The 71,909-nt window shown below is 34.8% G+C and overlaps 5 protein-coding genes across 11 annotated transcripts; 4 read left to right on the top strand and 1 right to left on the bottom strand.

Moving 5' to 3' along the window:
- The first annotated feature begins 14,651 nt into the window (after window positions 1–14,651).
- Window positions 14,652–19,411, top strand: LOC114294877 (uncharacterized). Of its 2 annotated transcripts, none has more exons than XR_014348607.1 (9): window positions 14,652–15,255; window positions 15,427–15,595; window positions 15,796–15,873; window positions 16,171–16,534; window positions 16,693–16,805; window positions 16,981–17,145; window positions 17,288–17,427; window positions 17,518–18,872; window positions 18,980–19,411. XR_014348607.1 is itself a non-coding variant. In XM_028239070.2 (9 exons), the coding sequence occupies exons 1-9, from the start codon at window positions 15,152–15,154 to the stop codon at window positions 19,137–19,139; spliced, it is 1,386 nt and encodes a 461-aa protein (XP_028094871.2). In that variant the 5' UTR covers window positions 14,652–15,151; the 3' UTR covers window positions 19,140–19,411. The 2 variants fall into 2 exon arrangements, 1 of the variants encoding a protein (XP_028094871.2); XM_028239070.2 differs by having other exon boundaries at window positions 18,780–18,872.
- Window positions 19,412–33,307: 13,896 nt separating this feature from the next.
- Window positions 33,308–40,385, top strand: RUS1 (root UVB sensitive-like protein (Protein of unknown function, DUF647)). Of its 2 annotated transcripts, XM_028239057.2 has the most exons (7): window positions 33,308–34,389; window positions 34,573–34,848; window positions 36,053–36,109; window positions 36,344–36,542; window positions 37,448–37,563; window positions 38,902–39,078; window positions 39,469–40,385. In XM_028239057.2, the coding sequence occupies exons 1-7, from the start codon at window positions 33,544–33,546 to the stop codon at window positions 39,751–39,753; spliced, it is 1,956 nt and encodes a 651-aa protein (XP_028094858.2). In that variant the 5' UTR covers window positions 33,308–33,543; the 3' UTR covers window positions 39,754–40,385. The 2 variants fall into 2 exon arrangements, with proteins under 2 accessions (XP_028094858.2, XP_082757953.1); XM_082901827.1 differs by lacking the exon at window positions 36,053–36,109.
- A 2,604-nt stretch (window positions 40,386–42,989) lies between these two features.
- On the top strand, window positions 42,990–46,391 carry LOC114294868 (lysine-specific demethylase JMJ32). The gene is made up of 4 exons (XM_028239047.2): window positions 42,990–43,809; window positions 44,094–44,269; window positions 45,577–45,647; window positions 45,734–46,391. Exons 1-4 carry the CDS (start codon window positions 43,120–43,122, stop codon window positions 45,916–45,918), a joined length of 1,122 nt encoding a protein of 373 aa, XP_028094848.1. The 5' UTR covers window positions 42,990–43,119; the 3' UTR covers window positions 45,919–46,391.
- A 746-nt stretch (window positions 46,392–47,137) lies between these two features.
- Window positions 47,138–49,462, top strand: LOC114294818 (Tetratricopeptide repeat (TPR)-like superfamily protein). 2 transcript variants are annotated; one of them, XM_028238987.2, is made up of 2 exons: window positions 47,138–48,941; window positions 49,150–49,462. In XM_028238987.2, exon 1 carries the CDS (start codon window positions 47,216–47,218, stop codon window positions 48,551–48,553), a length of 1,338 nt encoding a protein of 445 aa, XP_028094788.2. In that variant the 5' UTR covers window positions 47,138–47,215; the 3' UTR covers window positions 48,554–48,941; window positions 49,150–49,462. The 2 variants fall into 2 exon arrangements, with proteins under 2 accessions (XP_028094788.2, XP_028094780.2); XM_028238979.2 differs by having other exon boundaries at window positions 49,138–49,462.
- On the bottom strand, window positions 49,398–71,409 carry LOC114294830 (WAT1-related protein At4g19185). Of its 4 annotated transcripts, none has more exons than XM_028238998.2 (7): window positions 71,079–71,409; window positions 55,821–55,883; window positions 55,576–55,692; window positions 55,110–55,395; window positions 51,100–51,255; window positions 49,966–50,117; window positions 49,398–49,764 (listed from the first exon to the last, which is right to left on the bottom strand). In XM_028238998.2, the coding sequence occupies exons 1-7, from the start codon at window positions 71,276–71,278 to the stop codon at window positions 49,560–49,562; spliced, it is 1,179 nt and encodes a 392-aa protein (XP_028094799.1). In that variant the 5' UTR covers window positions 71,279–71,409; the 3' UTR covers window positions 49,398–49,559. The 4 variants fall into 4 exon arrangements, with proteins under 4 accessions (XP_028094799.1, XP_028094797.2, XP_028094812.1 ...); XM_028238996.2 differs by lacking the exon at window positions 71,079–71,409 and adding an exon at window positions 65,846–66,244; XM_028239011.2 differs by lacking the exon at window positions 55,576–55,692 and having other exon boundaries at window positions 71,079–71,390.
- Between the last annotated feature and the right edge of the window lie 500 nt (window positions 71,410–71,909).

Genomic DNA, 71,909 nt, shown 5'->3' with positions numbered 1-71,909 from the left:
AAATAACATTTATGGACTAATTTTAATTATGGTGAAAATAGTCATTAAAAGATTGTTTTGAAAAGTTAAAAAATTGGCATATAAGGACAAAATTTTAGAAATGTCACTAATAAATGTACTTTTAAGAACAAAATAACTTAGTCCAAAAAATATTTATTTTTTGAGTCAAAATTTTTGATCCCAAAAGATTAGTAATATATCACTAAGTGTCCAATTTTGTCACTAAAAAAAATAATAACACTTTTAGTGATAAAAATATTTTGTTTTTTAAGCCTAAATTTTTATCTCTAAAACCTTAATTTCTTATATTACTATGAAGCATCTTTGAATCGTAGAATGATATGACAATAAATAAGCGTCAGAATTGATATTGATATATTAGCTTCAAAAGAGGCATAAAAATCATCTAATAGTTAAAACTCACAACTATAGTATAATTTACACTATCATTTAGATTCTTAATTTTATGATTTTGTCATTTTAAACCAAAAAAAAAAAAAAAACATTCATGCAGGTGTCGTTTGGTAACACTTACGTTTTCAGTTTTCTGTTTATATTTACAAAAATTTTAAAAACTCAAATAAAAACTTGTTTGGTAAATTTTTAATTTATAAACCAGTGGTCTCAGTTTATAAATTTGGCAAAAAAATATAAACTCAAAAAATGTGTTTCCGTTCTGAGTTTTGAGTTTTTTTTTTTTTTACCACCCAACACTAGTCACCACCCAGCACCATTTTCCACTACCGTTTTCCGCTACCACCACTAACCACCCACCCCCACCACCACCTGGCACCACCACTCACCACCCACCACCTGCCGCCACCACCACCAGCTACCTGCCACCCACCAGCCACCAGCTACCACCCACCTACCAACCACTCGCCACCACCACCCACCCCTTGCCGCCACCACCACCACCACCACCACCACCACCCACCACCCACCCGCCACCACCCACCACCTGCCACTACCATTCACCGGCAGCCACCACCACCCGCTACCTACCCGCCACCACCACTCACTACCCACCAGCTACCTGCCACCTACCCGCCACCACCACCCACCACCCACCACCACCACCACCACTATCTACCACTCGCCACCCATCACCTACCACCACTATCTACCACCCGCCACCACCAACCACCTACCACCACCAATCACCTGCCACTTACCCGTCACCACCACCCTCCACCCACCACCCACCACCACCACCCACCACCACCACTACCACCACCACCCACCTGCCACCACCACCGCCACCACCACCTGCCACTGTCACCCACCCACCCACCACCACCACCACTAGCCACCACCCACCACCACCCGCTATCCGCCACCTACCACCAGCCACCACCACCACCATCACCCACTCGCTGCCACCCACCACCTGCCACCGTCACCCACCCATCCACCACCGCCACCACCCGCCACTACCCACCACCACCAGCCATCCGCCACCCACCTACCACCACCACCCGCCACCACCACCATCACCACTACTCATTCACTACCACCCATCACCGGCCACCGTCACCCACCCACCCACCACCACCACCACCACCTACTCGCTGCCACCCACCACCTGCCACCGTCACCCACCCATCCACCACCACCCACCACCACCGGCCATCTGCCACCCACCTACCACCACCACCCGCCACCACCACCAACACCACTACCCACTCACTACCACCCACCACCGGCCACCGTCACCCATCCACCCACCACCACCACCACCCGCCATCCACCACCACCCACCACCCACCACCCGCCACCACTACCCCCTCGCTACCACCCACCACCCGCCACCGTCACCCATCCACCTATCACCCGCCACCGTCACCCACCGTCACCCATCACCACCACCCACTCGCCACCACCCACCACCACCCGCTATCCACTACTCACCGTCACCACTTTCCATCACCGTCTTCCGCCGCCACTTGTCATTTCTCACTCTTTTTTATATTTTTAAATTTTTTTAAACATTTTGTCAATTACCAAACGCGTTTGTTGTTTATGTTTTTCTAAAAATAAACAAAAATCAATTTATAAAATTTTTATAAATATAAACTGAAAACGTAAACGTTACCAAACAGACCCGCAACATTCGTTATCTTATTCCTATTGCAATGTACAACTGCAAAAATGGTGGGCTTGAACTGTACAGGGGACATTGAAGGAAAACTACACATGCTATAATGAGAGGAGGGGCTATGAACTCTCCAACAGTAGGCCTCAAAGTAGATTCTCTAATTTTTAAAAATAAAAAAATATATTCAAGTTGAAAACTCTTTTTTAACAAAATATATTCAATAGAATATTTAAACTCTTTTTCAATTGAAACACAAATAGAATATCTAAACAAATTGAAAATACAAAGTCGTACAAATTACTAGGGGTGCTCGCCGTTTGACGGTTCGGTTGTGGCTAAAGAAATCTCAAATTCGTCATCCGTCCAAAATTAGACGGATTGGAAAAAATCAATCCACAACCATCCGCTGGTCATTACGCATCCGTCCAAATGCAGCGGATAGGATCGGTTTGATCGATTTGGACGGATTAGTATATTTACTAATTACCCCTAGAGAAGATGATAGAAGACAGAGAAATAGAAAAGAATGAGGGAAACATTCGAAGGGGAGAAGGAAGACCTCCGGGACCAACGACAACCCTCTCTCAAGCGGCGTAAATCTAGGGTCTCGATTTCTAGTGAGAGGTTAAAGAAAAAAAGAGAGAAGGTGTGAGGTGTCGTGCCACTACAACATGTAAAAATTTTAGAGACTAATTTTTTTGTCTCTAAAAATAAAAATTTTGTTGTAAAATAACATTTATGGACTAATTTTAATTATGGCGAGAATAGTCGTTAAAAGATTGTTTTGAAAAGTCAAAAAATGGGCATGTAAGGACAAAATTTTAGAAATGTCGCTAATAAATGCACTTTTAGGAACAAAATAACTTAGTCCCAAAAATATTTATTTTTCGAGTCAAAAATTTTGATCCCAAAAGATTAGTAATATATCACCAAGTGTCCAATTTTATCACTAAAAAAAAAATAATAAGACTTTCGGTGATAAAAATATTTTGTCTTTTATGCCTAAATTTTTATCTCTAAAACCTTAATTTCTTATATTACTAAGAAGCATCTTTGAATCGTAAAATGATATGACAATAAATAAACGTCAGAATTGATATTGGTATATTAGCTTCAAAAGATGCATGATTAAAAATCATCTAATAGTTAAAACTCACAACTATATAGTATAATTTACACTATCATTTAGATTCTTAATTTTATGATTTTGTCATTTTAAACCCAAAAAAAAAAAAAAAACATTCATGCAACATTCGTTATCTTATTCCTATTGCAATGTACAACTGCAAAAATGGTGGGCTTGAACTGTATAGGCGAGATTGAAGGAAAACTACACATGCTATGAGGCATATTCAACATTGATTCTAAAATGATACCCTTAAAAATTAAAAAAGCACGGATTAGCTCCACAATTCCATGAGAGGAGGGGCTACGAACTCTCCAACAGTAGGCCTCAAAGTAGACTCTCTAATATTCTTTTGTCTTCTTCTTTTTATTTATTTAATTTTTAATCATCCCTTTGCCACTAATGAGTGTAAAATACATTGTGCAATGTGGATATGCACAACCTTGTGGTCATGCAAACTAATCATTTAATCATGAAAGTATATACACGGTGGGAAACAGTTCTAATCAAACATACGTCAAGTGGGACAATCCCATGATACCTTTAAAATTAAAAAAATAAAAATTTGGACCAATCATGAATCTCAATCTCATCCTCCTATCTCCTTTCCCCCAATTTTTGTATGGAAAATGACTCAGCAAAAATATTTTTTTCAAAGAAAATCAATCTGTAATGATGTTGCATTTATAATTTTTTTTTTTCATATAAAAAACATGAGGCAATCTCATAAATGTTCGGATTTGAAATAAAAAATATAATAAATAAATCGTTTGGTAAAAGAGTTATGTACAAAATTTAACATTACTTTGTTTGGAATTTAGTAAGAAAGTATCGACCGTCCTTTCATCCTTCTATATACCACTTTATGTTTATTTCTATAACACACAATCTTATTTATCTTCTACGAACCGCGCCATGCACAAAATAAAATAATATATTATTTTTTAATAAAATATATATTATTTATATTCAATCTTTTATTATTATTATTATTATTATTATTATTATTATTATTATTATTATTGTTCGTAAGTAAAAAATTAAATATAAATTCATGAGTTGTATATTAATTACTTCCTCTCCCTACCCAAACAAATTTAGTTGTTAATTAATATGTGTTTTTAATTTTTTTTTTAAATATAATAATAAACAATTTAGTATATTAGTTTTCTCTCTCCCAATCCATACATTCAATATTTTTTCCTTTAAAATATATAAATAATATGTGCAATTTACTAAAATAAAATAAAAAAAGTACAAATAATTTTATGAAATGTGTTCATTCTATTTTAAAATAAAAAAATATTAATTTTGAAAGAGCACGATTAAATAAAATTTTAAAATTAATAGTTAGGAACTCTAACAAAATAATAGTATAACACATTTCTTTTTAAATTTTATTGGTAAGGATTTCTATTATGAAAGTTTTAAGTTACAAATATTTAGGATTGAATGTCCTAAACAATAGATTTTTTTAAAAAAGTTTTGTAGTTTGAGACCTTAAAACTCTAAAAACATCTTCGTTAAAAAAAATCATTTACAATACTATATATTAAAAGAATTGGATTATCTTATTTTACTTTTTTTTAGCATATTGCATTTTTTTTTTTTTCGTTTTGTAATGGTTGAATAAGTCATACTGTTTTGTTAGTTTTCTTAACCTTTTTTTTTTTTTGTAATAACTTTCATTTAGGAAGACCTTTTTCTTATTTTACTATTTTTCATTTTTAATGATTTTTTTTTTGAAAAAGGAAAGAAACTGAATGAAAATTTTAATTTTAATTTTGTGTGACATAGATTACCCTTTTTTTTCTTTTCTTTTTTTTTTTTTGTAAAGATAGATTTGAAAAAAAAATTCAACATGATGAATTAAGTAAGGGAGTAAAAGGAATAAGATTTTCTTTTTGAGTGGAGACTAAACTGTGACAATTTTTAAAATTTTCACTTTTTAGATTGTTTTTATAAAATAGGTTTTTTTTTTCACTTTTTGATATTTGAAAATTGACAAAATGGTTTTTTTTTTAAAAAAAAAAAACTAAAAAGAACTAAAAAAATTACTTTAAAAACCTTAAGCACATGAGGCCTTTGTTACATACTTGGTGGGCTAATTTTCAATGTTCAAAAAAAGTACTCATAGTTTTATTCAATATATATATATATGATTCAAATTGTAATGTGAAGAACTTAGTCTAGATCAAATTCTAAGTATTAATATGTAAGTATCAATTCCTGCAAAATTCATTATTAAAGTTATTCCAAATTTCAACCCTAAACTAAATTCCAAATTAATTTTACATACTTGTAATATACTCTTTTGTATGAATAGAGTTTTTTTATTGAAAGTATATGAGCAACATTTTTTTCTTTGAGTGCACCTTCAATGAACAAACAAAATAAAAATGAAATGTAAAATTGTGAAAATAATACCATCGTAAAAATATTAAATTACTTTACACTTATAAACAAATAATTCACTCTAACAAAGTTTTATTGAGCAAATCATACTCTAATGACGTTTGATTGAGCATCACTATAAATATAGTAACTATAATGAACAAAAGCATGCAATAGAGTTATAGATTAATTGTATACCTAATATAAGCTTTAAGTTTAGGTGAAGAATAAAGTTTTGGTTGAGAGATATGTGAAAACCCATCTTTAATTATTCCTTAAAGAAAATAAATAAATAAATTAATTAATTAATTTTATCTACAGTCTATCTGAATTATATATTAGTGTAAAAGTTAGTTTTAAATTGACTCAATTCAATCACTAACAAGACATTATAAAAAATAATAATTTTGTGGGTGTTCAATATTTGTTGTTTATAAATTATTTTAATTAGGATTCAATATAATAATTATTCTTACTAAATACCTTAGTTAAAAATCTTAGTGTGTCAATTTTCAGAAACCCACACACACAAAAAAAAAAAAAAAAAAAAAAAAAAAAAAGGAATCAAACCTTTGCAGAGTTTTGGTGGAGGCTTTCCACATGTTGATTTGCATGCTTGTTTAGGGAAAAAGAGCTAATGATGCTCTTGGAATTGAGAGAAAGAAAGCCATAGAACTTGGAGGAAGAGAGCAAAGAATTTAGTGAAAGTCACATTTCTTAGAACTTGGAGAAAGTGGATGGATTTATTAATGGAAAGAATGTGTGAGAGGGAGGGAGGGAGAGAGAGCTAGCCTCGGAGAAGATCTATAAAATGCACCTAGTAGTCATGCACATTTTGAAGGCTAAGCATAAACTATATACATCCAAATAGAGGGAATTCTTGTAGAAGAAGAGGAGGAGGTTGAGGTTGCACATTTTCCTACCATTTCATTATTCCATTTCAATCCTACTACTAAGTAAGAAAACCCTCTCAACCCTCTCATTTTGTTTTTATATAATTGAAATTTTTCAGATTACGTACAATTGATACATTGTCTGAAACTGTGTTGAGAATAATCTGTCTTGAATCTGCCAGCATTTTACCTGAATTTTTAGACAATTTTATACTCAGAATTTCGAGATGATTTCTTCTATAAAGTTGTTGATAATGATGTCTAGTTTATCTAAAAAAATTTGGAAATAATTTTTGAGCTTTCTACGAATTTATACAGATTTTTAACTAAATCTGAAACTGTGTTGAGAATAATCTGTCTTGAATCTGCCAGCATGTTACCCGAATTTTTAGACAATTTTATACTCAAAATTTCGAGATGATTTCTTCTACAAAGCTATTGATAATGATGTCTAATTTATCCAGAAATTTTTGAAAATAATTTTTGAGCTTTCTACGAATTTATACAAATTTTTAACTAAATCTGAAACTGTGTTGAGAATAATCTGTCTTGAATCTGCCAGCATGTTACCCGAATTTTTAGATAATTTTATACTCAGAATTTCGAGATGATTTCTTCTATAAATTTGTTGATAATGATGTCTAGTTTATCTAGAAATTTTTGGAAATAATATTTGAGCTTTCTACGAATTTATACAAATTTTTAACTAAATCTGAAACTGTGTTGAGAATAATCTGTCTTGAATCTGCCAGCATGTTACCCGAATTTTTAGACAATTTTATACTCAAAATTTCGAGATGATTTCTTCTACAAATCTGTTGATAATGATGTCTAGTTTATCCAAACATTTTTGGAAATAATATTTGAGCTTTCTACGAATTTATACAAATTTTTAACTAAATCTGAAACTGTGTTGAGAATAATCTGTCTTGAATCTGCCAGCATGTTACCCGAATTTTTAGACAATTTTATACTCAGAATTTCGAGATGATTTCTTCTATAAAGTTGTTGATAATGATGTCTAGTTTATCTAGAAATTTTTGGAAATAATTTTTGATCTTTCTACGAATTTATACAAATTTTTAACTAAATCTGAAACTGTGTTGAGAATAATCTGTCTTGAATCTGCCAGCATGTTACCCGAATTTTTAGAAAATTTTATACTCAGAATTTCGAGATAATTTCTTCTACAAAGTTGTTGATAATGATGTCTAGTTTATCCAGAAATTTTTGGAAACAATTTTTGAGCTTTCTACAAATTTATACAAATTTCTAACTGAATCTGAAACTGTGAGACAGATTTTACCATGTATTTGAAAATTTATTTAAAATTCTATACTAAGCCAAATTTGGTAATTTCTGACTAGAAGATGAAATTTGAGAAGTCTAGTTTCATAATAAATCCTTAGATTATGGGTTTGATCTATAAATTTAATCATGGAATTAAAATAAGGAAATGTGACAAATCTGTGTCATAAACATCCTTGGAATTTGTTTAGAATTATTTATAAGTTATTTTTGGGAAAAGCTTTCTGAAAAATAACAATAACATGTTTATTGAGTATCCTGTAGATTGATATGAATTTTAGAGTTGTATAAGTAATGTATTTATAATTTTATTTGCAAGATATATACTCTGAAAATTTTCTGGACAGAATAAAATCACCACTTTAATATTATGCTAGTCTAATTTTGTAAATCAAAAATTTGTGCATGTGTGTGTTTAGGGTTTAATTCTTGTATCTAAGTTATTATTTCATACCATGGTTTAAATAAATTGTTTATTTAAATTCTGTACTTTTATTTAGTATTGTGTGACACATGCAATATTTTATGATTGGGAATTTTAATGTTGTATAACATTACTTGTGATTAAAAATTTGGAGTTATTTGTGATTAATATCAAAATTAACTGAAATGATTAACGACATATACAAAGTTAACAATTGACGGTTAATACCAGTTGTTCGGGGTGAGCCTTGGTTTAAAGACTGTACGGAATTAAGAGTTGACGGTTAACACCGGTTGTTCAGGGTGAGCCCTAATTTTGAGAATTCTCACGTAAGTTGTGTTGCGAAACTCTAAGATGGCACGGGACTTATTTGAACCCTTTTCGGTATTCGGTTTTGGAATAAGGGTGGATATGCAGGTGGCACACAGGGAGGTTGCTTACCCCTGGCAGACCGTTTCCTTAGGGCAGACCACAGATGCCACTACTTGGGTATATAACTCCGGACGTGGGCATCCCTGGTAGTTACTGTTGGTAACACTTAAATATTTGACCAAGGGAGGGTTTCAAATTAACCGTTGCCATGCTTAGTGGTTGGTGAGTTAAATCTCTTTGGTGAAATTTCGAGTGTCACCTAAATTATTAAAATTACTGAAACTATTCTAATGGTTGTAATTTCTGTGTATAATTATATTGTTATCTCATGTTTAGAATATTATTATTTGTCTCTTAAAAAGAATGGTAGGTTGGTTACGTTTTCTTACTGTGTTGCAAAACTCATGGCATATATTTTGTTGCCCTGGCGTTTCATGCCAGATTATGTTGAAGAAGGGACTGAGGCTGAAATTGGAGCTGCTGCCAATATCGAACCTTGGCTGACTTAGAGTCAAGATTTTATCAAAATAAAATCCTGTTATCCCTTGCATTAGGATTTAACTATGTTGTGACGTTGTATGTGAACTTGTAGTTTTATTTTGTTGTTGGACTTTGGCTTTGTAAGAACTTAAAAGTTCCTAACTAGTAGTTAAAATTTTATCTAGCAAGTTATTGTTATTTAAAATCTTATGACGTTTCAAAAAAAAAAAAATAAAATTTGAGGCGTCACAAGATATACCAAAATTTGTAGTTTTTACAATTTTTGTTTTTTCTCAAGTTGACATTGTTGAAAGTTCACATGGAGAGGTATAAAGTAAGATGATACATTATATATACATATATTTATATAATAAAGTATGATGATTTTTAAATTTGTCCTATACACATTTGTCTTACTAGGATATTTTGATGGCTTAGATTTATTCAAATTATAAAACAACGGCTGAGATATATTTTTCAAAAAATATCCTACGTGTACATTTTCTATTTTTCCGCTTCTCTCTCTTACTTTTTCATTTTTTCATCCATCATTCTATAATCCCATGAACCCACCTTCCTCTCTCTTTTATTTTTATTTTTTTTTATTTTGTTCCATTTTTATTTTTCTCTTTATATGTATATATATATATATATATATTTTTTTTTTTTCCTTTTTGTTCACTTATTTTTATTCATATTATATGGAAAAGTCTGCGATCCCAGAATTATGAGCCAGATATTAGTATGTGTAGTGGAGATTAAATTAGCGAATTTTATAGCCTACAAATTAAATGAATTTGAACAATTAATTATTATTTTTAAATATATTGAATACCAGATAGACTTCGTAAATTTAGATCTCATATGAATTTTCAACGTCTATATAATAAAGCAGGATGGTTTTTGAATTTGTCCTACACACATTTGTCCTACTAGAACATTTGAATGGCTTAGATCTATTCAAATTATAAAACAACAGATGAAATAAAATATCTTACATGCACATTTTCTATTTTCCCGCTTCTCTCTCTTACTTTTTCCTTTTTTCATCTATCCTTCTATGATCTCATGAACCCACCTTCCTCTCTCTTTTCTTTTTATTTTTTTATTTTCTCCCATTTTTATTTTTATTTCTATTTGTTTATTTTTTTTTATTTTTTCCTTTTTGTTCAATATATTTTACACATATTTTCATACAATGTATGTATGCCCGTATAATTATATAAGCAAAATTAGTGTTGTATGTATGCCCGTGAAAATTGTATGTATGCCAAGCACATCTATCTATCTACCTATATATTATATAAACAAAAGTGAGTTTTCGTGAGAAGATTTGTGAGAACTCCAAAATTTTATAATAAATTTGTGATTTTATTAGATTGAAAAATAAATTTAAATAGTGTTGAGATTACAATTATATTTTAATCTTAACGTTATTTACACTGTGCCTTCAAGCACGAGCATACGCTAATATATATATATATATATAAAGAAGTTAATACTTATCTCATATATTAAAATGATAATTATCTAATTTTGTTTTATCTAGAATAATTTTATGAAATTTGAATACTCAATCGTTTAAGGGTAATATTTTGTTTGTTTGTTTTTATTTTAATATGAATTATTTGGTATTTAAAGGATATTGTCTTTTTTTATTAAATAAAACGATATATGATCCAATAAAAACTTGAGTATGCAATTATTTTAGTATTTTTCAAATTAAAAAATCAATATTATCTTATATGTAACAACTCGAAAATTTAAGTTGTTCCTTAAATTTTATACTAGTATTATGGTTGTATGTGATAATATATTATTAAATAAATAATAATAAATATAGAATCTAATTTGGCATTAGATTATCAAATATGAGATTAATTATGAATTATTATTTGGAGCCAAATTAACAGAAATGTGAAATTATAATACTAGTTGGGCCAAATTAAAGTTAAAGATAGTAAATAAATAAATATAAAAGTAATAGTAAATAATAATAATAATAATAATAATAATAATAATAATAATAATAATAATAATAATAATGGGTGTGGTAGTAAAATAAATAATTAATTTTCTGTCAGTATACGATAGAGTGTAATTTAATTAAGGATTAATTTATTTATATAGTTATATTAAAAAATTGAGTCAAAGTATAATTATTTTAAATATTTATTAAAGATAAATATTAATTTATATAATTTATGATCGAATTTGAGAGAGGATTCGCGTTGATAACGTTCTTACCTCCCTGTAGGGAGGAGGTGATTTGTGTGGAAAAAAAAGAAAGGAAGAAAGAAAGGAAAAGGAAAAAACAAAAAGAGGAAGGAGAAAGGAAAGAAAAGGAAGAAAAAATAATAAAAGTTGAGAGGGCCTTTGATAGTAGAAAGAAAGAGTGATGTATTAAAATTAAGATGAGTTATATTATACCTTGAGTTACCATAATATATTTTACGTATGTTTTAATTTATCATAATTTATTTTATACAAATTATGTTTTATAAATTATATTAATATTTCAATTACGTGGGTTATTTTATAAACTTTATTTGTTTAAAATGAAACCCATGGATATGTTTGTTTATATTTTAAAGAATATTTGACAATGACCTTATAAACAGTTATATTTTGTGAGTACCACCACGGGAGTCCCACGCCTTGGGGGAGTTAAATAACCATTGGTCTCTGTTTGGTCACTTTGTGACCCTCTGTCTATCATGAATCCATTGACCCTTTGATTTCTGGTGTGGAGCAAAGTGTTGTACGGAAGCTAAGTGCTACACTATTGTGGGAGTCACCTTTAGAGTTCATACGAGCCACCTATTGAGTCAATGCATCTGTTCTATACCGTGGTTATAGTTATTTATTTACATAATCTCAGTTTTTTCACTTAAATGGTTGCATCTGTTCTATACCGTGGTTATAGTTATTTATTTACATAATCTCAGTTTTTTCACTTAAATGGTTATTTGTTCAGACTAAATTATCTTAAATATTTTAGTTACATGACTATCCATGGTTATTTTGTATTCCTTATACTCTTGGCATAATATTTCTCACTCTGCCATGTGTTTATAGCTGTTTACCTATTTTCAGGAAATAATACAATTCAAAAATAGCTTTTGAAAAGTCTTAAGCGCGGGGTTACGAAATAGGCACACACAACACTTTTATGATATGTTTATACGTAAATATCGGCCTTTTTTGTCAATAAATTTTGTAATAAAAATAGAAACTCCGATAATTATTTTGGTACCATCATGTAAATATTTTTCCGCTTGCGTTTATTAATTTATTCAAGAATTGGCCGGAAGTAACTTCATTTACTGACCATCACGATACTTAACCCTTAGGTACGGGGAATGGATGATGACATTATATATGTTAATACTTATCTGATTGTAATAATGAAATAGATTTTTTTAAAAATATACTTATTTATCTTTCCATGGCTTTATTTATTTAATTATTTTTTTATGTTCTTATAAAAAAATAAAATTTTTATTATTATTTTGTTCATAAAGTGAGAAGAATATGGATAGGTAGATTAGTTATGAGTAGAAATAGATTAATTAAAATAATATCCTTATTTATCTTCTTATAGCTATTTTTTTTTTATGTTCATATTAATAACTTAATATTTTCTATCTCATTTTTTTTGGGTCATCTTTTTAAAAAAATAATAAATAATTAGAAATTAAGAAAAGGGCAAATAAGGCTAGAGGCTTGTCATGTAAGAAAGAGACAACTAACTTTGAATGAGAAGGCAGGATCAAGACTTTCGAAATTTTTGAAAATTAATTACATTTGCTAATATGTATGGTATAGATTACATTTACTTCTATGTATAGTATAGACAGATTCTCAACATTGTTTTTTCTTTCTTATTTGTTCTTATTAAAATTAGCAACAAGTCAACGTAGAAACGATGACAATTTCAATCATATAAAATGGAAGTACAGTAATTTGTGGGATATAATTCTCCTAGTTATAATTGTACATTCTTATCTAATAAAATCAAGGGGTTAGTCTTTTTCAAAATTAAATATTAATTATTTCTACCATAGAGTTATTTTATTATATTGAGTTGTTTATTTATTGGTATTATATGTTATTTCTTATTGTGACTATTGAGTTTCTAACTATCTGGTGTTACAGTATAATTTATTTAGAATTTACTCATAAATATAATTAATTTATTGTTGATTAAGATTTTATTACATGACCAAGGTCATTTAATAGGGTAATACTAGGAATACTAAATTTTCTACCAAATAAATAACCAAATGTGGCGTCTACAAAATTGCGGACTCTACCCCTATATTGCAGGCCACATCATGTCAGACATTTAATCATTTATTTGATAAAAAATTTAAGACGTATAGCATTTTCCAACTCATTTAACCCTAGTGCTTGTTAATTACACTCCTTACATATTTTATGACATGATCGTCTATTTTACTTCATAATTTTGTGAAGAATTTTGTGAACGGATATCTTATTAATACTTTATCAAGAGAATCTCTAACAATATCTTTTATTTATTTATTTTAAATTATTACAAATTGTGGTTTCTATATTTTTAGGGAATTACTTATTTACTTTCTCTAACAATACTTTATATATATATTTTTAATTTATTCAAATATTATTTTTCAATTTAACTTAATTTTTTAAAAGTTAAGGTGACAGTGATACTGAAAAAGAAAAGAAAAAACAAAAAACAAAAGAAAACTTAATTTTAGATGCACTAATTCGTATACCAATTAGGTGTACTAACCGATAATATGTCATAATTTTAAAAATTTTGAGTATTTAAAATTTGCATAATGGGTGGGGTTATAATTTTGAAATAATAATATCATGTCACACTAATTAGTATACCAGTTGACTCATGTAGCACCTATTGTTATATTTTTGTGAGATGAATAGTGGCTTTTCAAATAGTAACATTTTCTCAATTTAAAGAGTTACAAAGGACGTCTATTGAATGTTTTAAAATTTTATTTTTTTTGAATAACTTCTTATTTTGGGCTGTTTTAAGAATTTGGCTAAAAATTATTTTTTGACTTTTAACTTAATTTGAATTACATCACATGCCTATTTTTTTTATACATTTTTTCAAAAAAAAAAAAAAAAATCAACTTTTAACTAAGTTTCCAAAAAGTGTTTGTTAATGAACAATTAATTTAAATTTTTTAACTTATATTTTTAATACACTTGTTAACTATACATTTTGCAAAAATAATTATTTGACAAAGCCATTAATAACATTTAAGAAATTAGACGAACCTCCTCCGACTTAAAAAAAAAATCAAAATTAATGTAAATAAAGTATAAAAAAATGTAAAATATATAGTTTTATGTAAAAATAATAGTAATAATATATTTTTATTTAGGTAACTACTAAATTATTAATAAAAATATATTCAATATAATTATTTCAAAATTACAAACCTTACCACATTTACTCCTAAGAGATTAGCGTAATTTATCAATTTTAGTTAATTTTATTTTTCTGTAACGCTTAAATTAGTTTATTCATGATATATATTTGCAGTATAAAAATAAAACCGACTAGTCGATTTCCATTTTCAAGCCGACGCTCATCTTTTCCATCACCAGTCCAGCCCCTAGAGTAAAATCCACAGCTGCTCTATCTCTCCAATTTTCTCTCTATATATACACATATTGTAATTGAAATTTCACCAATATAGCAGAGTCTTGATTAATGCTTCAATTGAAATACCATGGATCCCGAAGATTTCCCTCAAAGAGTTTTCCATTTTTGTTCTTCTTGTGTTCCATGCTTTTCTTGCTCTTCCTCTTCATCATCTTCGTTGCGCTCTTCCTTGTTTTCTGGAAGTATTGTTGTCTTGGAGCCCAACCCCATGGCCTCTTCGATACCCACTTCGCCATTCACTGTTTTCGTGTCTCCTTTCGCTCCCAACTCCTCTTCTTCTGCTGAAGAAGTCGCATGATTCTCTAATTCCCCCAATTTTCTTTTCTTTTCTTTCCATCATTGTTCTATTTTGCTTTTTATTTCTCTCTCTACAATGGCTTGTGTATTGCTGACTGGTTTTTGTCATCATCGGATGACTTCAATTTCTACTGCTAATTCTCCTACAGCTGGAAGTTACAGTGATCATCGGTTTTTCAGGTAATTGTTGTGATGATTCTTGGGAATTTTGCAAATTTTGATCTGGGTTTTTGATAAATTAGTTTATTTCTTTGTACTTGATTATGTATGTATGTATATATTGGAAAGTTGGAGAGGAATTTGTGGCAAATCATCCCCCAATATGGTCTTGTTCTGTATTGTGATTATCAGGTATGGTTATAATCGTCGTTGTTGGAGCGAGGATGAGAAAGGGATGAAGAACAATTTTACTCGGATCCAAATTGGGGTTCACAAGAAGAGGAGGTTGAGCTTTTCGCCTCAGACTTGTTCTGCTCTAGTGACGGCAAGAAATTCGTCTCTGACCAATTTTTATCAGGAGGTTTGTCTTGTCAATGTTGTAACTATTGATTCCACACTGGTTAAATGAATGGTTTGATTGGCTTGATTATCTTTTGCCACTTAACATTATCATACTCTTTTTGCTTTAGTTATTGCTGCTAAATTGTTGCTCATTTTTCTGATTATTCTATTACCCATTTTGTGATATGAAATCTTGATCAATGCTTTAATATTTACCAGGTGATTGAGGCTGCAAGGGAAAAGTTCACTCGGGAGATATCCTTCCAGTCCAAGGACAAAGACATCTCCCTTGCAAAAGTAATTTTGTTTCTTGTTTGTTATTTTTGTTTCGAGCTAATGATGGTTACTCAGAGAATGATCGGGCTAACCCAGCTTACTTTCTATTTGTCCTATGAAGGGAGGACTATAATCTGTTCCTGTTTCTTAGTTGCTTTAGTGTTATTGGCATTTTGGCACACACCTTCCCATTAGAAGGATCATACTCGAAACGTTGCTTCTAGAATTATTGTTATTTTGTTTGTAGTAGCATACTATGGACTGCAGATTTATATACTATCTTGAGATTTTGCTTCATTCCAAAATGCCATGTTGCAGGTTCTTCTGTATGTTGCTGCTGAAGATGAGGCATTTATGTCTTTCAACCGAGAGAAGGATGCTCGTTCACTTCAAAGTGAAAGGAAAGATGCTTCTGTCCTGTCTAATGCCCAAGCATGGGATTCCTTGGAGGAGACGCCTTTGGCTGGAAAGAGTATCAACGGGTGGCTGACTGAGTTGGATACTATTGCCAAAGAAGTCAAGGCAGAGTTAATTTCAAGAGACATAGGTTGCCATTTGGTTGAAGTTTTGGAGGCGGTGAACTTAGTTCTTTTTGAGTCAAGAGGTTTCAAAAGGCCACCTGTACTAGTAGATTCGAAGTATTCATACTTGCACTCAGTTTTGAGCTCTGGATGTGGCAGTGGTAAAGCTTCATTGTCATCTCTTACTTGCTTATGTGCATTGCGTTGTTTTGGCCATGTGCAGGGGCATTCTAAAATCTTTTTCTGCTGATTGTTTATGTGGTCTCTTTTATTCAGTCGATATTTGATGTCACCTGACATATGGTTATCTTGTTGGCAGCAATTTTACTTAGTGTAATTTATATTGAGGTTTGTCGAAGACTTAATCTGACAATTGTGGGATCTCGAGTTGGGGAAGAGTTTTTAATTTGGCCCCAAACAGAGAATCCTGAGGTGTGTTAATCTTTTGAACTTGTGATTACAAACACTTCATGTGATATCAGTGCCTACTACCCAAATGCACATTGCCAATTACTTATTTATTCTTCAGTTCCATATCATGTGGGAAAACCCTAGTATATGATGGTCATACAGGTTCTAAGTGCTCCTAGATTTTCTGTCATTTTAGGAGCTGTTCAAGATAACTTCAGGACATAGTTTGTTTGGGGTTGTTAATGGAGGGTGCGTGGACGACCCAAGATCAAAGGCCTCTGATTTAAATAGCAATTCGCTTTCAGGATTGGACATTGCAACAAACCGAGACATTATTGGGATTGCTCTGGCAAATTTGATTGTATGTTCTAATCCCTAAAGCAGTGTCACATGAATATTTTTATGTTACTCCAGTGATTCCATTAACCCATATTTTTTGAATTACCTCCTCACCTCCCATGAGAAAATTGAAAAAAAAAAACGTATAACGTATAATATTGCAGAGGCTTCATTGGAAACGTGCTTCAAGAACAAACCATGGTTTGATGCTAACTTCTCCACTAAGGCCTGTTCATGACACTAATGACAAACAGAGCAAGATAGATGGTTCAAATGTTCCTTTGGTGCGGCCCCAAGATCTTAGGTACCGATCTTATGCTCCTTTGTGGCATTGGTTACCACCTATCCATTTCTTTCCTGATCATGCAGGTGCTGTTTTGTGTTGTCCCTACAGGTTCAAGATGCTAATTTTGCAAGATTTGCATGAGAAAGGGGAGAATTGTGAAATATGGACTCATGATAGAGTCCCAGTAGATTCTAGTTTCCTAATAAGGCTAATTAATTTTTTGTCTATGCTGTGATGATGCTTTATTTATTATATTTGACTTACAATCTGCAGATGGGTTTTACACCTTCCCAGTTACAGCTCCTTTTCATCTTTAATGCAGCGCTTTACTCTTCTTATAAGTTAAGATATTGAAATTACCGATAATCCAGGACTATGAAGGTTGAATGAATGACTCGGGCTGTAGCCCAAGTGGTTGTGAGAGGGCATTTAGGTGCTAGTGAGGTAGTTTTAGGTTTGAGTCAATGGTGTGGCATCTGCTTGATGTAGTAATCTAACTCTACTAACATACTAAAATCCTACCGTGTGACAAAAAAATAAAAAATAAAAAATAAAAAAAAAGGTTGAATTGGTTTTGTAATGGATAGCTATGTAGATTTGCTTGTGGGTCATATTTTCCCATATGCGAGCCTCTTGATCATAGTTACACTATAAACTAGGCTTTTAATTTGGCAAAAATTTATATGAATAGATTGTAACGCACCCCTTCCACTATTGGGGAACTTAAAATGTAGCCGATGGTGGGCATAATGGTCAAAGTTGCTTATTACAAACTTTGCTTATTTCTTATTTTAGTGGTTAAATACACACACACACACACACACACACACACACAAGTCATACATATTTCAAAATGTCAATTGTCTGTTATAGAGAAATTTACCTGACGCCTTACTAAAAATATTATTCGAGAAAGGAGGTGGGTTGGTTCTGATCATTGATATTGTCTGGCGGGGTATAGATCCAAGTTCTAGTCTTTACATAGAGTTATCCGGCAAAGATCTATATTTTGAAATGATACTTCCATGTTGTTAAACAGGATGCATGTGCTGAACAGAGGTTGGATGCATGTGTTGTTCCACTACGATTATCGTGTGAATAGCCTGTAGAAAGCATTGTTGTCTACAATAAGCTCTTCTTATCTAAAAAGATTTGCCTCTTATGTTGAGTTCGCTTTGTTATATTTTCCTCATTCCACATGCTTAGACTTGTGGAGTTTAAATTTTGTGCATTGAAATGCAGCGATACATCACCCTTTCGTAACTCGTTGAAAATTGCACAATAGGAATGAATCTTGCTGTAACATCCTATTTATGTCCACCTCTGTTAACAAATAACACCATGCTTGGTATCTTATACTTATTTTTTAGGCTGGCTATCATGGCTTCAGAAAGATTGTTGATTCTCCAGCCACATAATTGGACTTTGAGGAGAGACCATGGCTTGATGTTGTATTATAGTAGGTATGAAGTCAGTATCGGCTTCGCTTTTGTGTTTGTCAGGATGATTGGTTTGCGATTCGTCTTTCTTTTCAAATTATTTGGTAAAAAATAATTCTGCCATATTTCAGGGAATACGAGGCGGCAGTCCAAGAGCTTAGCATTTGCATGGCCTTTGCACCCGAAGAAGAGGCAGGAGTTCTAGAACCATTTGTTGAGAAATTGCATTTGTTGCGGCTTGAATCATCATGGAAGTCTTTGGGGCATAATGGTCCGTTGAGAGTTCCTTAACTTGTTTGTACAATACCTGTGTTTTCCTAACTTCTTAAATCCTTATGTTCTTATGAAAATTATTGTACTGTATCTATTGTCTTTTTCGACTTGGTAAGATCCATATATGCTCAATCATCCGACAGCACTTGGGGTAGATCCTTTTTTAATCAACCTTTTGCTTTTGGGGTTTTCATTTCTGTTGTGACAACTGCCTAGCGACGTGATACTGTATTACATTTCTGGTTTGTTATGAGTTAAAAGCTGCTCTATTGAGGAGTTGATATCTGGTATTCATTTGTGTCAATGCATTACAAAATTTTAATGTTTCTTAACAGTACATCAACTAACCCAGTTAGTGTTGTATTTTTTTAGCTTTATGATGATAAATGTAGAGATTAGCTCTAGTCAAATGTTCCGAAACAAAAAGTTACAAGGTCATAATTCTAAATATACGCCCACAAACGTTCTCTCTACGACTACTCCCTCTCACAACTCATTGGAGATCATGGTCTCAAGATGGAGAACTTTAGAAGCAAGCGGTCCTCATGAACTTTATTACAAGCTCATAATCAGCTGATTATCAGTTTACAAATGAGTTGAGCCTAAACTGTTCTCAGTGCAGTGAAACTCAATTCCTTGATCAAAATAGATTTCCCTTTTGCTTGAACTTTCACAATGCAGATAAGGTTAGGTAAAGGTTAGGTCAAGCTTTCTTGATTGGGGGACCCAACTAATCCTAATCTGTCTTATTATTTTTTTATATTCTATTTTTGTTTTTTATATCATAACCTAATCTGTTTTATGTCACAAAAATTGACTCATTTTCAACAAACCTATTTACTTCTTTTCATGAATCTTGTGTTTTGCCCAAAAGCTAAAAAAGGTAGGTTACTTGTGCTTCACCTATATATCTCTCTGTCATGTGAATGGTGTTCATGCTTAATCTAGCAAGGCCTCATAAATTATTCAGCAATGATACATACCACTAGAAGTGGTGCTTTAGACTAGAAGTGGTGCTCTAAAGCACCACTAGTGAGTTAGTACATATTTCAAAAAAAAAAAAAAAAATACAGCAATACTGTGGTAGTGGGTGGGGCCCACTGCCACATTAATAGTGCGTGAAATATTTTCCTAAATTATTTAGGGATTTGCTTCACGGACGGGAGGATGCTGTTGGGGTCGTGAGAGCCCACCCCGGGTCTCGTTTTAATAATTCGAACCGTATGTAACCAGATTGGAAGGTGCTATTGGGCCCGTAGGCAGTGGTGGAGCTATGAAGGGACTAGGGAGCACGTGTCCCTCTTAGGTTTTGCAAATTTTTTTTTTTTTTTTTTTTTTTTTTTTTGCATATAAGGAAAATAATTAACTAATAAAAAATTTATATAGAAATAACATTTAGAATGATTTCTTGGTGACATTTTTCAAATTATGAAAATAATGATGGTTGTTTTGATTGAAAATGAAAAAATTACAACAAGCCATATTATTAAAAAAATTTAGTGCAACAGTGATATCAAATCATCACTTACATGTAAACATAGTTAACATCACTATGAAAATGAGAAATTATTGAATTGTTAATTATATTTAACAAGTGTGATTGACCTTCCATGCGTTATTTTACTATTAATTAGTGATATCATATATCGATAATAATGTGGTATCACTATTATTTATATATTATTATATAATCTATTATGAGACATACATGACTCTTTTGCATTGCCTATAATACACTAGTTACAAGTAACACCATATATTTTCAATTCTAATTTTTTACCTGGCCAATTGTAAAAACAAAAATTTTATATTAAATATTTAAGATTTTGTATGTAATATTACTTTAAAATTATTATCTATTCTTATTGATTATGAGAAAAAAAAAATCAAAATTTTAATTAACAAGTGCTCATTCTAAATTATTTTTTTGGCTTCGCCACTGTCCGCGGGGGTTTACCACGGGTCTCGTTTCGATAATCCGAACCATTCAATGCGTAGAACTTGTCAAATATTATATGCCTGTAAAAAATCACATTGATCGGATATAGAAAACTATTATATGTCTATAAAAAAATTACGTTGATCGGATATCGATAACTATTATATGCCTGTAAAATAATTATCGATATTCGATCAACGTGATTTTTTACAGGTATATAATACTCGACGAGTTCTACACATTGAACAGTTCAGATTATCAAAACGAGACCCGTGAAAGGCCCTCACGAGTCCAACAACACCCTCCAGTCCGTGTGATTAGATTTGAGGGAAGCCAAACCCAATTATTTATCTTATTCAAAATGATGATTCCATCAAAAATGATAAAAACTTAATTATAAATTATCATTTATTATTACAAGATAATAGTCATTTCTTATAGGAATAATATTATATGCACCAATTAGCATATTAACTAGTATATCAATTGATGATGTGGTATAATTTAAGAAATTTTTGGTATTTGTAATATGATTAATGAGTAGGGTCAATAATAATATTAGTACATTAGTAAGTACACTATTTGATACATAAAACATTCCCGTCCTTAGAGAGGTGAAGGTGAAATGATCATTCATTATGTTGTTCATCAAAAAATTGTGAAGTATGAATTATAAACTCACTAATGATGGTGGACTATTATATTGTATTTGAATTATAAATTTATGGGATGATATGAAAATAGAAAATAAAACGGGAGCAAAAACTGAGCAAAGTATAATTTTAGTGTTTTTTTATTATAAATTCATTTATAAATATAAGATCCAAACATAATATTAATGGAATATTCTTACTACACACTTTCTCTCTCTTTGGAGAACCATGATTTGTTGCCTGGTGTTGAAATTAAAATTTGTTATACCTTATAACTATTTCTCTCTTTGTGTCCCAAGCCCACGAAAGCCTGCTTAACATGAACCTAATGTGTTGCAGTATACTAGAAGGGCTGCATTTGCTTACGACCAGATTGGGATTAAAAAAAAAAAATAGGAACTTGGTTTTAGTTTTGAAATTTATCATTTATCATTTTTTTGGGGACAATCGTAAAAAGGTGGTAATATCACAAAATAATTGTAAAGTGATGAAAATACAAACAGTTTATGCATTAGATTGAGCAGCATTAGATTGAGCAAATAGGTCTTGTACCTTCATCACTTTGTAATTATTTTATGTTGTTATCACTTTTTTTGCAATTGTCTCCTTTTTGTTTTACTTTTTTTTTTTTTTTTTTTTGGTTTTTTGGGTTCTATGCTAAGAAAATAGGAGAATATCAAATAAATAAAAATTATAAATTAAGTACAAATGTTTTTAAATATGTATAGCTCTATTATTTTTATATAATTTGTTTTAGGATGCAAATAATTTTTAAAATTTAAAAATATACTTTTGATATTTATTTTGGTCAATTTTATATTTTAATTTTCAATTTCAAAAAAAAAGTTCTGAAATAAAAACAGTCATTTTTCAAAACATATTTCATGAAGAAAATTAAAATTAAAAATCTTTTTTTTCAAAGATTAAATTATTCACGGACTGTAAATCACTAATTTACGAAAAATCACTTAAATCACACCACATCAACAAAAGTAGGCTCCTTCATTCTAACTTCATACTTTTTCCTTAAACACACTATAGAGGGTCAAAAATTAAACTCCAAATTAAGTATGGGCCTACGTGTTGAGTTCGCCCCTTTTAGGTGACCAAGAATGTCTAAAGGAGCATGGGGTTAAAGCCCAATGGAAGTGGGCCAACAAATGGGCCGAAATAGGTCCGACCCGCTAAGGATCCAAACAGACTCCACGAAAAAAGTGTTTAAGTCAAGTTGCAGAGCGATCAAAGTTGTTGAGGCATTTTGCCTCAAAGCCGCCATCTCCAATATTGTCAGTTTCGCTGCCATTTTGAAGTTGTTGAAGGAAACCGAAAACTGAAGCAACTAAGTTGTGGAGGCAACGCTTATAGCTTACAAGTTGCAAATGTACTTTGTCGGCGCCGCTATCCTTAATATTGACGAGGTAGTCACATGCAACGGGAAATGGCTACCGCAACAACTACAGTCGCCGCAACTATGACAATTGCCGCAACTAACTTGCGAAGGGAGGCACCCCATCAAGGTGATAGCAGCTTTTGGGAGAAGTTTCTCCTCCACAAGTAAAGGCTGATAGCAGGCTTAGGATTGATAGTGTCACGACCCAAACCTGCCCCTATGGGTTTAGCACCGAAACCGGCCAGTAATCCGTGATTACCAAAGGCCTGCTTAACAGTAATGACAGTATTACAGAGTACAGGGGCTGGCGGAAGCCAGAACAGTAATAAAGGATGTCCAATGAGCTGTGACATTCTGTATACAAAAAGACTTTTATGAACAAGCCACATGCAAAACCAAAACATATATACATCATATACACAAACATCCACGTTAGGGACCAAATCCCTTCACCATAACTGTACAGTCTAGACTTATTCAATCAGTACAAAACAGAGACAAAAAAGGTGAGTCTAAAACACCCCAAAGACAGCCTTGGCTTGATAGACTTGAAATCTCGCAGTGAGGCACAACGGTTGGCTTGACAAAAAGGAAGCTTAACCCGACGCTCCTAGCTCCGGTCCGGTGCCTGGACACCTACATATAGATATAAACAGTGAACTAAAGCCCAGTGAATAACAGTTGTGTAAAGAGGTTAAGAATGAATGTCATTTCAGTAATTAAACAGTCATATCAGTCATGTGTGGTACATCCAATAGCAAAATAGTGCAGTAGGTCTTAACAGACCGAATAGTCAGTTGATGGCCATCATAACAGTAAACAGTAGTAGTTCCAAACATTGGAACTGACAGAGATCTCTATAACAGTAGCAGTAACAGTAACAGTACAGTAACAGTAAGTTGCTATGGGTACCACGAGTACAGTTCATAAAAGTAGGACAAACATTCATTCAGTAGGCATTATCATTTCAAAAAACAGTACAGTCATTCGTTTAGAAATAGATATAATTGAACGTATCTTTACAACATTGTTACTCACAGAGTTCTGGGCTACAGACAAGCTAATGAGCGTCCTCGAATGCCAACCTTATAGTTGCAGAACAAACACACACTAAGTTACACACTTGGGAATCAATAACTTAGTCCCCTAACTTGACTTGGTGTGGTTCTATATCATTATCCTCATTAAGATGCCTTAAACTAGGCCTAGGAATGCCTAAGATGGAATGAGGGTGCAAAGATGTACTTTAAAACACTTTTCAAAATTTGTTGAAACAGGGGTCCACGCTCGAGCGTGGCTTTTTACGCTTGAGCAGACATACAGACAAAAGAGCTCCACTTGAGCGTGACTTTTCCCGCTCGAGCGAACTGTAAACTCAAGAAAAGTACTAGATGTGCAATTTTCACGCTCGATGGGCACTCGACCTACGCTCGAGCGTGAAACTCAGGTCCTCGCTCGAGCGTGAATTCTCTTGCGTGAATTCCCGCTCGAGCGGACTGCAAAACACATGAACTTCTGGGCATATGCATTTCACGCTCGATCGTGACTTTCCACGCTTGAGCGGAAATGCATGTACTCAGAGCGTACGCTTGAGCGTGAAGTCCTCCGCTTGGGCATGGATCCAAAATATAGAATTTCCAGATTGATCCTCAAGCTCAAAACTCAACTTTTAAAGCTTCAAATTCGATCCCCTTGGGCTAATTTTCTGGGGAAACTCATAGTACTACATGTTTTTGAAGATCATTTGTAAAATCAAGCCCAAAGGTGAGACAATTGAACACAATAACAAAGAAACTCCATGAATTAAGCAAGAACATGATGTAAATGCACCATGCATGTGTCCACTTGAATTCAAAGCTTCTAATACATGATCAAATGCAAGATTTAGCTCAAAATCATGGTGAATTCATGGGCTACAACTCAAATATGGATATGCATGTGAGGATTTCCTGAAGAACAACTTCAAATTTCAAGAACATGTACATGCATGCATGAATGGACTCTTAATTCAACTCTTCAATTTAATTCTTGACTCAAATCACTAATTTCACCATGGACCATGCAAGAACAACTTAATTTCACAAGTAAGAAGATGAATTTTCTATCTTATGTCTTGAATTCTAGATATAGAGGCTCGAATATGCAAATTCCCCTCAATTCTTCTAAGTCTCCAAGCTAAATTTCTTGTTGAACTCAATTTCTCTCACTCACCCTCTCTCACTCGGTTTTGGTCTCTAGAGGAAATGAAGATGATGTATCAAAAATGTATAAGGCATAATAAAGGTGGGTTTTTGAGTCAATCCACTCAATGGCAATTTCGTAATAACTCAATCCAATGTAAATTATCATTATTTAATCTAATTAATCATTCCAAATCGGTTTTTAATTAAATCTATCATAAAATCACATAAATTCTAATTAGCATAAAATACCAATCAATTTCTGATTCGGTCGTCGATAGGACATTCAATTCGCAATTCAAAGATGAAACATGAACAGATCATTTAATGACTAACAGATAGAAATGCATTTAAAATAGTATACTCATGCAATCAGTTTAGAATTTCAGTATGATCCATTACTTATCATGCTTAATCAGATATTAGCACTAATCAGAGGTGAGGGTTGTCACAGATAGCATGTCTCATATCTCACTGGTTAGAGCTGATAACAGGCGCAAAGGTAAACCAGTATACCGCTGCAACCCTGAGAATATGGGAGCAGGGTAGCCCGAGTGTAAGAGACTCATTTTCCATTACCCAGGTCACAGACCTGCCTTAGTTTCACAGGCAAAACTTAAGGAAGCCCCTTTGGGCTTGGTACTAAGGCACAACATGGCTGATAGCAGGCTTGGTTGTGGCCTTCGTCTTGAGAAGCTGGGGAGTTTGTGGTTAGGTAGTTAAGGGTGGAGATTTCACTGAGGAGAACACGAAACATGGCCGATAGCAAGCTATAAAGTCCCAAGAATGCATGTATTGGCCAAACTAAGCTGAGAAGGTAAGTGCAAGGACAAGGTCTTACCACCATAAGTGCACTTGCAGAGGTTTACGCTGAGAATGCGAGTTATAGTAGCAAATACTCCCACCGCAAGTGCAGTCGTTGAGATGTCTGTAAGGTTCATGTTGAGAAGGCAAGTTGCAGTGTCAAACACTTCTGCCGCAAGTGTACTCACTAAGGTAGTTGTGCCAAACAAATAGTACACAATACATGCAGAAGGACGCGTGTCATTTCTAGCCTGGTAGCTCAAGGCATAATATTCCATGTGATCCTCTGGAATACATATCTTCTCTCTATTTGGCCACTTGGTGTCCTTTTAGTACTAAGGAAAAGCCTATAAATAAGACCCATTTCCTAGCCCAAGAGAGGATGGTTGGGGATTTGAGGGAGATACTGTCCATTTGTGCACTAGTATACATTTCTTCTTGAGCTACTTGTTTCACCCTTACCTAGCTACTCGTTCTTCAGCCTTTCCACCATTATTAGACCATTACCACAGTTTTGCCTCTTTAATCACTACTCACATAGAACCCCTCCCTACACACACTACTAACTCCAAACCTATAGCATAACCGATCAAATCAAAGAACCTTTAGAATGATCAAATAAGAGAATTCTTGTAAATTTATCATTGATTTACACCTATCAAATTGAAGAACCCATGGGCACCACTGCAACTACATCTTTATGTTCATCCAATGATTATCACCATTACAATTGCAAATGGGAAATTTAGTTTTGATTGAACAGTGTTTAATTAATTATTTTGTTTAGGCTTTTTTGTTGGTGTTTTAATGTTGAGAAATGAAATTGGATAGTTCAATGAGGAACCATTTCAAATCACCATCTTCCATTTTTGTTGGTTGAAATTATAGAAAATGGAAATCCCAATTATTATCAAATCAGAACACTACATACAAAGAAAGATCAATTTCATGTCTTGGGTGTACGGGGGAGAAATATTCTTCATCTTCCGTATGCCTTGCTACCAAGCTCATCTCGTTCCTAGAACTCCGTCTAACTATGAACAAAACAAAGGTAAGCTACCCCGCGGGTGGTTTGCCGAAAAACCCCTCCGATGGCCAAGTTAGTTTTCTTGGAGAAGAAGAGAGAATACACAACTCTGTAGAGAGAGAATTACTAAAGGTTGCTTACCCCTCAGAAACTGCTCGCGCCTGCTTTTCTAGGCTGGCCATGCAGCCCCAAATTGTGCGCGCACTAGCTCTGTTGTCCTTTGGATGCGTGGTTGTACTACTCTCTCCATTCCTCACACGTGTATATGCCAATATTGCTCAACAGTATTGGCCAAACTGTCAAACGGTATTGATGCGCTGCAAGAACGAATTCCTTATCCTTTCTAATTGGTCCATGTGAAAACCTTGAACCGAGCAACAACTTGTGGCCCTAAAACGCTAACCTAGAACATCCTTTAGTCGAGTTGAACCATGCCAGTTCCCAAGTTGGTATTCTTTCAGACCAACCGTCATTTCGGCTCACGCTATGGCACAACTCATGCCACTTATCCCTCGTGCCCAACCTATACCGAGCTTAATGTGGTTGATCTAGCGGTCCTGACATAGTTTTGTCAACCATGAAGCCTAAAGGAGCTCGGGTAAACATCACATTCTGCGTTGGTATAGCTCAGCCCAACACCACGTTCCGTGTTGGTATAGCTCGGACACCACATTCCGTGTTGGTATAACTCGGCCCAACATAACTCGACTCAATACTACATTTCGTATTGGGTTTGCTCGGCCTAATGTTCGGCATAAATCTCCCTTTCATTGGGTAAACCACCCACTGAAACCAAAAAAACTATTAGTCAATTTCCTTAGAAGTTAAAGGGGCATCTAAGGGGTCCATTGTTGTTGCATTGGTGGTAGGGGCAAGAGCTAGAGTCCGAATCGAAGCCAGAAGAGACTGAGATTGAACAGAAGGCAAAATGATAGCACAAATGAGAGCGAAGGTCACAACCACACCAAATGAACCTTATAAATTGCCATTCTTTCTCTCTCTCTCTCTCTCTCTCTTCATAAAATCAAAAAACTAGGAACCTAAAAGCCTACATATAGATGGTAATTAAGAGCTTAATCTCAACGATGTATTTAGTTAGGAAATTTGGAAAAGAATTTAAAAAAGGAAAGGAAAAAATGTATGAAATTATGTGAAATATATGTATATTTTATTCACATTTCACATAACTTTTCCTTTTTCTTTTCCTAATCTTTTTTCAAATCTCTCAATCAAATACAGCGTAAGTGAGAGGGAGATTTATGGTCTGGTTTGAGCCGTGGAAATGGCCGGGCAGATTTGGGCCGAACAAGTTTGGGCCGCGGTGAAACAGGCCTATCCTGAAAGGTTTTGCTCGGTTAAGGCAAGGCGTGGTCGGACCGAGCTACGTGGCTCCATGGTGTAGAAGCCAGTGAAGTGGGATGACCGGCGCCATTGAAGGCGTGTAGATTCCACGGTTCATTATTTAGCTCGGCAGGAAGGCCGGTGGCAAACTAGTATGAGCTGTCCCGAGCTCGGCTATGCCGGGTTGCAGCCGAGCTTGGTCCTACCCTGATTTCTGCTAAAGGTTTTGATAAACTAGTAAATTGCTCGGTCTTATTGTATTTTTGGATCAAAAGGCGATCTGGAGCCCGGTCCGCCCTAGTTCTTCGTGTATTCATGTGTTCATCACTGGGATTAAAGAACAACGAAGAGAATAGGGGCGAATGTGGGTTTTGGGAGGGTTATGTCCTAAAACCTACGGATTTGGTGCCCTAAAAGGAGTAATATCAAACGAAATGACAATAAGGAGAGTTGAAGGACTTACCAGTTGAGGGCAAGGATTACTTCTTTGAGCACGAGTGCAAGAAAGGGCAAGGGTGAAGCTTGCTAGGGATGCTTGAGCTCTGGAACGTTGAAGGTTTGAGGTGAGACAGTAAGAATGGAAGGAAATGAAATGGGGCATGTTTATAGGGGTGGAAAGGCCGCCCAAAATTTGAATTGAAGGGACGTGACTGTTGGCGGCTCGAGGCCAATCAGCGCACGACACGTGTCCCCAATAATGGCAGCGTCAGAGCTGAAGAGACAGAAATGTCAGACGAGGCGTCGACCGAACAAGTCAAGATACAGGAAGGTTAGAGGAGGTGTCGACCGAGCAAGACAAGGAACCGAGCGCAGAAATTAGCTTGGTCGACTTCCTGCAAAACTGAGAACCGAGGAAGTGTTTACCCCGGTCATAACAGGTAATCCCAGTCACGCTTTGGCGGACGGAATTAAGGGGCAATTGAGAGGGAGATTTATGGTCTGGTTTGGGCCGTGGAAATGGCCGGGCAGATTTGGGTCGAACAAGTTTGGGCCGCGGTAAAACAGGCCTATCCTGAAAGGTTTTGCTCGGTTAAGGCAAGGCGTGGTCGGATCGAGCTACGTGGCTCCATGGTGTAGAAGCCAGTGAAGTGAGATGACCGGCGCCATTGAAGGAGTGTAGATTCCACGGTTCATTATTTAGCTCGGCAGGAAGGCCAGTGGCAAACTAGTATGAGCTGTCCCGAGCTCGGCTATGCCGGGATGCAGCCGAGCTCGGTCCTCAATGAGCTTGGATATTGGAACGCTTGGGCTTGAAGTGCAGCATGGCCGTTGGAAGCCGAGATACTGCAATTCGGCTGCCGAGCTCCTAGTAAAGTGGGCTGGCAGTTGGGATTAGGTGATGTTCAGCAAGATTTGTGCTGACAGATGGGATAACAGCACCACGTGTCGAGAGACTAATGAGAGTGGGTTTGGGGCGCAAAAGGTATATAAGCGAATCTGCGCCTCCCATACGAAACATATGACATTTTGGTGAGATAAACACTAAACAGAACTTAGTCCTCTCTCTCTCTCTCTCTCTCTCTCTCTCTCTCTATCCCTGTGTGTGTGTCTAACTTGATCACCGGAGGGGCTTTCTAGTCACACACCGTCGGGTAGCTCACCGCCGTTGTGCTCGTAGGTTGATTGGACAGACAGGAGCTTGAAAGAAAGGAGTGCGGACTTACTTGAATATTTGCTCCCCGCATAGTAAGAATTTGATTGCTATGACTTCAAAGAGCTACGCAACATGAGATAAAGTTAGGTTTATTTCTTTGTTAAATGATTTGATTTGCAACAATGATGTGGATTTTTTTTATAGTTAGTTTGATAATTGTAAAAAAAAAAATTAAATTAAATATAATATTTTATCATATTAATTACTTTAATTTACTTTATCTTTTAATAACCTATTTTAACCAAATTCTTCTCCCTAGCAAGGCTATAAAGTTAAATAATGCTAGAGACTCTAAATATTTTATTAAAAGTTTTACCAAATGTCTTACATGGGTGTGGAATGTGAATCCTATGTAGGTCCCACACTCATATGAGACATTTGATAAAATTTTTAGTAGAATTTTTCAGACCTCTAACATTTTTGTTAATCTAATAGAAAAAGAAGCAGGGAGAGAGAGCCGTGTGGCCCAATTTTCTTACGTGGCATATTTTAGTTAGTTTCACGGGACAGCCGTGTGTAACGTGAACTCTTTTATTTTTATTTTTTTTTAATTTTCATTATTTAACATAATTTATAAACCTGTATTTTTTTTTTGTCTTTTTATTTTTTTCAAATCAAATTACTTCTCTATTTTTAATTTTTTTTTAAAACTATAAAGTAATAAAATCGTCCGTAAATAGATTTAAACTTAACTCGATAACAACTCGTTCGAATTCAATTCGTTAATTTTTTTTATTTTTTAACGTTCGAGCTTGAACTCGTTAAATTTTTAATAAATAAATCTAAATATATTAAAACTCGACTCGTTATTTATTATTTATATATTAAATAATATAAAAATATATAAATAAAATAAGATAAATAAATTATTTATATATTTAAAAAGAGGAGTGATGGAAATCCCTTCTAATCACCACCCCCACCATCCCACACACATGTGGTAGGTAGTGATTGGAGGACAAAGGAAACAAAAAAAAAAAGGGTAAATTACATTTACCTCCCCTGAGGTTTCTGACAAATACAGGGACCTCCCTTGTAGTTTCAATAATTACACTAACTTCCCCTACTTTACCTGACATTGTACAGATTCCCCCAATCCGTCAATTATACATAAACGACGTTACTTTTGTATACAAATGACCATATTACCCTTTTATTTGAGCATGAAAAGACGAAAATACCCTTTGATTATAGTATTCAACTTTGTTTTTAATTTTAATTTTAATTTTTTTGTTCTCTCTCATCTCATCTCATCCCCCAATCCCAACTTCACTCTGGTTTCCAATTGCAACAGCAGTGTAATCTGAATTCTCTAAATCACTCCCCAGATGTCCCTCATCTTCCTCCTCTTTCTCTCTCTACAACTCCACCTCTCTCTTCTCTCCTCTTCCTCCTCCACCACTGCTCCTGCCGCCCGCCACCTCCACACCACGGCCTCATCATGTCCTCTTGATTTCAACGTCCTTCGCCGACTCATTCAATCCTCAAATCGTCCAAAACTCGACTCCGATTCCGTCTCTTGTCACTACATCAAGGTCGGTCTCCGACTCATTCAGTCCGATTATCTCCGAATCACCAACAATTTTCTTCATCCGATTGACTCCACCGAGTCTTGTTGGGTTTCATACCAAACCCTAATAAACGATTTCTTCCCCAATTTCAATGATATTCGCAAATCTACAGTTTCCAGGCCTCTTGGATCGCCGAAGGTTGTATGAACATCACTACTCTTGATGCATTCGAAGACAATGTTTCGAAATCGGCGTTAGACGATGCCGTGAAGGCGTGTAATCAATCTCTTGGTAATGGTTGGCCGTGCGCTTCTTGCACCACCAATCTCTCGAGCCTCCAGCCTTCGCGTACCCTTCGATTTACGTCGCTGTGTTTATCAATCGTTTCGGCCCAACCGATGAAGATACTACCAACTGTCTGTTTGGTTTTGATTTTTCTGATTTGAGCAATTCGAATGGTAGAGTTAGAACCATTGTGATTTGTGTAGTTGTGATAGGTTGTGGGTTTGTTTTGTTTCTGGGTTGTGGTGGGTTTTGGATTTTACGGCGAAAACGCGAGAAAATTAGGGAGAGAAGTAAGGTTGATCATGAGAGAGAAACTAATTTAGCTTTTGGAATGAACTCAATCAATGAAAGTACTACTTTAGTTAGGTACACATTTGAGGAGACATTTTTGAAGATTTATGAGAGAGTGAGAGAGAGAGAGAGAGAGATGGTAATGGAGTTAGCAATCACAAAATGAAGGCAAAGGAAACTATCCTCTATTTTCTCAGAAAATACACTATTCCGGACATAGATGGGTTGAGGACACTTGAGGGCATTATAGACATTTTAATGTTTGGCTTTGATGACATCAGCTTTTTCTGTGAAATAAATAAACGGAAGTCAACAGAAGGGGGAATCTTGACATTGTCAGGTAAAGCAGGGGAGGTTATTGTAATTATTCAAACTACAGGGGAGGTCCCTGTATTTGTCAGTAACCTCAGGGGAGGTAAATGTAATTTACCCAAAAAAAATGAAAATCCAACCAATGAGAGAGAGAGGGGGTCAAAGGAGGTGGAAAAAAAGGAAGTCTTAGACATTTTTAATTTAAAAAATATAAATATAAATAATAATAATAATTAACTATACACAATGATATATATTATTATTATTTTAGTAAAACATTGACTTTTTTTAATATATTTATATATATTATTGTATAATCAAAATTTTAATTGTAACTTTAATCTCATATATAAATATGAATTTATAATTTTTTGATTCGTTAAGATTCGTGAACACTTAAACTCGAATCAAACTTAAATCAACTCAACTCATCTTAACTCAATTCAAATTCAATTCGTGAAATTTTTATTGGATTTAAACTTAAACCCGTTAAAGGGGTTGTTTAGAGTGTCTTAAATAAGTGTACTTTTTGTTTTTTTAGACTAAAAAATTGAGGAAGAAAATATAGATGTTTGTGTTAACTTTTTGACTTTTTATAAAAAAAAATGTGTAATAAAAAATTGTAAAAAATAATTTGTAAGAAAAAATTAAGATTGAGAGTTGTGCAGCCGAAATGGTTAACTTTTGATGAATAATATTAAAATTTTAACTTTTTAATTTTTTAATTTTTTAATTTTTTTTTTTTAACATGTCAAACTTGCCAAAGTCTCAATAATGAAATCAAAACCTATAAATTTCAACTCTGCTCTGCTCTGCTCTGCTGGATTCATTTACAACCTTTTATTTTTTTACGCATTTTCATAGAAAGTCAAAAATCCCAAACACCCTCTTAATCACCCACCAAATCTATTTTCGTCTCCTTTCCTTCAGTTGCCAAACGCACAGTTAACAACTGTGGTGGAGGGTGTTGGACGGGGTTTGAGAGAGTCTCAAAACGAGCTTAGGAATTTCCAACGATAAAAGAGAGAGAGAGAGATGGGCTGCTTATGCAGACCCTTCTCGCCGCCGCATTTCCCTTCACCACCACCACCCACCACCACTCTTTTATTGTCACTGCGCCCCAACTCCACCATTTTCTCCTCCTCCGCCCCCGACCACCGTGACCGTCGCTCTTCTCTCTCTCTCCATTCTAATGTTACCCCAAAACGTCATTTTTCATCTACCTCTTCCTTCCTCATAAACCCTAATCTTTCTCTCTATCCTCTCCTTCCTCTCTCTCCCCTACCATGCGGCGGCGCCGGCAACAACAACAACAACAACCATGGTGGTGGTGGCAGTGGCGGCGGTGATTGGAGCAATTCCTTCGATCCCGACGAGTGGCCGCGAAAGGATTCTACTGATGTTCTCATATTCCTCTGCTCTCGTGCGTTTGCGAATGATGATGCAACAATTAGCTCTTCGCACAAGCACTTGTTCTTCTTCTTTGTGTCTTTGTTGGGTAGTTTTGGCTACTTCCAATTGGCTTCGGCTCAAGCAAGAACTAGCACTACTGCTGCCGATGAAAAGGAACAAGTATCTTTTGTTTGGGAAGTGAAGGGAGGGAAATGGATCAAACTCATCGCTGACTATTTTAACGATGCATTTGTTGTTTCAAATGGAAAAAATTCATCGTCTTTGTCATCAATTGGTGGTAATGATGCTGAGCAATCATTCGCTTTTCGGGTTGGCTCCGATTTGTGGATGCAATGCAGGAATTTATGCGTGCGTTTGATGCTCCCCGAAGGTTTTCCTCACAGTGTCACCAGCGATTACTTGGAGTACTCTCTTTGGAGAGGAGTTCAAGGTGTTGCAGCCCAAATTAGTGGCGTCCTTGCCACCCAGGTACTTGTTATTTTTCAAATTTTTTCTTAGGTACTCGTGAGAATTAGATGTTTGACAAAATGCCAAGCTCGAATAATCTAAATAAAAACCCAGATAAATATTTTGTGTAGTTGATTCTTGCTTTGATTGGATTGTTTTGTTTTTTCCCTCTTGTTGTGACGTTATTGTACTATGTTGATGTAGTCTTTACTTTATGCTGTTGGGTTGGGAAAAGGGGCCATTCCAACTGCAGCGGCTGTGAATTGGGTACTCAAGGATGGAATTGGTTATCTCAGCAAAATCCTGTTGTCAAAGTATGGTCGCCATTTTGATGTCAATCCAAAGGGATGGAGATTATTTGCTGACTTGTTGGAAAATGCTGCATATGGAATGGAGATTGTAACTCCTGCATTTCCTCATCTCTTTGTTCTAATCGGTGCTGCTGCTGGAGCTGGACGATCAGCTGCTGCACTGATCCAGGTAAGTTGGAAAGTTTTGGTCTGGTCTGAGGATCATTTACACTGTTTTTTCTTCTTCATCTACTAATGGCTTGTAAGTATAAAAATGATCTTTTGATCATATGGATCTCAGTGACGCCCTCACAAGGAAATGGAAAATGAAAACATGTCATTTAGAAGAGTATCATGTTCTTGCTTCACAGTGTGTTTCTAATGTCTTAGTCATCTTATAATGCATGCCCTACACAAATGTTGGGGATTGTGATTTTTTATTTTTTTTATTTTTTTCTTATCAACAGCAACAAATTTTTTTGATAAATCAAAAAGAGACGAGGACGAGGCATCCTCTACAAATAAGAAAAAAAAGGGAAGAAACTACATAACCAAACACAAAGACTGCATCCACAAAACTACTACATGTCACACACCGACACCCAATCCCTAGCTAACAAAGATGGTGTTTGGGAAGTGAGTTTTTATGTAGATTTTATTAGATGTAGGTTTTTATGAGATAAAAAATTTTTGGTGTTTGGGAAGATAGTTGGGTTTTTATGTGGTTGGATGTGATGTTTGTGAGAGAAAAAGTGAAATGATTATGGGATTGGATGTGATATTTTGTTTGGATGTGTTTTTTTTGGTTTTGCAAAACTTTTGTCTTTTAGTGGAAAAAATGAGAAAAAAATTTGGGAACTTGCTTCCCAAACACCACCAAAAACAGTGGAATTCCTTTAAAGGGGATTGTGACTTTGACTCTCTGCTTGCATGATTTATTCATAATAACTGATCACTAGAGCTTTGTATAATGAAAGGTCTCTCTTGAGCATAATTTCATTATATGTGTATGTGGTTGAATGAAGGGGTATTGCATAATGTAGAACAAAGCACCTTGGCTCCCCCTTGCTGAGACTGGGGAAACTGTGGACATGACTGAAGGCCCTTGCATAGTATAGAACATGCACTTAAGACATGCCATGCTGTCTGGGGCATTTATTGGGTCTGACTGTGCATTTGACAACTATGTTAACACAGACTTTAGTTTGTTAAAAAGCGTTAATGCGTATGTGTTTGCACCCATGTGTTTTAGTATTCTGGATTGAGGCAGTGTTAACTTGGTTTATTATTATTTTTCTCAAGTATGCCTTCTGTTGAATAAATCTTTCACAACTTCAGCATTTAAACATGTAGCTAATGTTCCATGTGTGGGATTTAACTCTTCCCTTTAACAGGCTGCTACCAGGAGCTGTTTCTATGCTGGCTTTGCGGCTCAGAGGAATTTTGCTGAGGTAAAATAGTTTCTCTCTTGGCTACTAATGTCCGAATATTTTTAATATTAATGTTTTACAAAGCTTGAAAGTCTCTTATCCCATTGGTCATCATGTATTTGGTTTCGGTGATCATAAAGTGTGTTTCTGGGTCAACCCTTTGTTGGTGCTTATTTATAATCTTGATCAGTCCTTCTACCTTGGTGGGTGGTTTACCTATTCTATTCATCTTCTGAAAGGAGTCACTAATGGCAGGTAATTGCAAAGGGTGAAGCTCAGGGAATGGTGAGCAAATCTATTGGTATCATGCTTGGCATAGCATTAGCTAACTGCATACAGTCCTCTACACCTCTTGCTCTTGCTTCTTTTGGTGTGGTAACTTGGATACACATGTACTGCAATCTGAAGTCATATCAATCCATTCAACTAAGGACTCTGAATCCATATCGTGCAAGTACTCCCTTTCTTTATTTATAATTTTAGTTAATGAAATTTGTGGAAATGATATCTGTATTATTGCTCTATTCAGTATGAGCTGTTTTATAAGGCATGTTGACTATATTGGCATATTAGATTTAAAGAATGGGGTTGGTTAGTGATGCTCAGAGGTTTTGAAAGTTTCTAAATTGGAAATACAGATTGGCTTTACTATTTTGATCTGGAACAACAATATTTATGTTGATAGATGTCTATCTCGTATCACGTCATCAAGTATCATTTCTCATAGGTTTTATATTATATATTGGGTTATATAAGGTACACTTAAGTTTTTGATAGAGATTGATTGAAAAAGGAATGAAATAAATAGAATACATATTACTTGGAAATTAAATACATCACAACTAATGATAATTTACATGACAATTTAAGCACCGATTATATTTATCTCTAATACTGCATTTCTCTCTTCCCGTTGCCAGTTTCTTCTTGCTTTGTTTTGAGTTGAAACTACTCTCTTCTGAAAATTAATAACTACATAACTAGTAAGGATTAATTTTTTTAATGTATGATTGCTCAATGGTCATTAATCAATTAATCTTGTAAAAACGGGGTAGTTCCTCTGTACTGATTAATTTATTCTAGTAAAAAATGTATGCTGTCATTATTTTCCTTTTTCTTTTTTTTTTTTTTTTTTTTTTGGTGATTATATAGTACTGTGGAAGCTTTGTGAAATACCATTTAGCTGAAAATGCGGTCATTGGTTTTAATGTTGATGAGGGGAGTAGCATGTGCTATGCATCTGTGCCTTATCTCAATATAATCCGGCCCTCTTATCCTTCTCCTAGTTTGTTTTGCTAAATGGGATGGATTAAGTTTCTTGCATTTCGTTATGAATGTACTTTTTTATTTCTTTCACAGGTTTGGTCTTCAGTGAATATTTGCTTAGTGGTCTAGTTCCTTCAATTAAAGAGGTTAATGATGAGGAACCACTTTTTCCAGCTGTACCAATTCTTAATGTGAATCCTGCACGCAAAGTAAGTAGCTCTTTTTTTTTTTTTTTTTGGTGTGTGTGATTTATAAATCTTTCTTACAAAGATAAGAACTTAGGGGACATCGAATAGTGACTAAGAATATAATGCTTGATTGTTCCTAGGATGCACATGGGGTCTTTCTAAAACAAATGCATGTTGTTTGAGACGAATCATTCACATGGTTGCTACCTTGCTGCACTGGATCATATGACAAACACCTTTTTTTTTTCGTCTTTTCCTTTCTCCATTTAAGTTAGAATAACTTGTTCTAGAGCCTTCATTTATTTTTGGATTTTGTACAGTCTGTTGTACTGCTACCGCATGCCAACCCTCTTGGTACGAACTACAAATCATGCATAGCAGCCCCACATTTGCTCAAATATTTCTTGAAAGCTTTATTTGTTTTTTGCCTTCTAGTTGCTTAGTTTGATCCAGTACTATCTTGAATTTTCATTGCTATTTTCTGCCTGTTCACTTTCAAATTGCTCTCAACTAGTTCTCATTGTGCATCAATAAAGAATACCTTCCTGGGGGTTTCCATTCCCTTGTTACACTTTTACGATAATTAAGTTGCATTCCATTCTGGGTTTTTCTTCTTCTTCTCTCTTTTTTTTTCTTGGTTTTGGTTTTGGTTTGGTGCTAAAGTTTCTATGTTCAAGCATTCAAGCCCAGTAGCCACCTACAGAATGGAGTTGATTACCTGCATGATCATGATTGACTTAAAAAAACCAATCATTAGTTGTTGATAGATTTAACTTTTTTGAGTTACTATTTCATCGTATTCACCAATGTTGCTAACCATCTTTCAGTTTCATTTCAATTTCTTCTGAATAACCTTTACAACACTGACATTCTCAAGATTCATATAAAAAAAATTGTTGGATAATTCTAAGATTTCAAATGTAACCACAGATATGTCTCTTTACTTTTTTTTTCTAAATTTTGGACATGTAATTGATTTGTAACAATTTCCATAAGAAGCAATGTACATTTATATATCAGAAAAGAAAAAGTATGGCAAAGTGAAAAAATTGATGCATCTAGTAAGGATTATATCAATTCAATAGGCAAATTGATCTCAAGGGGAATTATGTGCCATGTCATTTTGCTTTATGCTATCAGAACCTTTGCAACCATTTTAGATGTGGTGCAAGAATCAGTGTGATGTGCATTTGATGTGCATGGGTCAGAGATGTATAAGACAAGGTATTGAATAATATAGACATCCAGGAACATGTTTTTATTCCAGTGTACAGTCTGATTCATTGATATTAAATGAAGAATAAAAACATGGGAAAATTTTTCTGCTGATTCTTATGCATTGTGGTTTTTCCTTCCCAGGCACAATTAGAAGTACTGTCTGCAGAAGCCATGGATGCAGCTGCTAATATCGAGGGTCGGCTGCAGCTGGGGTCCAAACTCTCTGATGTTGTTAAAAGTGAGGATGATGCACTTGCATTGTTTGACCTCTTCAGAGATGAAGGCTATATTTTGACCGAGCATGAGCAAAGATTTTGTGTACGTACAACCTTACCTTGGTTCCCATCATGCATGCCAATTTTTTTGGGTTGTTTCTTCTTCTGATGGTGTTTATATCTTTTATTGGTTTTGAGCTTCTTCTTCTTCTTAGCGTCAAAATTAGAAAGCCAGTAAAATCAACAAGTTTAATACCTTCAGCCTAAAGACGTATTTTTTCTATTCAAAATTGTGGGACCTTGCATTGCATCTGCCCATGGTTAGTAAATAAATGACAAAAACCTCAGGGTGTTAATGAAGATTATTCTCTCATTGTTTTGTTATTCTTTTACCTGCTTTCTTTTGAAGGTGATTTTTGTGTTGGAGAAACTTTGATAGGAATTGCAAAACTCAATTAAATTGTGTTTTTGGTTGAAATTTGGCCTGGATCAGGTAATACTCAAAGAAAGTTCCTTGCCACAAGACATGCTCAAGTCATTGTTCCATGTCAGTTATCTGTATTGGTTAGAGAAAAACGCAGGAATCAAAACAAGGAGCATGGTTGATGACTGCAGACCAGGGGGGAAGCTGCAAATATCTCTGGAGTACATTCAAAGGGAATTCAACCATGTCAAAAATGATGGGCAACTAGCAGGTTGGGTGACTGATGGTCTCATCGCAAGGCCTTTGCCTAACAGAATCCGTCCTGGTTGTGCTTCCTCTGATGTGGAATGCTAACATTATACACAGAAGGTGGCCATTCCTGAGCAACAAATGAGGGAAGAAAATGCCTTCAATCATAATAGGACTGCTTGTACCCGTCTGCTACGGTACAACCTCTTTGAGCCACCTAGTCCATGCTGCGGAGAGTTGTGCCATGGAGTTTTGTCTCGAGGGGAAGATGGAATGTAGAAGTTGACATCATGGAAAGGCTAGATAGTGTTGAGTATTGTCAATATAATTTATCCAACGTTGGTGAATCGCACCTCCCTGAAGATGTTGACAGATGATTGAAAGGTGCTGTTGGGCTGGAACTTGGCGGAGCATTGCATTTTGTTTCAGAAATGATTTGCTGCTAAATTTCAGAACAGCATCCATTCATTTTGATATTGATTGGTGTTTGTCTTAGATTATAGAAAAAGTATGACATTGAATTTTGATAGTTGTTGCCATTCATTGCTGTCCTGAAATGTTGTAACATATAAACCAGTTACCAAATAGGGCATTCTATAGGGCGCCTCCATTTACACACCACCTTTCATCTCAAAGCACACCATTAATTAGGTCTCGTTTGGGAACATGTTAATTTAGTAACTTTTTGGCTATTTGGCTAAAATATGAGCTAAAAAAAATTAGTATGTTTGGGATGATTTTTTGATTTTTTACGAAAATATGTGCAAAAAGTAGAGAGAAAAGAGAATTTTTGATTTTTTGGTATAGATTGTTGGCTTTTTTACTTTTTGGCTAAACTGGTCTGTTGTCAAACGAGGCCTTAGTTTCTTTTTTATTACAATATTAACTTAGGCCAAGTTTGGGAAGACTAAAAAAGTGCATTTTTTGTCTTTTTGGACTAAAAAATTGAGGTTGAAAATATGGATGTTTGGGTTAACTTTTTGACTTTTTATTGAAAAATGTGTAATAAAAAATTGATTTGTAGGGAAAAATTTGAATTGGGAGTTGTGCAGCTGTAATTGTTGACTTTTGGTGAATAGTGTTAACTTTTTAACTTTTTGAGTAACTTTTTGCCTTTTTGACTTTTTTGAAAGTACCCAAACTTGGCCTTAATGTAAAATGATCACAAAGGACAAAAAGACTATGATATACATTTCATGTAAAATTATCATAAAGGATAACAATAAATACAATACACACCTCTCTTCTAAAATGTTGTTTACGGATCTTCTCTTTTAAGAATCCAAAAACCCTTAAAGAAACAATAAAAAATATGCGTATTATTGAAGATTTTGATTGGAGTGAATGATGGATGCATCTGATAATATTGGTTTGGAATAATGGAGCAAGGAAAATGTTAGTTTTTCATTTTTTTTTTTCATTTTCATGTACTTGCTAAGTGGTAAACCGTAACAATGTACTCATGTTTGGTTATCTACAACCGAATAAGTTTTAATTGTTCGATTTTTTAGTGTCGAACATAGTGCACATGTTCGGTTAATAAGTTCCGAAATTATAACATTTGTTCGGTTTTCAACAGTCGAACTTTTGAACTTAGCTCGACTCTACATTTCCAAACACTTATAATAATTTTTTTTTTTTTTGGTTTTTCCAAAACTGTGCATCCATGGAGGGGGTCGTGAACCAAAGGAGAATGAAGTGAAATCGCCTTTAACACGAATGGAGATCGATTTAAACTGGTTCTGAAACCTTTGAGATGATAATGAAACAGAGAATAGAAGGGGACATTGTGTGTGTTTTTGAAGTGGAGGTGTAGAATATGGAAGATTAAAGATTATGGATGGGGTATGTGAGTGAGTAAGGTTAAAGATGAAAGATTGTGGATAAGGTGTGTGAATAAGGGTAAAGATGGAAGATTGTAGTGTGTATTGAGCAAATTTCTTATTTATCAAATTACTAAAGGTGTGCATTGAGTAGTGTTGTATCTTGAGATGAAAAGTGGTGTGTAAATAGAGGCACCCCATCGGGCTTGTTTGGTTTGTATTTGATAAACATGTTTTGAGATAAAAAGTACGAAAATTTGTTTGGTTTTGTTTTTTTTCAAAAGATGTTTTGAAAAATTATTTTGAGAGAGAATTTTGGAAAAAATGATTGATTTGATGTGTATGAGAGAGAGATTTGTTTGGAAAACTTGTAAACCAAACAAGTTTTGGAAAAAAAATTTGAAAAAATTTGTTCGATTTGATTACTTTTAAAAACTTATTTGTAGAGAATTTTTCCTAAATTTTTTTGAGATAAGCCGTATTCATTATTTGCCCTTCTTGACTTAAGCATGCCTTTGCATGGTCCCCTTTCTAGACAAAACCTGCTTTAGATTGGTAATGCTTTTATGGTCTATGGTCGGGATTTTGCTTAGGCAGATTGTGGATGATGAAAACAAGTAGATTTGACCAATCTGAAATAATACAACAAAAACTATTAAGAAAAGCAGAGCAAATTTTGGATTATAGACTTGATCTTGATCGAATTCATGTCCACTTTGTGAAAGTATATTAGTATCTTTGTCATTTTATTTTTTTTTTGTGTGGTTCTTCCTTTTTTTTCTTTTTTCATGTCTTTAGAAATGAAAACAATGGAAAGTTCAAAAACAATTATGGTTTTTATTTGTGTGAAAATTGTTTTTGAAGAAATAATTTTTTTTCTTACTTTTAAAAATAGTTTGTCAAATAATATTTTATTTATTTATTTTATTTTTTTGCATGAGTTTTCATTTTTTCAATTTTGAGAATAAAAAAAAAATGAAAACAATTTGCTTTATTCTTTATGCAACAAAATGAAGCTTCTGTTTGATTTAGTTTTTGAAAAAAATTTTGAGTTTTGAATTGTATTTTGAAAGATAAATCGTTGAAAAGGGTTTTGAAAATTTACGGTAGTGCTACGTAGCTCGAAAGGTGGAGTTTAAAATTGGCTCGAATCAGAAACAGAGAAGGAGAAGAAAAGGAAGGAGGAGGAAGAGGAGGGACTGGAGGGGGCCCAACAAATGGGGTTGGAGGCAGGGGCGGGGGCGGAGGCGAGGCAGAGCCGACGAGCAGCGACGGCGGGCGACGAGGCGACGAGCAGCGACGATCCTCGACGGCAGCGGTGGTGCTGGCTCTTCTCCTCTCTTCTTCCTCTCTTTCTCCTCTGTCTCTTTCTCCTCTCTTCTCTCCCTCTTTTGAGCCAATTCGAGCCAATCAATTCGAGCTACGGCTCATTTCCGGAAAATTTATTCAAATATGAATTTTGAAATGATTTGAAAAAAAAAAATTTAAATTTTATAATTCAATAGCACTGCATGAATCCTGATATGATTGACAGAAGAAAATACTGTAGTTGGAAATCTTTCAAGAATTGTAGTACACAAAGTTCCATAGATTTAATCTCATTCTGTTCTTGAGCGAATGAAGTAATAAAGCAAGCAGAACTGTGGTAATGGTAGCAGACACCATGAAAGAAGAGATTGAAAAGCTCTGGGAAGAAGTAAGAGACCTAAGCCTAGGAACCACCACCGCCGGAGTAGAACGCCTCCACTCACCACCAACCCCACTCCAATTCCTCCGCCACTTCGTCTCCCCAAACAAACCCTGCCTCATCTCCAACGCCACCCTCCACTGGCCCGCCACCACCCTCTGGTCCTCCTCCGACGCCCACCTCCTCCGCTCCCTCTCTTCCGCCACCGTCTCCCTCCACCTCACCCCCACCGGCCGCGCCGACTCCCTCTCCCCCCACCCCTCCATTCCCTCCTCCCTCTGCTTCGCCTCCGCTTCTATCTCCTCCATGCCCTTCCCTCTCGCTCTTCAATCCATCTATTCTTCCGATTTGGATTCGAATTTCGTCGCCTATGCTCAGCAACAGAACGATTGCTTTCGATCCGAGTACTCTGCTCTTGCCGAGGATTGCGAATCTCACATTCCTTGGGCTACAGAAGCCCTAGGTTGCTTCCCTGAGGCTGTGAATCTCTGGATTGGAAACCACCTCTCTGAGACTTCCTTCCACAAAGATCATTACGAGAATCTCTACGCCGTTGTCACCGGAGAGAAGCATTTTCTTCTCCTTCCGCCTACTGATGTTCATCGCATGTACATTCGTAACTACCCTGCAGCTCACTACTCCTACCACAAGGTCATTACTCTCTAAAATTTCATCAATTTTGAGTAAAAATATGATTGTTGGGAAATTTGGTGAAGGATTTGGTTAATCCTTAATTTGGTTAAAATTTTGCGTCTTTCTTGATTTGATTTGATACCAGTTCGATGAAATAATTAGAGCTCACTTTTAGCTCTTTATTTATAAAATTTCAATTTGATGCAAAAATTCGTAAATGATTGGAGAGCTCTTATATATACATATATATGGATTGGTTTGTTCATGAACATTGTTGGTAAGACTTAGGTTATGATTTGCAGGATACTGGAGAGTTCAAATTGGAGCTTGAGGATCCGGTGAGGTATGTGCCTTGGTGCAGTGTGGATCCTTACCCTTCACCGGAGAATAAAGAGAGAGAAATGTCAAAATTTCCTCTGTATTTTGATGGACCGAAGCCGTTTGAGGTCACGGTTAAGGCTGGGGAAATTCTTTACTTGTAAGCTTTACTCTTCTTTTGTTGTTTTGGGTGTTTTCAACTGCTTATATGAAATTTGGATTTGTCTATCGAGTTTGAACTTTGGTCTCTAGTAATGATACTGTAAATCAAAGATGATAAATTTATTGAATGTGTTTCCAAACAAATTTTTGAGAAGATTTCTAAAAAGAATTAGGCTTTTTGGATGAAAGTACAGTGGATTGAAATTTTGCAACATGACGATACATAAGTTGGGGATTTCCAAAGGGACATCCCTTGACAGTTTCTCTTATGGTGCATTGATACAATTGCCAATGAGTGTCATTTAATTTGAAATTTCAATTTTATTTTGGTCTGTCATTCGAAATTGTACTTGGGTTATTTGCCTTTCTAACGAGCTTGGAATTGTCAAAGAGCAATAATGTTGGGTTAAGTAGCCTAGTTTTGAAAAGTGGTCGCAAGTAGTTCTAGCTTTCCTTCAGAAATTGCAATAAAAGTGAGTGATAGTTTCTAGAACCATGTGAACTAGCTTCTTTAAGTATTTTCTTGACTAGGAAAGGATCAATTTTTTTTCATGATGTGGTGATTTGATACTTTGTGAAGTACCATTTCAGGTTGTATTTTTGATAGAAGATTCTCTTCTGGATGCCTTGTTCGCCGGTCAGGAATAATTGTTGACTGAACTTTAGTTCGGGAGGAGTCACCAAAAGAACCTGCCACCGAAGTTTGAGAGCATTAGACTTTTAGTGAATTTAGGTTGCCACCGCAGTGGTTTGTTAAGAGCATCATCATGCTTACAGTGTTGGTCCACGTATTTGTTCCCAAGAGTCACACGAGTTACTTGGCTAGGTCTGAAGGACCAAACTGTTTCTTGGTCCGGTTATTTGTTCCCCAGGGTCATATGAGTTACTTGGGTAGTTCCTAATGACAAAACTAATCCAAAGAATGTCAAATTACCTTGGGTACCCGTGCTTGCGTGCACACACACACAGCACAATCTACATAGGATGATCGGCTTGAATGTATAGATCATCAGCAAAAAAGATTAGATCGTAAGAAGTTGCTATGAAATTTAGAAGCACTTTCAAAATGGTACATTTATATCACTGACCCTCCGCCCACTATATTGAAATATGATGCTTGGGATGTCAAGGAAAAAGTTTAATCTCTGCTTAATGTCTGGGCTTAAAAAATTTGGAATATGTGGGGAATTACCTCCTATGAGCTTTTTGTATTTTTATTCCTATTGTAAAATGTCCTACTTATTGCTGAACAGATTTTTAGTGATAATTAGTTAAGATGATGCTGAATTGCTGGAGTTTATGCAGGCCAAGTATGTGGTTTCATCATGTTAGACAAAGTCCAGACAGCAGAGGACGCACTATCGCAGTGAACTATTGTAATTATGACTTTGACACTTCTTCCTTTTTCTTACTTTGACTTAAAAAAAGGAGTATAAGAATCTAAAGCACATTTATCTTGCAGGGTATGATATGCAGTTCGATATAAAATATGCTTACTTCAACTTCTTACAATCAATTCCTCACCCATCATCTCATGGTCTGACACCGCATGAAATGGGATTTGTTGGATCATCCTCAGATACATCTATTTGCTATTCAGGAGATGAACCAGATATCAATGCTATGGAGAGGGTGAAATGTGACTGAAAACAGAGGTGACAGTGACGAAGAATGAATAATGATGTGTTAGTGAGGGTGGTTTGATCTTTGAGGAGCTCTTCAGTGAGAAGATGCAGAGTTTAGATCAGAGAAAAAGCAGGAACATCTTCTATGTTCGCATCATTGAACTTTCCAACAAGTTTTGGGGAATTTTGCCTGCTGGTTGAAGATATGGTGACAGAGCTATCTCTTAGTAAATTTTCTCAGTAGGTTGGGTCTCTTGAAATATTTTTTTGTAGAGCTCTTGTTGTCGGTGGGCGAGGCTGCTGCTAAAGTAGGTTCAGTGCAGGAGGCTCCCGCTAAAGAATGGTTTGAGAAGAGCCAGATGTAGTGATGTTCTCTGGTGCACCAAAAGTGAGATATGTTTTGATTGGAAATTGGTGGTTTTATTTTCACTTTGTGAGTTCTATTTTTATTTATTTATTTATTTATCTTAAATGAAGAACCAAATAGAAGAAAAACAGGGAATAATAACAAGATTAATGATTTGTTCACCGAAATTGTTTAACCTAAATTTGCCTGAATGAGTTTCTTTCTAGAAAGAGACTTGCGCACGGGAGTTTCTTTTCGGAAAGAAACTCGTTTGGACGAATTTTGATTAAACAAATTCGGTGAATGTAGCGGTACTGTAATAACAATACACATATCAGATTGCTTGGTCTTAGGGTTCGTTTGGGATGTAAGTTGGTTTTTTGATTTTATGACTATTTTAGCCTGGGTTAAAAAATCTCGTTTGGAATATGTTTTTTAGTTTTTTTAACTTTTGTGAGAAAAAAAAAAAAGATTATAAATTAGATGTGAAATTTTATCTTAATTGACTAAAATAATTTATTTTATCCTATATGACTATTTTAACCCAAATAATATCCCAAACGGAACCCTATTAATCACATAACCCTGTAATATCAATTTTCAACAAAATTTATGGTCAATGATTGGATCACAATGGCCATCACATTATATTCACACTCCTTTTTATTTTTTTGATAAGATCAAAACTTATTTCTCAGTTGCTTGTTTGCCATTCTAGATCCACATTGGAGATTAGACACCACGAGTTCACTCTTACAAAATGGTTATATAGGATATATATATCCACAATGATGTTATTTTTAAAATTAGCAATGTTATACCAATCATAATTTTTATTATTTAAAAATAAAATATTTGTTATTATGATTTACTATAATCCATCTGTACAGTATATATCTATATATATATATATATATATTTCCAACAGTAACCTCTCTCTCTCTCTCTCAACTGGAGTTTTTTAAGCTAATCGATGAGATGCTCAACCGAGTTAAAACTAATGGAACTCGCATCACCTCATGGATACCAAGCTCTGTGCTACGCCAATCCTTCTTCGAACAACTACTACACAAAATCCAATACTTCTTACCATGGTTGCTTCAACGTAGCAATCAGCATAGCTAACCATTCTAAACCCATCTTCCCAACACAAATTCACTTGCCTCTCCACAGACCCAATCACCACCTACCGCCACCGCCACTGCCACTGCCACTGCCACCACCCAAAAAGTGGAAGAGCACCACCACCACCACCACAACAACGTCGGACGTTTTGCGTTTGATGGATGGACTCGGCCTTCCCATACCCATAGACATCTACACATCTCTCCTCAAAGAATGCATCACCACCCGGGACCCCGCCGGAGCTCTTGATTTGATTGCCCACATCAACCGGAGCGGCCTCCGACCTGGGTTGCTGTTCTTTAACCGAATCCTGTTGATGTATGTCTCGTGCGGGCTCGTCGACAATGCCCGCCATGTGTTCGACAAAATGCCCACAAAGGATTGTAATTCTTGGGCGGCAATGATTGCCGGTTACATGGACAATGATAACTACGAAGAAGTGATAAATTTGTTCGTAGAAATGCGATGCAGTCTCCAATACCATCAAATCAATGCTGACATGCTTGGTTTCCCCGAATCTTGGATCATTGTGTGCATTTTAAAGGCGTGTGTTCAGACAATGAATTTGGGACTTGGGAGACAAATTCATGGGTGGTTATCGAAGATTGGTTATTCCAAGGACTTGTTTTTAAGTAGCTCGTTGATTAACTTGTATGGGAAATTCGGATGTCTTGAAGGGGTGGACTCGGTTTTCGATCATATGGCTTGTCGGAACACTGTGGTTTGGACGGCTAAAATTGTTAATAAATGTAGAGAAGAGCAATATGATGAGGTTCTTAATGTGTTTAAGGAGATGGGAAGGGAAGGAGTGAAGAAGAACGGTTTCACGTTTTCTAGTGTTCTGAGAGCGTGTGGGAAGATGAAGGATGATGGGCTTTGTGGCCGGCAGGTCCATGCCAATGCAATCAAACTAGGATTGGAATCCAATGATTTTGTGCAGTGTGGGTTGGTTGACATGTATGCGAAATGTGGATTACTAAAGCATGCAAGAGTGGTGTTTGAGATGGATGGAGAGGAGAGAAATGCTGCGTGTTGGAATGCCATGCTCATGGGTTACATACAGCACGGATGTTGCATTGAGGCCATCAAGATTGTTTACGCGATGAAATCATCTGGCTTGCAACCTCAGGAATCATTGCTCAATGAAGTCAGGTGTACTTGTGGGAGTGGATTTCTTGAGAACTAGAAAGATGGAACTGTGTACATGAATCGATTAACGCCTCCTTACTTGCATATAGTTCTCATCTTTGTATATCAATTCGACAAAGTATAGAGAGGATAGAACTTCTTTCCTTGCTAGTACCAAACTTTTGTGTTCCAGGACAGACTTCAAGACATCATGAGCACACAAATACAGTGACATTTTCCTTGCTAGTACCAAACTTTTGTGTTCCAGGACAGACTTCAAGACATCATGAGCACACAAATACAGTGACATTTCATGTTCCCATTTCGCAGTTTGATTTCTGGTCTGGAGTTGGGAAACACCGGTGGATCACTATTTGTGTGTTTGGCTAAGTATGGAAATTATTCAATAGTAACACTGGCTTGCGTGAAGCTACAGATATGTTCAGGTCGGCTCCATCCATTCTGTTAATGCACTTTCTGCCCAAGATTATCGTTATCCCTTGTGTGACATATATAGCTGCTGGTGTATATTTGCACTAGCTGTATTTGAAATTACATTTTTTCACTTTAAAGAACTTATAATTCAACTCTTTGTAATTAAAATATTCATTCTCTAATAATATTTCTCTCTTTTAACAACAGCTATAATTTCAGGGTAGACAAATACTTGTTGATCGTGTGGAGAGATTGCGAAGGAGTTGCCAATGCCAGTCTTTAGAAGTTGTAATCTCATGCATTCACGAGATCACATTGCTTTTAAGTCAGTACCATTTCATGTTATGCAAACTTTTGAATCACTCGCCATCATGAAATTTATCATTAGAGTTGTCTATACAATCTAGTGTTTGTACATTTTCTTTTGATCACCTGTGCATAAGGAGGATCTTGTTTGGAGCCAGTTGTTTTCCAGCACTTTTAATATATTTATTTTTTAAATAAAATGTAAGAGACATACCTTTTGTATTAACATCTGTAAGGGACATACAAAACATAAGCTATGATGAATAATATTACATTTAGCTCAAACAGATTATCAGAGAGGAATTGATACCCCAAATATTTGTTCAATCCTCAACCTTTGGTACAGAAGGCTTGGAGAAAATGTGCCCTTCTTGGTATTGAATCTTGTTGAACGATGAGTCTCTCTCAATTAGTAGATCGGTGGGCTGTGAATCGTGAGGTACGATCACCATAGCTGCCTGTTTTTCCCTATAGGATGCCCAAGTGACCAAATAAAGCCCCGCCACGATAAAAAATCCCCCTATAATGCTGTTTCCACGTGTAAATTAGACAAAGGGTGAGTTAGTCCAAAGGGCCAGATTATTTCTTGACAATAGTTGCGACTATTTCATTGTAGAACATCGATGTGAGAAAATATATTTTTGATTAGAGACGACAAAAAATAAATCCATGCAAAGTAGACAGAAGAATTGAAGTGGTATAAATGGAGCCAAAGTTTTGAGAGCAAACCTTCCCAAATAAATGGGGCTGCCGAGGAAAATCCTTGAGAGGACGGCAGATGCAAAAGGTTGAAGTGGATTATAAAGAGCAACCAAAGCAGGTCCCAGGATCTTATTGGACCATGTCGAGAGTCCATAGTTAAAGGCAGATGCAACAATTCCCTAAAGAAAATACGCGAACAATACTCTTTAAATCTTTTATCTAATATTTCCTTTCAACATGATTCAATGCTCAATCAACTGAAAATTATTTGAAACTGTTTAGTCCAGTAAAAATCGCAGGACAAAAAAGTCACTGAAAAAATAAGGAAATATACACATCCACTGGAACCCATTATTAGTAAACAAGCCAGAATCGGGTGGAATGAGAATCAAGTGCCCAACCCACACTTCTACCAACCACACAGGCCCTAAGTAAGGTTCTTTGAGTTTTGGCTGGCCTAAAGATTAAACAGACAGAGCTTAGGCTCCATTTGATTAGAAAGAAATAAATGATAGAAAGTGAAAATGGTAGAAAGTGAAGTAAAAAATTAAAAAAAAAGAAAGAAAAAGAAAAGGAAAATGAAATATATTTTCTTGTATAAATTTGATTGAGATAAAAATTTTACAAGAAAATAGGAATTCCAATCACAACAAACTACTTTTATGACAAATTTAACTTTTCTTGTATTTTCATGTGTTTTTTTGCTAGAAACTAGAAACTTAGTTACCATGTTATTATGAGTTATATAAGAAAATTAACTTTATTGTAACTTTAACCATTTTCATGCTAAACAAACTCAGAATTATTTATTTATTTATTTTTTTTTTCCATTTCCTTCACTTTCTACCGTTTTCATCCTAACCAAACTGAGCCAAGAGAATCAGTTTGGTAGGTTTGCTATAGTAAGTTCAGTGTAGTTTCTTTCACTTGATTATATTGCTATTTTTCATAAAATTGACCTCCAAAAAAATGATAAACAAGCCACAACACAACCTCTCAGTGTCGGACAAAATCATAACCATAAAATAACCCAGTGATAAAATTGTTTAGCAGAGCTGCTAACTGAAGGTAAACATAACATTTATCGTAAAGATATAGTCCTATCTAAAAAAAGGAAAAGAAAGAAAGAAAGAAAGAAAGAACAGACAGAGAGATACTTACAGCATAGAGCACAGCTAAAATCTCAGACTGGGTCAAATTCCAGTCTGTTGACTCATTGGTCATAAACAATGCTGTCACTAACATAAGTACAGCACCAAAGAAGTATGAATATGCTGTCACTGATAGGCTAGCTGGATACTTTGCAAGAACTGGAGCCTGAAATTATTTGACAGCAATAGGTTAAACCCCACAATAATAAACCTCAGCTCTAAGCTAATCAATCCCACATATAACTACTACAATATTCGTCACTCCCCAAAATTCAAGAAGCAGTTATATTTTCCCACAGATAACTCCAACATATTCATTCATCATTCTCCAAAATTGAAGAAGCAAGTATGATTTCCCATGGAAAAAGAAGTTTCTTAATCACATTTACTAGCAATAATCACACACATACTACATAATATCCAGATTATGGAAAATTTCAGTTGCAATAACTATTACAAGTTTGAGCCGTCTATTGTTCAGAAAACACAATTAAAGAAATGAATGCAATAAAGATGAATTTAAGATGCAAACAAAAATATTAAAATAATGGTTCATAGATAAAACTGGAAAACAATAATTTGCTATAAGCACACGTATATGGAGGAAAACCTTCTAAATATGTAAAACTATGAACTTCAAATAGTAAACTATTCGGTAGAACATTGCTCGAACAAATGGAACCCCAAAGAAAGGTATTCAAAAGACATCTCATACGCATTTAAAAGAATTTTGCCAGCTGCATCTTAAGGTCCATGCACATACTTGGGTGAGTGGACAAAAAGAATTTGAAAACCTTACACCAAAAACTAATACCAAACAAACCAAATAGAAAAGCATTAGAAAGCTGACAAATTGGCAATAGATAATTCTAACTATTTGTTTCTTATTTACATCAAGCTATAGCAGCTCATATCTAAAACCATGAAACAGCAAGGAAGTATCTATGAGCATGTAAGACTATATTTTGTTAGGAAAGATTCAAGAGGTGTATGCTAAGAAAAAGACAAGTGAAGATGAAAGAGGACAGGCGAATCAGCAAGGAGAGAAAGTTGGAGTTGGACAATATTGCCTTTATGAGATATGAAACTGGAGACAGATTTCCAGTGCACTGTGGACAATATTGCCTTTAGAATATTTTATTGTTCAAATAGTCTTACTTTTGTACTACGGGTGTTGCCCATTTGGCACCTCCTTTAATCTAAATTTGGTTTTGAAAAGGAACGTGTTATTCAAAGGTGGCATAAACATCAAGCAAAATGGAAGGAGCTCATTGCAGTCGACCAGAGTGCTAGTTTTTTCAAGGACATTCCTTTTTTGATTCATTCACATAATTGACCACACTCAAAATTTTATTGCAAGATGAACCACATTGTTTCTCATGTTGGAAGTTGTATGAAACAATGGCATATTTAGCCAACAATGTGTCTACCTAGAGCTTTTTCAAATTATATGAAATTTCGTATCCATGTGGGCATAGATAAACTAGGTTATGAAAGGGTGCATGGTAGATATGGTTTTGGTGACAGAAATGAGGCTGGAGAGAGAATCTTAGATTTTGCGTTGGCTTCTGACCTGGTGGTGGCCAATACTATGTATAAGAAGAGGGAGGAGCATTTGATAACCTTTATGAGTGGATTAGTTAAGAGCCAATAGATTACTTCTTAGTGAGAAAAGTGGACTGCCTAAAATGCAAGGATTGTAAGGTAATTCCTAGAGAGAGTCTGGTCTCTCAACATTGGATTTTGGTACTAAATTTATGTTTTAGAAGGCAATACCAAGCTAGGAAGGATGGTGAGCGTCGTAGGACGAGATGGTGAGACCTAAAAGGGGATAAACTAGAAATATTTAAGAATCGAATGGATAAGGAAGGTACTTGGGACTTAGAAGGTGATGCTAACACTATGTGGAATTCGATGGCCAATTGTATGAGGAGAATCTCAAGTGAAGTGCTTGGAGAGTCGAAAGGAACGGGACCCAGCTCTAGGGAAACTTGGTGGTGGAGGGAAGAGGTTCAAGCGGTAGTTAAGGCAAAAAAAAAGTGCTTTAAAAAGTGGCAGAAGAATAGAACTGAGAAAAACCTTAAGAGCTATAGATTGGCTAATAAGGAGGTCAAGAAAGTAGTGAGAGAGACTAAGTTGAAAGCTTATGATGACCTATACACTAGACTAGATAGTAAGGAGGGAGAGAAGAGGGTATACAAACTTGCTAAGATACGGGAGAGGAAAACAAGAGATTTTAATCAAGTAAAGTGCATCAAGAGTGATGATTCTAAGGTATTGGTGAAGGATGATGAGATTAATGAAAGATGGAAGAATTATTTTGAGAAACTGTTAAATAAGAAACATGGAAGTACGACAATAGGGAAAGAAATAGCCAGTAATACGATAAACCAAGACTATAGGTTCTATCGCAGGATTAGGAACTTTGAAGTGGAGATTGCACTTAAGAAGATGAAATCAAATAAGGCTTTAGGACCCGATGATATCCCTATTGAAGCTTGGAAGTGTTTGGGTAAAAAGGGAGTTGCTTGGTTGACTAGGTTGTTTAGCAAAATTTTGTTGACTAGGAACATGCCAGATGAGTGGAGGAAGAGTATTTTAGTGCCAATCTATAAGAATAAAGGTGATGTCCAGAATTGTAACAACTATAGAGAAATCAAGCTAATGTGTCATATAATGAAAGTGTGGGAGAGGGTGATGGAACGCTGATTGCGAGATATAACAGAGGTGTCAGAGAATCAATTTGGGTTTATGCCTGGTAGATCAACAATGGAAGCGATCTATCTTTTGAGAAGAGTAATAAAAAAGTATAAAGAAAAGAAAAGAGACATTCATATGGTGTTTATCGACCTTGAGAAAGCATATGACAGAGTGTCCTGAGATATAATATGGTGGGTGTTAGAGAAGAAAGGGGTGACAAAAGGCTATATTGACGTGATTGGGGACATGTATGAAGGGGTGGTGACCACTATTAGATCGCCAGCTGGAGAGACAAATGAATTTCCTATCACTGTAGGGTTACACAAAGGATCTACGTTAAGTCCTTATCTTTTTGCTTTAGTTATGGACGAGTTGACGATAAATATTCAGGATGACGTGCCATGGTGTATGCTTTTTGCAGACGATATTGTGTTAGTGGATGAGACTAGAGAAGAAGTTAACACAAAGTTGGAGATTTGGAGAAAAGCTCTTGAATCTAAAGGATTCCGGATAAGCAGAACTAAGACAGAGCACATGGAGTGTAAATTTAGTAACAGTAACAATGAAAGCAAAAGAGAAATGAAGATTGAGAACCAAGAACTGCCTAAGAGTGAACATTTTTGTTATTTAGGGTCGATTATCACAACAGCGGGAGAGATTGATGCAGATGTGGCCCATAGGATTAAGGCGGGATGGTGTAAGTGGAGAAGTGCGTCTGGGGTATTGTGCGATAAACGAATACCCACTAGACTAAAAGGTAAGTTTTATAGAACGGCTATTAGACCAGCTATGTTGTATGGGACGGAGTGTTGGGCAACCAAGAAACAATATGTAGATAAGATGAGTGTGACTGAGATGAGGATGCTAAGGTGGATATGTGGTAAAACTAGACAAGACAGGATTAGGAATGAGTGTATTCGGGAATGGGTAGGAGTAGCACCGATAGAAGATAAGTTGAGAGAGAATCGTTTGAAATGGTTTGATCATATTAAACGAAGACCAACAGAGGCAGTAGTGAAGAGATGCGATGCTGTAATGGTAGACAGAAGTGTTAGGGGACGGGATAGGCCTAGATTAACGTTGACTAGCGTTATAAATAGATATATGAATCTACTTAATTTGACTAATGAAATGGCCTTTGATAGGGCCGCGTGGAGAAGAAGGATTCATGTAGCCGATCCCATTTGATGAGACTTAAGGCTTGGTTTGGTTTAGTTTGATTATGAAATTTCGTATCCATTTTCAATTTACCTTACCATTTTCATCAATGTAATATAATAGACACTCAAAATCTATAAAATGAGATAAATTATCAAATACCTGAATGGCTATATAAGCCGCCATGCACACACAGTTCCCTATTAAGCACAACACACCTAGGTGCCACTGATCAAGCCCAAACTTCAAAAAACTAGACATCAACCATACAGCAGGTTCAGGTTGACCCTTGATAATTATTTCACTATTTGCTGCAAATTCTGACTCCGTATACCCAATCAAGGACGGACCTCGAAACAAAACCATCAATAAGGCACCAAAAACACAAACGAGTGTACCTCCAACCTTTGCCTGACCTTCAGTTCTGAGCAAATTCACTGTTTCTGTACTGCATGAACAAGATTTGCAAATCATATTGAAGAAGCAATAGCAATGTAAGAAATTAGTTAACAAAAATATACATACCATATAGACGAATATGTGCATATATGTGTACATATATAGAAAGATAGAAGATAGAAGCAAGGATCACATAATTCAGGCAAGAATAGGAAGTGATCAAACTAACCCCATCATAACAGCCAATATGAATGTAAAGACAGGGATAGCAGGTTGTATGGCTGCAGCATATGTTGGATTTGTGTAACTAAGACCGAGAAGAAACAATAGCTGGTTGCCAAATACCCTATTTCAATATTAAAAAGTGAGACATAACCGCACAGATTGATTAGTATTATGTTAATTCTATCAGACCCTTAATATATAGTATCTAGCAAACTCTACCTAAGAAGTTGAGGAGATTTTTTAACTTACCCAGTCAATCCAAGCAAGAAGAATGACATGAGGAGTTCTTTAGTCATAGGTGGTCTAACTCTTCTGCAAGCATGAAACAAGAAACTGTTGAACAAGCTGTACTGTATATATTCATTCATTAAATATAATATAAAAGAACAAATAAGTTGTTGGGTTCATCTCTACAACTGAATATACAGACGGACAAAGAACTGCAGTATATAGCTGGTATCCACAAATGTTGGTTAAGCAGCTATATTGATTGCATTGTCAATAACAGGAAAACCATACAAGCTTTAGAGTAACACTGCAGCCAGGAAACAAATAAAAAACATGGACCCAATTCACCTCCGCGTGTATTTTTGTCGATTGGATTAAGATAATGGCAAGCAGAATAGTACCGAAAACTGAACTACAAACAAAGAATTCCCTCAGAAATTTTAGATTCAAGTGTGTTGAAGTTTGTGACCTGGACAATCCAACATGATATAGTGTAGACAATAGATTCTGTGTTCGAACATCATCACCTATCTAATAACTTAAATAGGCACGTGTGTGAGAATAAAAGGAGAAACACTATTTATCATTGATGAAATAAACACTTTTAAATTCACATGCGTGTAGTACATATTTTGGTGAACTATTTCAGAATTCAAAATATAAATAATGAAATTACCTATCTCTCTACGGTTAACAATTGGGGATTCAGCATTAAAATTTCCTCATGTACAAGGAAATGAAATCTCAACATCAAATTTCTTTATCAGAACATCACCAATAAGCTATGAATCTAAATCCATCCACAAATCCTTTCACTAGCCACACCGTAGGGTATGGTGAGCGGGAGGTCCAATATTCAAGCTGATGGAGTAGCGTACTAATGCTATCTTTGTCCAAACAAAAAAAAAAAAAAAAATCCATTCACAAATCCAAAGAACGCCTGAATTTGTACTTGTTCCACAAAATACTGTTTCATAGATTTATGCAAAGGATACTGAGAGTGAGAGAGAGAGACTGACTTTTCACGGAGGACGGCGAGGGCGAGGAGATCGTGAAAGACACAGAAGACGAGCAGCTGGTTGACACCGACATTGAGAGCGACTTTGGTGATCACATGGATGGTACCCTCCGTAGCCCAGCTGCAACACCACCATTGCCGCATGCGCCTTCCATGCTTCTCCTCCTTCGACATCCCTTGCCGCTATCATCTTATCCATCGATAATTCACACTTCTCTTTCTCTATCTATATCTATATCTAAATCTAAATCTATATGGCCCTGTTTGATTCCGAGATATAAATGGTGGGATTGGATGTTATATCCTGTGGGATCTACATATCCCATGTTTGCAATTTTTTTTCAAAGAGGATATAATATCTCATGGGATTGTATATCCCCAAAAGTGGAGGATATACAATACCACCACCCCCATTATATCGGGAAATTCTATTTCCACATACTAAGTTTCCTTACTTCACACACTTAATGAATTTTTTTAGAATCACAATTTTACCCTTAAGTAAATTACCATTTAGGACAAAACCCTAAATCTACTACACACCAACCACCTCTTTCCTCTCCAGTCGCCGGTGAACCAGACCATCGCCGTCGTCACCTTCCCAGCCTCGTCACATCGCCGCTGTTGTCGTCTCCGTTCCAACCTGTCACTCAACCGTCACTTCAGCGATCATCCCTGACGACCCACCATCTGCGAGCACCACCACCTTCTTCTCTTCTTCTTTTTCTTCTTCTTCTTCTTCTCCAATTCCGGCACTGCACCCCCCAGCCACCATTGCAACTCGCTCCACCACTGACGCTACAACCTTCCATCGCGACCTATCCTCCAGATTCACTCCACAGCGCGACCCAACTCTTCAACCTTTCAATCCGAGAGAGAGAGAGAGACATATGGGGTGTTTGTTTCAGCTTTTCAGAGCCAACTTATGGCTTTTAGCTTTGAAAAAGTTATTTTGGACTGTTTGGTTAAACTTATTTCAAACAGTTTCTGATTCTAACAGCTTATTTTAACTCAAAAAAGCTGATTCTGAGAAGCTGCTCACCCCTTGCTTCTGATTATCAGCTTCTGCTGTGGACATGTTAATTTATGGTTATACTCTTAAATTTTTTTATTTTTTATTTTTTTAAAAATAGAAAAAAACTCAAATGAACTGTAGATTATTATTATTATTTTTTATGAGAAATGTAGACAAACAAAAAATAAAAATTAATTGAAAAAGCTATTTCACAGCTTATTTAACAAACACTACTCAGCAACTTAAATCTATAATCCAACAGCTACACCAAACAGATTAACAACTTCTGATTAAAGTCATAATCTATAATCTGTTAAGCTATAATCTATAAGCTATTTTAACAGCTACACCAAACGGGGCCATAAAGATTGATTTATGTTTCCAAATCTAGGGTTTGAAGAGGAGAAGAAAAAGAAAAGGCTAGGGATTGAAACAGAGGGGAAAAAATGGACGATGGGGGTAAGGGTTGTGGGTGGCTGCAATGCGGGATCCATGGAGTGAGAAATTGAGGAGGAGCTGGGAGTGGAAGATGGAGAGGGGGATGACCTTAACTAGAGAGAGACGACAGCGAAAAAGGGTTTGCAGGGGCGACGCCAGCAGTAGGGAGATGTTAGGGTTAGGGTTGGGATAGGTTGGGTTGAGGAAGATGGGGATATTTTTGGAATTTTTGAAAATTGATAGTTTGCATTAAGCAAAAATAAGAAAGTCAAAATTGTGTTTGGTGTCTACTGAGTAAATGGTGTATACTAAGGGCATGTTTGATTAGGTGGATTAGAACATGGGATTGAGATTATTAATCTGTGGGCCCAATTATCCTATATTTGTTTTAACACTTTGGTTTAGTATTATTAATCCAATGGATAATTAATCCAACAAATTTGTAAGATTATTAGTAATGGGGTAGGGGTGGGATTATTAATCTAATAGATATTAATCCAATTGGATAGTGAATACCACACTAATTTAATAGAATTATTAATACTTCACTATTAATCTTGTAAATCAAACATGACCAAAAAGAATTTGTGAGGTGGAAATAGAATTACCCCATTATATCGGGAGCTTCTATTTACACATCCCCCTTCCCCTCTTTGCACACACTTCATAAAAATTATTTTTATTATAATTTTTTTTCAAGTGAAATTACTATTATGGACATCAAATAAACACATTCGGAAGTTGAATGTCGAAAAAATGATAAAAATTCGGAAGTCTACTTCTGAACCAATTGTTTATTTTCGGAAAGCTACTTCTGAACCAATTCTTTATTGAAAAAGATGTGTATGGAGTGTAATGGGTGTGTGCAAATAGAAGCTCCCCATTATATCATATCCCCTTGGTTGGAATATGATTTAAAAAGTCCAATTTACCCTTTGGTCTATCTAACATAATATAATTTAATATATTTTTTGAATTTAATATAATACAATTATTGAATTTAATTTAATATTATTGAATTTAATTTAATATAATATAATATAATTTAATACAAATTTTGAATTTAATATAATATTATATTATATTATTTAATTTAATATAATATAATTTAATACAAATTTTGAATTTAATATAATATAATATTATTGAATTGAATTTAATATAATATAATATTATTGAATTTAATATAATATAATATAATATAATATAATATAAATTTTGAATTTAATATAATATACTATTATTTAATTTAATTTAATATAATATAATATTATGAGGGCAATCTTGAAAATTACTTGTTTATATCCCACAATATATTTTGTAAAACGAATATGGATAATATATATCCAATCTTATATATCATGTCAACAAACATGAATTAGGGGATATATTATCCAATACATATATCATATTCATTATATATCATGACTAAATCTCACATCATATTATATTCTCCATTTTATATCCAGTGAAACAAACAGGGCCATAGGATATGTTTGGGAAGAAGGTTCTGTGGCTCTCTTTGGCTAAAATAGTCCAAAAAAAATAAAATAATAATAATAATAATAAATAAATAAATAAATAAAAATAAAAATAAAAAATAAAATAAACTTTTTAGCTTAATAAAACAAAACATCACATCTAACCCATAATCATTACCTTCTTTTTCTAAAAAAAATCAAAAAGTCAAAAAAATCAAAAGTTTTTCCCAGACCAAACTTTTTAATCCCAAGCTAAAATAATCAGAAAAACCAAAAAATTAAAAAGCCAACTCACTTCTCTTTTATATATATCTATACTATTATAAAGTGAACACCTCTTATGGTGTCCTGAAGCTTTACTCTCCTCATGCCATGTGGCAGTATTTTTTATTTTTTAAAAAAAAGTTAAACAAAGAGATGGACAAGGCTTGAACCCATGACCATGGGTTTAAGTACGAGGACTCATACCACTTAAGCTAAGTACACATTATAATATTAATTTCATTATTATTTTTTTTATTCCTACTTATTTAAATTGCACACACATCGTGTGTGCCACCCACTAGTATATATATATATATATAACCCAGCATCAGATTTGAAATTTGATGAAAAGCCACTGTTTGTGTCTCCAATGGTTTCACCAAATTGATATCAAAATGAGAACAGAACAAAATTTTCATCAAACTGAGAACAAGCTCGCGATTTCAATATTTCACTGTGCTATAACGTTGGGGTGGGCCAACCGGTCAACCAACCGGATCTCTGGCCGGTTGACCTACTGATCGACCGATTCCCTTTCAAATAGATAGGTTCAAACAAGATCCAAAGGGTTCAAACAGGTTTAAAAAAAAAAAAATTTAGCCTTGCTGGTCGACCGGCCGATCGACCCATCGGATGACCCTTCCTTTTTGATGCACCGTTTCAGCTATATCAGATTGAGAAAATCAACTATTTTTTACTCAAATTTAGTAAAAAAAATAATAAACCGTTGGAGATACTCTAAGCAATTGCTGGATTTGGAGGTTCTGCTTCCATAATTTTAAATTTTGGTCCTGAAACGGGTCCCCAAACTTGGAATTCTAGACGGCTCTTTCAATTTAGGGAGCTTTTTTGATAAATCCATTTTCTAAGAGCTTTATTCCATCCAACCCATATTCTTTTTGACTATTTCATTAGGTCCAATTTGAAATAAGAAGACCAAAATACCCTTTTCATCTACTTATGTTCCATTTAGTTCACATTATTTTCTTATGTTTCAATAAGTCTTATGGTTGGCATAATTACCAAAATACCCTTAATGTGAATGTTCACACTGTCAATATAAATGTTTATATCGTCAAAGTGTAGGGGCCCGGCTCATGTTGATCCTCGTGGGTGCCCGGAAAAATTCGAGTCGGGCTGGGCCGGCCCACAAGCCAAAAAAATAGGCCCGACCCGGCCCATTGATAATATGAATATTCACATTGATAAGTTAACATTAACATTGATAGGAGTGTAAAATTGGCCTGCGGCCCGTGGGCGGCCCGAAACCAGCCCGTCGCCCGGGGCGGGCCCGGGCCAACCCGTTCACAATATGAATATTCACATTGACATATTAACATTAACATTAACATTAACATTAACATTGACAAGAGTGTAAAATTGGCCCATGACTTGTGGGCAGCCTGAAGCCCGGGCTCGGGTCGGGGCGGGCCCGGCCCGTTTACAATTTGAATATTCACATTGACATGTTAACATTCACATTGATAGAAGTGTAAAATTAGCCTGCGCCACGTGGCTGCCCAAAACTAGCCCACGGCCCGTGGGCGGCTCGGAGCGGGCCCGGCTCGGCCTGTTGACAATGTGAATATTCACATTGACATATTAACATTCACATTGATAAGAGCGTAAAATTGACTCGTGTTCCATGGGCAGCTCAGGGCGAGCCCGGTCCGGCCCGTTGACAATGTGAATATTCACATTGACATATTAACATTCACATTGATAGGAGTGTAAAATTGGCCCGTGGCCCGTGGGCGGCCCGAAGCCCGCCCGCTACCCAGGGCGGGCCCGACCCGGCTCGTTGACAATGTGAATATTCACATTGACATATTAACATTAACATTGATAAGAGTGTAAAATTAGCCCGTGACCCGTGGGCAGCCCGAAGCGGGCCCGGCCCCTGGCCGACGCGGGCCCGGCCCGTTGACAACATAAATATTCACATTGACATGTTAACATTCACATTGATAAGAGTGTAACATTAGCCCGTGTCCCGTGGCTGCCCGAAACACGCCCACGGCCCGTGGACGGCCCGAGGCGAGCCCGGCCCGGCCTGTTGACAATGTGAATATTCATATTGACATGTTAACATTCACATTGATAAGAGTGTAAAATTGACTCGCGTCCTATGGACGGCCCGAAGCCCGTAGACGGCCCGGGGTGGCCCGGGTTTGGGTCCGGGCCTACCCCGGGCCACGGGTGAGCTTCGGGCAGCAGACAAGTTTTACACTCCTATCAATGTTAATGTTAACATGTCAATGTGAATATTCACATTGTCACGGGTCGGGCCAAGCCCGCCTCGGGCTGCGGGCCAATTTTACACTCTTATCAATGTGAATGTTAACATGTCAATGTGAATATTCACATTGCCAACGGGCCGGGCCCGCCCTGGCCCGAGGTCGGGCTTCGGGCTGCCCACGGGTCACAGGCCAATTGTACACTCTTATCAATGTGAATGTTAACATGTCAATGTGAATATTCAGATTGTCAACAGGTCGGGTCGGGCCCGCCCCGGGCCGCCCACGGGCCGTGGACGGGTTTCGGGCAGCCACGGGGCGTGGGCTAATTTTACACTCCTATCAATGTGCATGTTAACATGTCAATGTGAATATTCACATTGTCACGGGTCGGGCCAAGCCTGCCTCGGGCTGCGGTCGGGCTTCGGGCCGCCCACGGGCTGCGGGCCGCCCACGAGCTGCGGGCCAATTTTACACTCTTATTAATGTGAATGTTAACATGTCAATATGAATATTCACATTGTCAACGGGCCGCAGGCGGGCTTTTGGCCGTCCATGGGCCGCGGGCCAATTTTATACTCTTATCAATGTGAATGTTAACATGTCAATGTGAATATTCAAATTGTCAACGGGCCGGACCGGGCCCGCCCCGAGCCGCCCATGGGCTACAAGCGGGTTTCGCGCTGCCACGGGACGGGGGCCAATTTTACACTCCTATTAATGTGAATGTTAATATGTTAATGTGAATATTCACATTGTCAACGGGCCGGGCCGGGCCGAGTCGGGCCCGCCCTGGGCTGCTGTCTAGTTTTATACTCTTATCAATGTGAATGTTAACATGTCAATGTGAACATTCACATTGTCAAGAGGCCGGGCCCGCCCACGGGCCGTGGGCGGGTTTTGGGCAGCTACGAGGCGCGGGTTAATTTTACACTCCTATCAATGTGAATGTTAATATGTCAATGTGAATATTCACATTGTCAGCGGGCCGGGCCGGGCCCGCCCCGGGCTACGGGCGGGCTTTTGGTAGCCCATTGGCCGCGGTCCAATTTTATACTCTTATCAATGTGAATGTTAACATGTTAATGTGAATATTCACATTGTCAACGGGTCGGACCGGGCCCGCCCCGGGCCGCCCATGGGCCGCGGGCGGGTTTCGCGCCGCCACGTGATGGGGGCCAATTTTACACTCCTATTAATGTGAATTTTAATATGTCAATGTGAATATTCACATTGTCAACGGGCCGGCCCGCCCTGGCTCGCGGGCGGGTTTCGGGCCGCCCACGGGCCAATTTACATTCCTACAAATGTGAATTTTAAAATATGAATGTTCACATCATTAAATTGCTAATCGTTGAAAAAATATTTATAAGGGTATTAAAATTAAATATAAGGGCATAAGTGTCCAAGAAAATAGTGTAAATCAAGAAAATAGACTTTATGGAATAAAATTATACATACATAGGACTAAATGGGTTAAAAAATTCCTTCATGAATTTCTTGGATTAAAACACTTCTAAATTAGACTTACCAATAAAAATCCCTCCAATTTATTATTATTTCTTTGTTTAATGTGTTTTTGGTTTGGGGTGCGTTTTGATCTTGGATTTTAGCGAGAAGCATATAGCTAAAAATAAATGTAAGTTGTGCCCATACAATTGGAATTCACATATAATCTTTGTTTCTGTTATTACTGTTTCTCTCATTAATATGCTTTGATTGAAATTAATTCGTCAACTATTTTTAAAAATTATTTTTTCTTCTGCTTTTAATTTGGATAAATCACACTCAGGTCCTTTAAGATTAAAAAAATATATATCAGTAGTCCCTCCATTTTAACATAATATGTAATTTGTATTGTTAAGTCAAATTATTAAGAACTTAATTTTTATTTTTTGCTAAGATGTGATTTTTTATTCAAAAAATACTTATGATTATGATAATAAATACCAAACAATATATGAAATTAGAAAAGAATCCAGATCTATGGTGTAGGTTTAATCTTTTTGTTGTGGAGTCATTTCACAAATAAATCTTCACCTTTGATTCAAAACTCTAAATAAATTCTGTTTTTTATTTTTTATTTTTTTTCTTCTGAGTTGGTAGATAAGTTCAATCAATTAGTGTGTTTGGTTTTAGTTTTCTGAAAATTAAATTTTTTTATTTTACATATTTTTTTGTTTGTAGTGAATATTTTTAAAATTTTAAGCATATTTTTATTTTTTTTAGATGCACCTTAGATATATCTAAAAAGTAAAATATTTTTGAAAAAATATTTTAAAAAATTAATAAATAAACAAAAATACGATATTTTCGGTATTTAAAAAAATTCACGAAAATTATACTTTTTAAGTGTATTTATGTTAGGTGTGTCTAAAAATTTTAAAAAAAATTGTTTAAAATATTAAAAAAAATCAATAAAAGCAAAAAAATATTAAAAATAAGAAAGTATAATTTTTTAAAAAATATTTTCAAAAAACTGAAAACAAACATGGTGAATATTAACCGTATAAATCATGAGAACTACTTTAACATATATGTAATACTTGTAGATAAAATTAATATAACTGAAATGTTAAAACTAATACGCTGTAAAATACAGATATTTAAGGACTAAAAATATATTTAAAGCAAAGAATGCTGGGCCATCTTTAAAAAATAATAAATAATAATTGTAACAGTGGCCTAGTGGAGTCATTATGGCATTGTGTCAAAACATGGGTATGGTGGGATGGTGGGTCTGATAATCACACTGACATTTGTAGTGGGTTTAGATGTAAGTTTCTCATTTTTATTTTATTTTATTTTTTTAAGATGCAATTTTAATTATTTGACCATACTTTGAGATACAGGTATTTTAAGATTTTTGTATAATTCATAATTAAAAGTGTATTAAAAAATAGAGAAAAGAATTTGGAAATTAAAAAGGGTCAATTACACTTTAATTCCCTATACTAAAGGCATTTTTGTTAGTTTGTTTATATTTGTCTCAAATCTGTATTTGATTCTGTAAAAATCATTTGTGTTCATGGTAAAATTGTTTGAGTTGAGCTTCTTAGCATTCAAGTTGTACAAAAGCAAAACCTAGGAAGGGATATGAAAGCTTCTATTTAGAGATTTTCAACGCTCTCCAATGACTTTATAATATTTTTTGGGTGAGCTTCAAAAATACTTTCATAGTATAGATCTGGATTTTTTATACATAAGAAGAGGGGTTTGAGAGTTTCTCTTCAATTATGATAAAGCTTGTTTTTCCCCTTATATCCTTCATAAATTTTTAAATTTTTAACACCCTAATGATTCCTTCTTTTTTTTTTTTTTTTTTTTATCTTAACCTTTTTCGTTAACCGTTGTGATGCTCTTGAGATCTGGTCACCGACGTTCACGATAGCAACAACAAAAACGATGGAGTTTGAGCAGCAGTGACGGTAAAGATGATAGCTATGACATGTATGACTTTTAGCTTGAAGCACATCTTATTTATCCAAATCACACTAACGAGAAAATTGATGATTTTTCCAAAATGCGACTATATTTTTACCCTTTTTTTTACAATTCGTGTAGAATTTATTTGTTTGAGGAGAGGGACTGACCTTTCACGAAAAAAGGCAAGAGGAGAGAGAATAGAAAAAGCTAGGATGTCGCGGTAGGAGCAGAAGACTAATCGATTGACGCCAACGTTGAGAGCTACTTTTGTGACCACATTGTATCCTGCTATTGAAAACTGTACTATTCCCATTGCTGCGTGTGCTTTCCATATTCCTCCTCCGCCTCTGCCTCTGCTTCCACCACTCTCCGGCGCCGCCATCACACGGTGGTTTATACACCCCTTTATTTCTCTCTCACTCTAATATGTGTAACTACTCTCTATATTTGCATAAATTGAGTTGAGCCATGATGCAGGGGATGCTGAATTTGGTTGTTTAGTATTTTAAAATTGAAATTTATTGTGATTTTAATGAAAAATAATATTGTATTATTGGGTACCCGGCTTTCGATGTGCATGTTTAACATTTTATTATTTGGTAGCCTTTCACGTTCGACAACGGAAAAAAAGGGAGCGAATCAAAAGCTGTGAAGGTCGGATATGGGAGAGATTGTGTGCATTTGCTTGGTAGGTAGAGAATATTTTAAAAACAAAAATAAAAAACAAACGGAGAGTTAAAAATAATAAAGTGGGACTAGATTATACAAACAAGTCTTGTCAAACTAATCTACTTTTTTGATATCGCAGATAAAAAAAGAGGGAGGAATCTTTTTTTTTTTTTTTTTTTTTTTCCTAAGAGGGTGATTTTGTAATTTTGAGTTTTGATATGACTAATGCTATATAAACCTATAAATTTTACAAACATCAATTATACTATTGTAGTAAGTACTATTTCAAATTCTAAAATATCATTATTGCATGATATATTTGTTAGTAAGAAAAATAAAAAATTTATAAGATTTATTAATTTGTACAAGTGGGCTTTGGCCTATTGGCTTGCCCTCTAACCAGCCAAACCTAATTTTCTCAAGGCTTAAGGATTGTCCATGTTTGGATTGATTGTCTAAAAAATTAAAAATTAGTTTTGTGAAAGAAATTTAAAAAAAATACCTATCATTTTTATATAATTTTATCTTATGGGAGACCGAAAATAATTTTTAAAAATTTTACATTATATTTTTTATATTTATTTTTATCAAACTAATTTTCTTTCTTTCAAAAAAAAAAAAATTATGAAATTTTTTGTAGAAACGTAAACATTTTGGCCTATAGAACCAAACTCGATTAGTTTTTTTTTGAATTGTTTAATTTTTATGTTGGGCTTGAAATTTAGGTTTCTAAATTCTAGCACACCTCGCCCATATATAATTTTTAATATTATTTATCTATATAAATATAGGAAAATGATTTGGAGCCCTAAAATAACCCCCTAATCCCCCTAATTTCCATTTTGGGCAACTGTTTTCTTTTTTTTTTTTTTTTTTTTACTTGATATGGAAATTAGGGGGATTAGGGGGGGTTATTTTAGGGGGATGTAGCATTGCCCATAAATATATATAAATTCTAAAACATAAAATTTTGGCCAATAGAACCAAACTAGATTAGTATTTTTTGGAGGTGTTTAATTTTTAGGCTGGACTTGAAATTTAGTTTCTAAATTCTAACCCACCTCGCCCATATATAATTTTTAATATTATTTATATACATATATAAATCTGAAACCTAAAATTTTGGCCTTTAGAACCAAAATGGATTTTTTTTTTTTTTTGGGAAGTTGTTTAATTTTTAGACCGCACTTGAAATTTAGGTTTCTAAATTCTAGCCCACCTCACCCATATATAATTTTTGATATTATTTATATATATAAAATTCTGAAAAAAAAAATTTTGGAAGCAAAGTCTGTTTGGTTTGAGTTTTTTGGATTAAATTTTTTGACAATTGAGTTTTTTTATTTTCGTGTTTTTTTGTTTCTAGTGAATATCTTTAAAATTTTAAACATTTTTTTTTACTTTTTTAGATGCACCTTAATTAGATGTATCTAAAAAGTAAAAAAATTGTAAAAAAATATTTTTAAAAATTAATAAATACATAAAAATATAAAAAAATGTACTGATTTCTCGTACTTTTTTTAATATATATTTTTGGTATTTAGTGAATTTTTTAAAAGTTTCTTTCATAAATTTTTTACTTTTTAGGTATATTTATGTTAGGTATGTCTAAAAAGTAAAAAAAAATTACTTAAAATATTAAAAAATTTAGTAAAAATAAAAAAATACGAAAAATAAGAAAGTATAAATTCCTGGAAAGAGTTTTTAAAAAACTCTAACCAAGCATTTTGGAGTTGTTTAATTTTTAGGCTGCACCTAAAATATAGGTTTCTAAATTCTAGCCCACCGTGTCCATATATAATTTTTAATATTATTTATCTATATAAATATATATATGGGCAGTGCTTGGTCCCCCGAATGGGGGTCCCCCGAATCCCCACAATTTCCCTTTTTAGTAAAAAAAAAAAAAAAAAAGACAGAAAAAAAAAAAAAAAAACAGTTTCTCAAAAAGGAAATTAGGGGGATTAGGGGGACTTTTTTTTAGTGCTACAAAGCATTTTCCTATATATATATATATACACTCTTTCACTTATTCTTGTTTTTCATTTTTAAAAGGGTTGTATATAAAATTAAGTGCAATACAAAAAATACAATTAATTTAATCTTAACATGTGCCTTAATGACACACACTTATAACAAGACCTTTTATCATTTCATAGTTGTTTGATGTAAAATTTCATGCATATACTATGTTGGTATGTATCTTATATTATTATGAATGTAAAAAGCATTGAATTTTTTTTTAAAATTTCCAACATTTTTTTATGAGTTAACCGATTTTTTAAATCAAAATTTTCTTAAACTAGTTCTCTAAATTTTTCAAGATTGTGTTTGGTTAATAAATTTGGAGAAAGATTTGAAAAAGAAAAATAAAAGGAAAAATACATATGAAATGTAGGTGAAACATACTTATATTAGATTCACATTTTACTTTTTTTTTAAAATTTTTTACTTTTCAAATCACTTTTTACATTCATGAACCATTCGTAGCTGCCTAAAGTCCCGTTAAATTGCAAAGCCCAGCATGAGCTTTATTGTAAGATGCAGCTAAAACAATTGGGCTTCCATTGGGACGATGGATTGAGTTGGGTTTGGAGTTATTTTACTCATAAAAAAATAAAATAAATTTTTTAATCTAATAAAATAATACAACACATTTAACCTATAATTATTACTCCCTCTGTTTCAAAATAATGGTCCATTTTGAGAAATTTAACTTTTTTTGGTAATACAATTATTGCATTTGAAAAAAAGTTGATTTTCCAAAATTATCCTTTTGATAGTACATTTTTTGAAAATATCAATGTCATAATTGTACTTTTTATATTGTTTATTAATTTAAAAGAATGGCAAAATAAGAAATTTATATTATTTTTGTACTTGATTTGTGAAGAGGGATTAATATTTTGGGACAATGAAAAATAGAATAAGGGACTAATATTTTGGGACGGAGGGAGTACATTATTTCTCTCACAAAAAGTCAAAAAAGTAAAAAAAAAATTCTTTCCAAACGAGACAACTAGACTTTTTAGCTCTATGACAAAATAGTAAAGTCAAAAAATTAAAAAACTAACCTATTTCCCAAACGAACCTTAGGGCCGTTTGTTTGAATTGGATATATAACGCAACTCACCCTTTTAGTTTAGAACTTAAAAAATAACATCTTATATTTTAATTAAAAAATCAAAAAATTATTAAAATAATTTATTCCATGTGAAGCCTAAGAGATTGAGGTCTTGTTTGCCATAACTTCAAAAAGTTAAAAAGTCAAAAAATTATTATCCTATTTAAATCACATCATCTTATTTAAGTCACATCATATCTTTATCATATTACTTTAAATCTAATTCATACTCAAATTATATTTTATAAAAAATTAAAAAATATATTTATTTAGATCATTTCAAATAAGCTGAAGATGAAAATTCAACACTATTTTCAACTCCACGTATAGTCCAGAGCTATCGTTTTGGTCTGGGTTAGTGGAAGAATATTCAACATCACAAAAATTCAAATCCCATTTGTCTTTTGTCTAATCCTACCTACATTTAACGTAAAAATAAGTGAGACCACTAAAAAGAGCAGTATTAATAATTTTAAAGTGATGTGAGTTTCACATGATAAAATGTTTTGCTCTTCTGTGTTTTTTTTTTTTTTTTTTGAATTTCTATCTCATTAGTGGTAAATTAGTGCTCCCAAATTAGTGGATGAATCATTGCTGACATTTTACCTACTTTATCTACTTTTCTCTTTTTATTTTTAAACAAGTGAAAAAAAACTCAAATCTATCCATTGATAATAAGAGCATCTCCCACCGTTCATTTCTTTTTTCATCAAATTTGAGTAAAAAATAAGTTGTTTTCTCAACTTGTTACGGCTTCCTCCAACGGTGAGCATAAAACCTGTCGAACAAAATATATGCAGAATTAAGGGAAGAGTCTGGATCGATTTTTTATTTTTATTTTTTTAACCTGTTTGAACCTTTTGACCTGTTTGAACCTACCTATTTGAAAGAGAACCGATCGACTGGTTGATCAACCGGCCGGACATTTGACTGGTTGACCGGTTGGTCTCCTCCAACGGTAAAATACAATAAAATAGTAAAATCTGGAACCTGTTCTCACTTTGATAAATTTTTTGTTTCATTCTCATTTTGATATCAATTTGTTAAAACTATTGGAGCTCCAAAAAAATAACTTTTCGACCAAATTTCAAATCTATCGCAAGATTTTATGAACCGTGGGAGATGTCCTAATCAAACTAACTGGGATTCAATTTTTTTAAGCTTACACACAGAGAGCCCAATCTCTGACCAAAAAACATAGAGCTTAATTAGCCACTTCACAAGTAGGGAAGTCTTCTTGCTCCCCCATAAAAATGCAGAGTCAGAAGAACACCTTATATATATATATATATATGCAAATAAGATATTGCTGAAAGATGATTGGTCCTTTAAACTCAGATTGTTTTGTTTGTGTATGGAAGACCACCTAATCACATTCATATATATATATATATATATATATTTTATCACAAAAAACTGCTTAATTTAAAGGAGTCTGGTCTTGTCTGTTGTTATATTCTTAAGATTTTGGTTTTGATTTATTTCCAACTATTTGATCACATATCGAGAAATTAACACGTTTTAGGGGAAAATTAGCAGAAGAAAACGAATCGAAAAGCATGAGAGAGAGAGAGAGAGAGAGAGAGAGAGGGGGGGGGGGGGCTGACCTTTCGCGAAAAAAGGCAAGAGGAGAGAGAATAGAGAGGGCAAGGATGTCACGGAAGACGCAGAAGACGAATTGATTGACGCCAACGTTGAGAGCTACTTTGGTAATGACATGGTATCCTCCATAGGAGACCTGTACCATTGCCATTGCTGTGTGTGCTTTCCATTTTTCTCCGCCTCCATTAATCTCCATCGCCGCCATCACGCTGCTCGTACTTACCCCTCTCTCTCTCTCTCTCTCTCTCTCTATGTTTGTAAGTCTAAAACTGAGTGATGATGTAAAGGATGATGAATTGATTTGGCTATGGTAAGTGAGGCTGCTTTTATCCGCAAGCTATTGGTTGGTGTTACACAGTATTCTAATTTGTAGAGAGAGTTGGATTTATGATATTTTTTTTTGTTTTTTTTTTTTTTTGTTTTGGGTAATTAAAGAATACGAGGAGGTATGAAAATTTGTGATTGGTTTAAAATATGACTGTGTAATATCCCAAAATTAACTAATAATTTTTTACTTTTATCATTCATTTTAGAAAAAATTACATTTCAATGAATTAGTGGCAAAAAATAATGGTGGTTAAATGCATTCATGTATTTGGTACAATTCTTCGTTCTTCATGTGTCATGATTGTACTAAATTTTTTTTTTATTTGTAATATAATTATTTTGTAGCTGTCTCATCAATTTATAATTTTCTCTCCACTTTATTAGTTTTTTTTTTTGTTTTTGTTTTTTTTTTGCTTTTAATTCCATATTCAATCTTTCATCAAATGTTTCATCTTTAAATTTGATAAAAAATTGGTGAAAACGGTACTTCAACCATTTCATCACATTGA

This window comes from Camellia sinensis, chromosome 13 (genome assembly GCF_055761805.1).
Source record: "Camellia sinensis isolate YWXY chromosome 13, ASM5576180v1, whole genome shotgun sequence".
NCBI lineage: Eukaryota > Viridiplantae > Streptophyta > Magnoliopsida > Ericales > Theaceae > Camellia > Camellia sinensis.
Note: the sequence above shows the minus strand (reverse complement) of the source record. Positions and strands in the feature narration are given on the sequence as shown.

Excerpts from the sequence above, each read along its gene's own strand:
- LOC114294877 (XM_028239070.2), top strand. The coding sequence starts at position 15,152 with ATGGCTTGTGTATTGCTGACTGGTTTTTGTCATCATCGGATGACTTCA. Across the intron at positions 15,874-16,170 it reads AAGACATCTCCCTTGCAAAA|GTTCTTCTGTATGTTGCTGC; the intron begins GTAATTTTGTTT and ends GCCATGTTGCAG. Across the intron at positions 17,146-17,287 it reads TTGCTCTGGCAAATTTGATT|AGGCTTCATTGGAAACGTGC; the intron begins GTATGTTCTAAT and ends ATAATATTGCAG.
- RUS1 (XM_028239057.2), top strand. The coding sequence starts at position 33,544 with ATGGGCTGCTTATGCAGACCCTTCTCGCCGCCGCATTTCCCTTCACCA. Across the intron at positions 36,110-36,343 it reads CTCAGAGGAATTTTGCTGAG|GTAATTGCAAAGGGTGAAGC; the intron begins GTAAAATAGTTT and ends CACTAATGGCAG. Across the intron at positions 39,079-39,468 it reads AGCATGAGCAAAGATTTTGT|GTAATACTCAAAGAAAGTTC; the intron begins GTACGTACAACC and ends GGCCTGGATCAG.
- LOC114294868 (XM_028239047.2), top strand. The coding sequence starts at position 43,120 with ATGGTAGCAGACACCATGAAAGAAGAGATTGAAAAGCTCTGGGAAGAA. Across the intron at positions 44,270-45,576 it reads GCTGGGGAAATTCTTTACTT|GCCAAGTATGTGGTTTCATC; the intron begins GTAAGCTTTACT and ends GAGTTTATGCAG. Across the intron at positions 45,648-45,733 it reads CACTATCGCAGTGAACTATT|GGTATGATATGCAGTTCGAT; the intron begins GTAATTATGACT and ends TTTATCTTGCAG.
- LOC114294818 (XM_028238987.2), top strand. The coding sequence starts at position 47,216 with ATGAGATGCTCAACCGAGTTAAAACTAATGGAACTCGCATCACCTCAT.
- LOC114294830 (XM_028238996.2), bottom strand. The coding sequence starts at position 66,060 with ATGGCGGCGCCGGAGAGTGGTGGAAGCAGAGGCAGAGGCGGAGGAGGA. Across the intron at positions 55,693-55,820 it reads TTCTTGCTTGGATTGACTGG|GGTATTTGGCAACCAGCTAT; the intron begins GTAAGTTAAAAA and ends ATATTGAAATAG. Across the intron at positions 49,765-49,965 it reads AGCCCCATTTATTTGGGAAG|CATTATAGGGGGATTTTTTA; the intron begins GTTTGCTCTCAA and ends ACGTGGAAACAG.